General features: G+C 35.9%; 1 protein-coding gene across 1 annotated transcript; it reads left to right on the top strand.

Annotated features, from left to right (window-relative positions):
* The first annotated feature begins 61,705 nt into the window (after nt 1-61,705).
* On the top strand, nt 61,706-66,281 carry LOC143387240 (zinc finger protein 280D-like). The gene is made up of 4 exons (XM_076841799.1): nt 61,706-61,733; nt 64,482-64,628; nt 65,957-66,022; nt 66,118-66,281. The coding sequence occupies exons 1-4, from the start codon at nt 61,706-61,708 to the stop codon at nt 66,279-66,281; spliced, it is 405 nt and encodes a 134-aa protein (XP_076697914.1).
* Nucleotides 66,282-72,089: the final 5,808 nt, after the last annotated feature.

The raw sequence follows: 72,089 nt of genomic DNA, 5'->3' as shown, positions 1-72,089 counted from the left end.
GCAGTTGCTGGTCTTCATCATTCATGCTGCTGTAATAAATACCATAAATTAGTGTGTTGGGAGCTCATAAATAACAGAAATTCATTTCTCATAATTATGGAGTCTGGGAAGTCCAAAATCAATTTGCCAGAAGATTTGGTGTCTGATGTGGGCCTGATTTTGGGTCATGGATAGTACTACTCATTGTGTTCTCACCTGATTCATGGAACTACCTAGCTCTTCTTTAAGTGCACTAACTCCCATTCATGAGGATTACATCCTTGTAAACTAGTAACCTCTCAACATCACCACATCTGAATGCCATTGTGTTGGGAATTAGGTTTCATCATATGCATTTGGGTGGACACAAATATTCAGAGAGTAGCAAGACCTTATTGAATTTATATTAAAGCATTACTAGACACAGGATATATTTATAAAATCTTGGAACTTCCACAAGCTGCGTTGTGGAGAGAGAAGACTCATTTAAAACAACATAAGAGATATTGTATACTTAGGGCTGCTTTGAGAAATTCCTTTATTCTTCTTATAGCAGCCTGCTTTTGAGATTTTAGGTTTTAGTCACATAATTAGAAACTATTTCTCTACTAGGTTGTACTCACATAACTAGAAACTGTTGTATATAAATAGAATCCTTGGTGCTTTGAAGTACATTATAGTGTCTTAAGAAAAATCTTTTTAAATCAAACAACTTGTATGATGATCCAGGTCATTTTATTTTCAAAATGTCTCCATTATAATAGAAAATTCTTTAATCTGCATAAAACAGTCTCTCTTATTGCTAGATTTGGAGTGTTAGTAGTACAGAGAAATGTAGAAATGGTACAAAGTCAACTCAGGGCATATTTTCTGGGGTTAACTGGAGGAGCTTCAAATTCATAAAAATGTTATTTAGGTGCCCACCACATATTAGAAATTTAGCTTACTTCAGAAAAGCATCGAATGTTGCATGGTGTGCAGTACAAGTACTTGAGGATTTAACTAATCACCAAATGTTAACTAAAATATATTAGCATTTATTTCAAAGATACTATTAATCACAGTAACAAATTATAATTGAGACATTGTTTGAATTCAACTATAGAAGGCCTGTATTTATTGGAATAATGATCAGAAAACATACAAATACACTCCCAATCTATGTATGCTATTAAAACATTTATATAAAGCTATGTTAATATTTTTATGGGAACTTTGGTATTTCAGTATTTCTAAAGGGACATATGTAGAATGGGTATATTTCTAAGCGAGCATATGCAGAATAAGATAATTTATTTTCATATGTAAAAATAGCTGCATTTGGCTTCAAAAATACAGAATAAGAATGCATATAGTGAGCTTTTGTAAAACATTTATGATTATATAAATTTAGAAACTACTATCCTATATTCTATTTCATCTCCAGGATTTTCATCTTTCACTCAGTTTTACCAAAGAGAAAATAATGCAAAAGTTGATTTTCTTCAAGGAACAAGTATATCTTAAAGCTATTACAAGTTATTGTTAAAGATTTAAAAAAATGTTTGGAATTGAAGTGAGATTCAAACAAGACCCGAAATTTTGAAGGAAATTACTTGATAAATTTGTGCTATTGTTTGGATGTGAGGCTCCCCCAAAAGCTCATGTGTGAGACAATGGGAGAAGGTTTAGAGGTGAAAGACAATGGGAGAAAGTTTAGAGGTGAAAGTATTATGAGAGCCTTCACCTATCAGTGAGTCAATTCCCTAATACAGATTAAAGGCAGGTCGAGTTAGGTCATTTGAGGTGTGCCTTTTGGGTGTATATTTTGTATCTGAAGAGTAAACTCTGTTTTCTGATCAACATGTGCTGAGCTGTTTTCAGAGGTCTCAATCCAAGAAGGAGCCAGCCTTCTATGGATTGAGACCTCTGAAACCCTGAGCACCAAAACAAACTTCTCCTCCTCTAATTGTTCTTGTTAAGTCTTTTGGTCACAGCAGTGAAAATGATGACTAAAACAATATGTCAGAATTATGACAAATGCAGGAAAAGACTGCTCTTTTTAAATTAACATAACCCTCCGAACAATGATTTGATCAAAAGTCAAAAGAAATGAGATGCATTTGGACAGATAGATGGATACAAGCATATGTATATAATGATCTTTCTCTATCAGTAATATACATAATTAACAATAGCACAATACATTCTTAAAACACTTTCAACATAACCAGAAATGCACTATTGATCTACAGTAATATGATGGATTTAATTACACTCTCCAGATTTAAAAACAAGAAATTGTCTTAACAAATTTCATTAAATCAATAGGATTCTAAGTCTCTTTGTAGGATTTCAACTACCTTTGACTTAAAAGATTGTAGTACAAAGAACAGAAAATTAAATTTTCAAAAAGGATAAAGTACACAAACATAAGACAGGCAGAAATATTACCAAAAAAGATGCTCAATATGGCAATAGAAATGTGCCATATGCTAGGAGTAAATATTTGGAAAACTAATTAATTCAGGTTTTAAGTGAATTCTAGGTATAGGGGGAAATTGTATGAACAATTACTTTATAAATATCATCATGGATTGGTAGTGATTACCATCCCGGTGCATGTGTAGACCCTCCTATCCAAATAGCTGTATCATTAGTCTAGAAATTTTAGTTGATCCGATGTGATTCAAATACAGAAATTTTTCCCTTTGTTAGTGTCAGTCATATTAGTAAAAGGCAAAATCCACAGAAAAAAATCACATTTCTTGGAATTTACCCCTACCTTGTTGTTCCTATACCAATCTCCCAGATCTAAAGTTCTGTATCACCTTCCTAAGCTAATATACTCTGTCTTCAGTCTTTCTCTTCCCTGGTCTCTCCCATAACTGAGATGACCAGCACCTATACCTAAGCCATGGCTAAGGCAGTCTCCTCCAGGAAACTTCATTGGTCTTCCCAGCTCAGGGTGACCTCTTTAATAACTGGTTCAACTTGCCCTTCTGGACATCATTGTCTCCCCCACTCTCAAACCAAAATCTTTACTACTATCAAAGGGACTATTTATAATACACGTGAATATATTTTACATACATTTTGTTGGAGGCTTTGTATTTTTGTCCAAATTGTTTGCTCTTACACTGAAAATTCCTTAGTTTGCCAAATTCAAATCTGCTCTCAAAATCTCAGTTTTCTTCATGAAGTTTCTTTCTGAAAATTTTATTAGCATATGAGTTTTTTCCCTTATGTATTTCTCTTATTGTACTTAGTTTTCAAAACTTTGGAGAAAAATTACATATTGTTTACATTCTGAACATTTACCTTGGTAACACCAGATATGACAGGAACAGGATTTTGTGATTTTTAAGTTTTGTTATTTGTGTATTGCTTTTGTGTTTGCTGTTTGTTTTTTGCATTAAAAGACTTTATAAACATGTTAACAGCCCCATCTAGACTCATCAATCCAAACAGTATTCTGCCCAAAAGAAAACACTATCTTAAACTTGCTAAAAGATAATGCAGTATACACAAAACCATGAATACAGAAAATTCCAGAGAACACTTTTGTAATGTTAAAAGATAATTTTTATGATGCATCATTTTCACATTAATCACTGACTTTGGAACTCACTTTTAGGTAAGAGTCTATTCATCTACATTTATGTGTATTTTTGTCTCATTACTGTAGTGAGTGGTATAATCAAAACGGTGGGCTAAGAATGTTATTCATCTTTGTGTCTTTTTAGGAGTACCTTTACACATCTTGGCCCTTAACACATATCTTTGTCACTCTGCATAAAAAGCAGTGAGACTTTTTAAACCACTATAAAATCAAACCTCAAAAAGAAAAACAACTGTGGAGATCAAATAATTTATTGACTATATTTTTTTTAATTAAAGTATATATAGCTTGACTATTTTTGGACTTGATTAGGGAACTTACATGTCTTTGAAAAACCTTTGTAATCTAAAGAGGACTTTACATCTTCCCCTATTTTATTTTCTAAATAGAAAAGTCTTTAAGGAAAAAAATAATAGTTTAATTGTGGTACTTGATCAATTATAATTGTCTTCCATATAATGTTTCAAAGAAAAACTTAGTGCTAGAAAATATTTCCAGACAAAAATCTTAACAATAGAAACAAGATGAATACAAAATTTATAGGTAGATAGGGCAATAAATACTAGATTTTTAAATTTACATTCCTGGGGAAATTAAGCCTTATACAGTAGTCTGGAACATATGCAAAGAATGAGTTCAATTTAAATTTGGTTGATTGAATTAAAAAAATGATGCAATGGGATACTGTGCCAAAAAGGGATATACAGAAGGCAGAGAAAGCTCCACAACACAATTTCTTTTTAAGTAGCAGTGGTACCCTGCAACCCTGAAGGTGAAGAGCAGTGGCAAATCTAGATGCAGCATTCAACTAAAAAATAGCTAATCAGACAACATAAAACACAATAGCCATACTAGAAATAGCCCTTCCAGCTGTGGCACTCTCAAGTACAAAGGGAAATCTAGTCCATAAAAAAATTGACTTGCTTTTATTTTGCTCAATTTTTCCCCCTTTCTCTCTCACTCTCCCTCAAGTGCTCTAATTTTGGAAAGTCACTATTTCCAAAGATCAGCTCCGCAGAGGGCTACGTTTCATCACTTTGAAATCAGCAAACTCAAGCAGTCATATCACTTTTGTTCATAGCTACTGTGTTTCTGCCAAATTGGTCTGGGATATTGAAAAACAGCATTGGAGATAGTACTCAGGGAAAAAAAAAATCCTGTTTCTCCATTTGGCTCTCTCTTTTTTTAAATCTCCTTCAACATTTTGATTATTTATTTTTCATTTCAGATCCAAAGCCTGTTTTTTTCTTCAGAAAGGGATTTTCCTATTGGTCTATCGTTATAAGGCACATTTCAGGAGATCCATATCCAAAAGCTTCCTTCAGAGAAATAAAATCTAGCCCTTTGTCACAGAAGGACGTTTTGAACTTGAACATTAAAATTTATTTAATTCTTACTTAAACCTTAAGTTTAGGGTAAGCATAGCCAGAGCTTGCAACTATTATAATCAGAATGTTTGGACAGACTGATATTTACAAACACTCAATTTGAGCCTTCTGTTTTATGCTATGCACAATCTGATCCAGAAATAAATGTTACAAAGATACAAGCTACACAAATGTAAACTACATTATAGCTCCCTGTCAGGTCTGTGTCACATTTAAAGAAATGCCAGCCTGTCTGAAATACTCAAATCGAACTTTAATTGTTTTCTAGGTTTCTCAAAGAACATCAGAGGAAACATTTCTTTCATAAAGCAAAGTAAATCCAGTAGAAATCTGACTCCCTGATCTCCCTCTAACTCATACACCTGGAGATATTCCCAAATTCTCTCTCCTCTTTCCATCTAAATTTCCTCTAGATTTCTAGCCTGAGATGCTGAAATGATTCATCCTCCTCTCCAACTACTTTTTGTAGTAGTACTGGGGATGGAACCTAAGAGTAGTCTATCTCTGAGCTACATCTCCAAACCCTTTCTATTTTATTTTGAGATAGGGTCTTACTAAGTTTCCTAGAACAACCTTGGCCTTGCTATTCTCCTGCCTCAGCCTCCTAAGTAGCTATCATTATAGCCAAGGGCTGCTGTCTTATGTGGTGATGACATTTTCTACTTCCCTTGCCCCCTTTTACCTTTTAATCTATTCATTATTGCTTCTCTATAAGTTTGCTCATGTCAGTATAAATCAACCTCCCTTTTCAAACACCCCTAGTTTTTTGTACCATTCAGAACTCAGATCAATGTCACAAAAGCAAAAAACATAGGTAGAATGTGGGGATGATAGAAAAGTAGAAATTCTCAAGGATCAGTTTCTCCCAATCCCAACAATGGGCTCACCATCTACCCAGCTTCAATTTAAGCAGTCTTGTATTAGCTGCAGAACTTTGGGTTAGCTGCAGAAGTCTTTTGATTAAAGATAAAGTGTCCATCTATGCAAAATGATCAGTACGATGGTTTGTCAATAATCAAATATAAAAAGATGAAAAACAGTCTGGTCTATATACAGGTGCTTTGAGGCTTCTGACTTAAATATGAGCTCATTGCTTTAATCTTAGCTTTATTTTTAAAGTACCTCAATGTTTTTTTTTCTTTTTTTTCCATTTTATGACTCAACATTGATTACCTGTATGATAGTAAGGATTCAGGATGGTTCAAAGTAGTTACAAAAATTACTTTATCTATTAATTATTTATCAATCTACCTTTTCCAATGACTACACATGAATGGTTCCAGCTATGCCAGTGTTTATACAAACTGCTTACAGCTTCCCAGGGCAGATTGCCACTGTTGAAAGTACTCCATTTTACTTATAAAAACCTTTGAGGTATATATTTTGTTGCAGGCAAATGCAGCTCTCTGATTCCTGAATACTATATCCTGAACTCCTTTTCTCTGCATGATATTCTGGCTCACCTTGGGCCCAGAGCAATGGAGTCAACCATCTATGCACTGAAATCTTTGAAACTATGGCACCAAATATACTTTCCTCCTATAAAATTGTTCTTTCCAGGTCTTTTGGTGACAGCAACAAAAAAAAAGCTTACCAAAACACATTGTAACCAACATGAAAATATGCTTTGGTGGGTCAATTTTTGTCTGACATACTGTTGAATACTGCAACTCAAAGGGCATCTCCTATAATATAATCCACATATTGATCAAATGCTCTCATTGCTCTGTGTTGGCTCAAGATGTATAAGTAAAGATGTTTAAAAAACAACTTAAACATTTCATGATCTTCTCAAAATATTATAAAGGAGGACTATATTCATTAACATCTTGATAAATTTTGTAAGCCTCTCTCATATCGTAAGCATTCCTAAAATATTTTTAATCACTCTAAATTCCTTAAAGCTCTCTCTTTACACAGTCCATTTGGACTCTCTATTTGTCCAATTCTCCTTCACTCCCTGACTTCACTGTTTACTCCTATAACACCCAAGTTCAATGGAATAAAAGGGCCAAAACCTTTAAATACTCTCCTGTTAATAGCTTTCACTTTTAAAATATTATCTTTCCATCCAGTCTAGAGGTATCATACAAATAAGTACAGATTAAAGTTTGACAGTCCTCCTGAATAATTGGTTAATATTAATATCATATTTTAGTATATATATCAATATATGATTGCTGAGAAATTCCTATATGTACTGAATATAAATTTTCTCATTGATTTTAAGATATTTTGAAAAGCTTATTGAGATTCACCTAATTATGCGCTATAAATTCCAGAAATATAATGTTCCTTTTCCTAATACAGGATATAAAACAATCTAGACTAACTACCATGGCTTGTGATTGGTCTATGTTAAACGTAAGTAATAAATATGTACTCTTTAATACCTGGAAAGAAATCCAGTATCTGACTCAATTGAATGAGGTTAAGTGAAAGCACAGAAGAATATTATGTAAGTATTTCATATTAGAAGGCTAAAGGAGATGTGACCTACTATAGGTAATGACCATTTCATAGAAAACCAATGTCACTGAAAATTTCAAAGAACAATGGTCATCTCAATAGCCCAAATGAGTGTGTGTGTGCACACATGAAGATTGGACTAGTCACTAATCCTTGTCAATCCTAGGTTGCACACCTTAAGTCTTCCTTCTTCTTGAAGATTTAAACTTCATGGAACAGTTCATAATGCTATCATTTCTTAACCTCCCTCTGTTCTGAATCAGGGGATTTACATAACAGTGAATTTTCCTGCCTCAAAAAATTATAATGGAATCTTTCACAATTTAAGCATACTTTACTGGATTGGAACATTTAATAGGTAATGTAGCTGTGTTATAAATTATCAGCAAGCAGTGCATGCTACATTAAAAGTTCATGATACTTGAGCTTTTTAAAGTAAATTATTATGTTAACAGTTTACTAGACATGATATGTTATTTTATATCTATAATTGTGTAAACTATATTCATTTAAAAAAATCTTTCTACAATTTCATTTTAAGTAGGTTCTTCCTAAAAAACAAACTCATCTAAAAGACTAATCATAAAGCATATGTTGATTATAACTCTCCAATTAAAACATTTTCTTTAGGATAAGGCCTAAAATTGAATTTCTGACTGACAATTGTCACTGTGGATTCTACAATCCAATTTTATAAGAAGACTGTCTTTAGAATCAGGCAGTATTCCCAATAGGCTGCATTATAACTTCACCATTTTTTATGTTTCAAATAAATAACGTTTATTGCTTTTATTCTAAGTAGAAAATACACCACCACCACCACCAATAACAACAACAAAGAAACATCAAAAGGCTTTGCTTCCCTCTGGGCCCAGGATCCCGGGTTACTCTGCTGTGCCTGTGCTGAAGTTTACAAGGGAGCAGGTCTGGCTGCTGAGCACCAAGAAATGAGTGCTGAGAAATGGACACAGTGCTCCACCCAAGAACTATAAGAATTCCACTACAGGGGGATCCAACATGGCGGCGGGCAGAGAGGCTGCGCTTTTAATGCACTCCCAGTGATGGGGTCATAAAGTCGCAAGGATAACTCTTGGATTCTACCAACGGAGATTCTCCTAGCAAAATTCCACTGAAGAGAGACTGCCCTGGAGCTACTAGGATTTTTTTGAAGCGTCTGTGTGACCCAGACGAGCAGGACCCTGCCACTAGACACGGAGTTCCAGATTCACCAGCCACAGTCCGCGCACCATGGGCACAGCTGCAAATCCGTCCACCTGCCCGCAGCCAAAGTGACTGGGTCCTGCTAGATGCCGAGACACAGTTTGGCAGGAAGAAATCTTTAGCCAAGCCTCCACGAGCCAGGAGCTGAGGTGAACCGGGCCGGACCAGTCCCACCCCTCCCCTCGGTCACTCCGGCAAGAAGCCTTGGGCCTGCCATAGCAGAGAGGTGACGTCATCGGAGTTCAGCCGGTGGAATTCCTTCCCAGCAGAATCCACTTTAGCAGGTGCGTGACTCCCCATACTGATACAAGCAGCCAGGAAACTTCATTGACTTCTCAGGGGTCATGTCCGTCGGGAAGCAGAGGGGATCCCAGACCCCAAGGCCCCCATATCACCAGCGGTGACCCTCAAGGTCTTAGCCGCCAGTTTACCACAGCACTGGGACTTAAAAGGGACACGCGGTGGGGCTGCAAGTGTAACTAGATCTCTGGAGAATCACTTCTGGGGAACAGGACCTGGCTGGCAGGCTGACAGGAGGAAGGGGGTTAAGAGCTGGGGAAGTGAAATGGCTCTGGACTGACAAGTCTGAGAGACCCCCAGGAAACGCCCTACAGAGATAGCTCTCAGCAGGTAGAGAGCAGATGCTCTGCTTGGAGGGCACAGCTCCGCCTACTGGAAGAGAAGAAGGTGGATCTCTAAGACTTTAATTTTTTTGTTGTTGCTGTTGTCGATATATTTTTTTTCTCTCCTTCTTCTCTCCCTGTTCCTTTCCCCCCTTTTCCTTCTCTCTTTCTATCCCATTTCAAGTTTTATTGTTCTTTTCATTCCCCTCTAATCTATCTCTCCCTCTATCCTTTTTTCTTTTTAACAGCACCTTCATTCCCCTACCCCCCAACTCTCATCCCAAGCATTACATCTTCCATTGCATGTAATTGTCTAAATGCAAATAGGTGAATGTCTCGAGGCTGTCTATAAGACTCCTAAATACCTAGCTACTACCAACACCCTGATCCAATTGCCTGGTAGTATCCACCTTCAGTGGAGCAATCTTCTAAAGTAGCCAAGACATACTAACCATCGTACCACCAGAGCACCCAACCTAAACATATAGTCCTAAGAACAAACAGCAAATCATTATATGCATACAGAACCTAGAATCCTTATATGAATTGAATGAATCAGCTTTAAAGTACAACAAAGCCCAACATTTCTAGGCATAATCTCCCACCACAAAAGAAAGACAACAGAGATATACAAAGCCAAAACAAATGTATAGGAGAAAGCAGTTACAAAGCAGTCAAACAGAGCTGGAAAGCAATGTGAACAATATGGAAAAACAAGGGAAAAAAGGGTTACAAATAATGCAGGACAATGTAAATATACAGGAGGACCTAGAAGAATCAGAAACATGGACAGGGAAAGAAATCAAGGCATACCTAATTCAGATGGAACGGAATATTAGAGAAGACATGATACAGCAAATCCAAGCATTGAAAGTATATTTTGAAGAGGAACTAACCACACAAATTCAATCCACAAAGAATAAGCTTTATCAGGAGATAGAGGTGTTAAAAAAATCAAGTTGTAATCATAGAAATGCAAGAAATCGTAAATCAGATTAAAAGCGCTAATGAGAATATTACAAACAGACTAGATCAAGTAGAAGTCAGAACATCAGATAATGAAGACAAAGTTTATCAACTTGAAAAGAATATAGTCAACACAGAAAAGATGCTGAAATCTCACGAGCAATCTATCCAAGAGATATGGGATCTCATCAAAAGACCAAATTTGAGAGTCATTGGGATAGAAGAAGGCACAGAGAATCAGTCCAAAGGAATGAATAGCTTACTAAATGAGATAATACTAGAAAACTTCCCAGAGATGAAAGATGGAATGGATTGCCAAATCCTGGAAGCTTACAGGACCCCAAACATCCAAAACCATAATAGACCAACTCCAAGACACATAATTATGAAGATAGCTAACATACAGGACAAGGAGAGAATACTAAAAGCTATGAGAGAAAGGAGGCAGATTACATTTAGGGGTAAACCAATTAGGTTAACGACTGATTTTTCATCACAGACTTTGAAAGTGAGAAGATCCTGGAACAACGTGTTTCAAACACTGAAAAATAATGGATTCCAACCAAGAATACTGTATCCAGCAAAACTAAGCTTCAGATTTGACAATGAAATTAAAATATTTCACGATAAACAAAAGCTAAAAGAATTCGCAGCCAGAAAACCAGCACTGCAAAGCATTTTGAGCAAAATATTACAAGAAGAGGAATTGAAAAATAGCGCCCAAAACTAACAGTGGGTGGTATCTCAGTAAAGGGGAAGAAAAATAACCAAAGAGGGAAAACTAGCCAATCTAAAATAAATAAATAAATAAACATGACTGGAAGTACAAACCATATTTCAATTGTAACCTTAAATGTTAATGGCTTAAATTCACCAATCAAGAGACATAGGCTAGTAACCTGGATTAAAAAAAACAAATCCAACAATATGGTGCCTTCAGGAGACTCATATGATAGGAAAAGACATACACAGACTGAAGGTGAAAGGTTGGGAAAAATCATACCACTCACATGGCCATCGGAAGCAAGAAGGAGTGGCCATTCTCATATCGAATAAAGTCAACTTCAAACCTAAGGTAATCAAAAGGGATAAAGAAGGACACTATATACTGTTAAAAGGAACCATCCACCATCAAGACATAACAATTATCAATTTGTATGCACCAAACAATGGTGCTGCAACGTTCATAAAACAAACTCTCCTCAAGTTCAAGAGTCAAATAGACCACAACACAATAATTATGGGGGACTTCAACACACCACTCTCGCCATTGGACAGATCCTCTAGACAAAAGCTAAACAATGAAACTATAAAACTCAATAACGCAATCAATAACCTAGACTTCACCGACATATATAGAATATATCAACCATCATCAAGTGGATAGACATTCTTCTCAGCAGCACATGGATCCTACTCAAAGATAGACCATATATTATGCCATAGGGAGACTCTCAGTAAATATAAAGGTGTGGAGATAATACCATGCACCATATCTGACCATAATGGAATGAAACTGGAAATCAATGATAAAAGAAGGAAGGAAAAATCCTGCATCACCTGGAAAATGAACAATATGTTACTGAATGAGCAATGGGTTACAGAAGATATAAAGGAGGAAATCAAAAAATTCCTAGAGATAAATGACAATACAGACACAACATACCGGAATCTATGGGACACAATGAAAGCAGTTTTAAGAGGGAAATTCATTTCCTGGAGTTCATTCCTCAAAAAAAGAAAAAACCAACAAATAAATGAACTCACACTGCATCTTAAAGCCTTAGAAAAGGAATAGCAAAACAACAGCAAATATAGCAGAAGACAAAAAATAATTAAAATCAGAGCAGAAATCAATGAAATTGAAACAAAAAAAAACCATTGAAAAAAATGATAAAACTAAAAGTTGGTTCTTTGAAAAAATAAATAAGATCGACAGACCCTTAGCCATGCTAACGAAGAGAAGAAGAGAGAGAATGCAAATTACTAACATACGGGATGAAAAAGGCAATATCACAACAGACACTACAGAAATACAGAAGGTAATTAAAAAGTATTTTGAAACCCTATATTCCAATAAAATAGAAGATAGTGAAGATATTGATAAATTTCTTAAGTCATATGATCTGCCCAGATTGAATCAGGAAGACACACACAATTTAAACAGACCAATAACAAAAGAAGAAATTGAAGAGGCCATCAAAAGACTACCAATTAAGAAAAGCCCAGGACCACATGGGTATAGAGCAGCGTTTTACAAAACCTTCAAAGAAGAATTAATACCAATACTTTTCAAGCTATTTCAAGAAATAGAAAAAGAAGGAGCTTTTCCAAATTCATTCTATGAGGCCAACATAACCCTGATCCCAAAACCAGACAAAGACACTTCAAAGAAAGAAAACTATAGACCAATATCTCTAATGAACTTAGATGCAAAAATTCTCAATAAAATCCTGGCGAATCGAATGCAAAAGCATATCAAAAAAAATTGTGCACCATGATCAAGTAGGATTCATCCCTGGGATGCAAGGCTGGTTCAATATACGGAAATCAATAAATGTTATTCACCACATCAATAGACTTAAAGATAAGAACCATATGATCATCTCGATAGATGCAGAAAAAGCATTTGACAAAGTACAGCATCCCTTTATGTTCAAAACACTAGAAAAACTAGGGATAACAGGAACTTACCTCAACATTGTAAAAGCTACATATGCTAAGCCTCAGGCTAACATCATTCTAAATGGAGAAAAACTGAAGGCATTCCCTCTAAAATCTGGAACTAGACAGAGATGCCCTCTCTCACCACTTCTATTCAACTTAGTTCTTTTTTTTAATTTTTTTTATTTTTTATTTTATTTTTTCATCTTTCATACATTTGATTCATGTGAGTTATGCTTTTCCATTTTTACCCCAAATACAAATTGCAGAATCACATCAGTTATACATTCACAATGTTTACATAATGCCATATTAGTTACTGTTGTATTCTGCTGTCTTTCCTATCCCCTACTATTCTTGAAGTACTAGCCAGAGCAATTAGACAGAAAAAAGAAATTAAAGGCATAAAAATAGGAAAAGAAGAACTTAAATTATCGCTATTTGCAGATGACATGATGATATACTTAACAGACCCAAAAGGGTCTACAAAGAAACTGCTGGAGTTAATAAATGAATTCAGCAAAGTGGCAGGATATAAAATCAACACGCATAAATCAAAGGCATTCCTGTATATCAGCAACAAAACTTCTGAAATGGAAATGAGGAAAACCATTCCATTCACAATATCCTCAAAAAAAATAAAATACTTGGGAATCAACCTAACAAAAGAGGTGAAAGATTTATACAATGAAAACTACAGAACCCTAAAGAGAGAGATAGAAGAAGATCTTAGAAGATGGAAAAATGTACCCTGTTCATGGATAGGCAGAACTAACATTATCAAAATGGCGATATTACTCAAAGTTCTCTACAGGTTTAATGTGATGCCAATCAAAATCCCAACGGCATTTCTTATAGAAATAGATAAAGCAATCATGAAATTCATATGGAATAACAAAAGACCCAGAATAGCAAAAACAATTCTAAGCAGGAAGTGTGAATCTGGAGGTATAGCGATACCAGAGTTCAAACTGTACTACAAAGCAATAGTAACAAAAACAGCGTGGTACTGGTACCAAAACAGGCAGGTGGATCAATGGTACAGAATAGAGGACACAGAAACCAATCCACAAAATTACAAATTTCTCATATTTGATAAAGGGGCTAAAAACATGCAATGGAGGAAGGATAGCATCTTCAACAAACGATGCTGGGAAAATTGGAAATCCATATGCAACAAAATGAAACTTAATCCCTTTCTCTCGCCATGCACAAAAGTTAACTCAAAATGGATCAAGGAGCTTGATATCAAAGCAGAGACCCTGCACCTGATAGAAGAAAAAGCTGGCTCCGATCTACATATTGTGGGGTCAGGCTCCAAATTCCTTAATAGGACGCCCATAGCCCAAGAATTAATAACAAGAATAAACAAATGGGACTTACTTAAACTAAAAAGTTTTTTCTCAGCAAGAGAAACAATAAGAAAGGTAAATAGGGAGCCTACATCCTGGGAACAAATCTTTACTCCTCACACTTCAGATAGAGCCCTAATATCCAGAATATACAAATAACTCAAAAAATTAAACCATAAGATAACAAATAACCCAATCAACAAATGGGCCAAGGACCTGAACAGACACTTCTCAGAAGAGGACATACAATCAACCAACAAGTACATGAAAAAGTGCTCACCATCTCTAGCAGTCAGAGAAATGCAAATAAAAACCACCCTAAGATACCATCTCACTCCAGTAAGATTGGCAGCCATTAAGAAGTCAAACAACAATAAGTGCTGGCGAGGATGTGGGGAAAAGGGTACACTTGTGCATTGCTGGTGGGACGGCAAATTGGTGCGGCCAATATGGAAAGCAGTATGGAGATTCCTGGGAAAGCTGGGAATGGAACCACCATTTGACCCAGCTATCGCCCTCCTCGGACTATTCCCTGAGGACCATAAAATAGCATACTATAGGGATACTGCCACATCAATGATCATAGCAGCACAATTCACAATAGCTAGACTGTGGAACCAACCTAGATGCCCTTCAATAGATGAATGGATAGTAGTAGGACACACCCATGTGTCTTAAGTGAAGGTGCTATGTAAATGCAAAGACAATTACCTAAAGTGCTTTATTTTTTCATCCACAAGAGAATATGTTTAAACCATGTAGAAACAGATACCGCATATGAAGAATGTCTTCTAGTGATAAATGGTTTCATTTTATGCAAACTTCTTGAATTACATTTGGTGTGTTTACAAATATATAGCAAGCTTCTTAGATACTGGCAAAAGAAAAGTACAGCCTATTCAAAATTTTTTCATTTATATAAAATGTACAAATGACTGCTCAGAAATGCAATAACTTTATTTTAGTAATTCCATAGTCTCCAAGTTTCAAAGTACAGCGAGAAGGGATCTCAAAGGAACAATTTGATCCAGTATTAAAGAAAAAAAAATTGTTTAAACTATTCCAACAGTAGAATGCCTATTTCTTCTAGTGTATTTGTGCTTATTCAGAACTAGAGATCCACCACTAACCATATTTCACCTACTAACCATCAAAGTATCTGTATGCAATACATGGATTATTCCCAGATGCTATTTCTCAAAGTTAAACATATATTCTTTGGCTCTTTTTTCATTGAATCAAGTTATGGAGACCTGGATTAGTTTTGCTACTTTTCTTCAGAGACAAGAGATTTCTTCTATGAATTTTTACATGAAAACCCAGAGTATTCCAAACTGATAGACAGTAACTCAAGTTGCATGATCAGGAGCTGTCAATGCCACAGTGTTTAATTAAAGAAAAGTTTTTCTCCAGGCTTCTTTCTTCCCTATTGTTCTGTTCCCCTGAATGTCAGGAAGGTGTTTGCCTTAGGGCACTCCTTTGGGACTCCTCAAGAAAACAGGTACAAATTAAAATGAAGAGGCCTAATCTGTGCCTTTGAAGTAAAGTGCTTTGTAAAAGCTGTGTCTGATTCAGACTCTTGGCCCTGTGTGTGGCTGTGAATTACATTCTCAGCACCCCAGGGAACTCAAGAAAAATCCCATGTGTTCATCCCAAACTAAAAGGATGAAAAGAAAGTGTACTATTGGATGAAGTCTCTTGCCTTCCTCTGGTCAGGCTCCTGACCCCTATGAAGTCAGAACAGTGGTCCTCTGGGTCAAATGAGTTGTTGCAAGCCCTCCAGTAACTAGCACACAGGTGTTTGGGTTTTTTCATGAGTTCAGTATACATAAAGAATCTATCCCTGGCAGGCAGGAGGCCTCTAATTTGAGAAGCAGAGCAGTATGAACTACAGGCCCATTTTATCTATCCTGTTTCTCAGGAAGGGTGTCCAGGCCACCATGACATTTGGCATATGATGGGCATGAGAGCTTACTTTGCAAACCATCTAAGACTGCTCACCCTATAGAAACCCCCAGCCAGAATGTTATGATGAGTGTCTGTATGGAAGAAAATGAGGGTCATGTGGGAGTGTTTTTTTTAGAATAGTGGTCTTTTCTGCGGTGGTTGGAAAAGATGACTGGGTCCACCTCAATTTGAACTCTGGTGTGATTCCATTAGAGACTGAATACTGGAACTGATCTCAGAGAACTATTGCCATGAATTGTGTTGGGATTATAGAAGGCCAGGCATTAGAGGAGCCTTTGGAAACTGAGATCTAGGCCGAGGGTGGCTTTCTCCACAGCACTGGGAATCTCAGCCAGGATTTCACATGATTTTGCTGTGAAAGCCTTCTCAACTATAGTTGAGAGCCAAAACTCACAGAAACCTCATATTTTAGACCCCAATGGGCCTGGATTTCTGGGACCTTTCACCACTCCTTGGGAACCTTGCGTGCCTGCGATCTCCAGAGCTTTTACTGACAGGAGATTCCTCAACACTCAATGGCTCCTGAATGAATTAAAACACAGTGTCAACTTCTTCATTCTTGAAATATGGCTAGGCCAATACCATGAAGTTTTTGAGAATCCCATGACAAGAAATCCCTGGAGAACCTTTAGATCTCCTGTTTCTCATCATGACTGAACCAGCAAGTGCCATTTTTGACTGAGTGGAATTCATGACCACGGTTAAGAACAGAGAGGCCAGTGAGTAGGAGCCAGCAGGGAACTGGGCCTGCAGCAATGAAGTGCAGGTGTGTGATCCAACATCTGTGGTGGGCCCCTGGGGTTCTATCATTGGCTTCCAAATGACATGTGACTGACAAGGTGCAGCCAGGAGATCCGAAAATATAAAGGCATGTTGTTGTGGGGAGAGGATTTGGTGCGATGCTCAGAAACAAGTTGCTACGCTCAAGTGGGTAAGATATATGTGGTAGCAGCCCAGTTTGTGTTTTTGCCTTCAGACCCTGACTCACCCCATGTGGCAGATCTCCCTCCAGCACTGTGTCCTGGTTGACCTTTTTGTATTTAAAAAACAAACACCAATTTTCCAGGGAAGCTGTACGATATGCCATTAAAACTGGGCAGTGAGCCAAAGGCTTCACAATGCACCCAGGGAGACATTCATACCCCAACGGCCACAGTCACCTGCATACAGAGGATTCATCTCTGCTGCCTCCTGTTTCTATTGGAAAATATGAACCCATGTCCTCCTGTTTACATAGACTCAGACCAAGCTTTCATGATCTCACTACAAAGGAATCTAAAATACAAAGCTATATTTCTAGTGAAAGAATGTCAGAGGTAGATAGTCAAGAAGTCATTAGGCCAGCAAAGTTCCATGTTTGTGGAATGTTTACCCTGTCCTCAACTTTTGAGATCTCTTTTGCCACACCCAGATTTGTGAGCTCCTCAGATTTTCCAATTCCATATATGTATTCACAGATTTTTTTCCTCTTCTCCTCTCATTGTGTCTTCTTTAGGGTGATAGTAATATCCAGGCATTGTGGTGGATGACAGTGGAAGCTTTTTATGTGCCACGTGTTCCCATAGGTATTAGACTCATTTTCCGTTGTGCCATTTGAAATATTGAATCTCTGACACTAACCCATAACTTTCTAGGCTCTGACTACTTACCCTAACATCAATAAAAATAATCATAAAAGAATCGAAGTAGAGGCATTTGATAGGAGGCATGGTGTATACTTGGACTTGCCTTTTGCTTCATCAGAGATACATATTATAAAACCTGTGACACATTTTTCTCATTTTACTTCTTCAAGAATTTTCAAAATAAACAAATATGTAACTTCCTGACTCCCTGTATCTGTCGCCTGGGTCACAATGTATATTTTTATATACATATATATAATCCTACTGCCATCACAGTTATATTTTTGAGAGTAATCTCACTTTGGTAAATACGAATTTCATGAAGAGATCACTGCCCCCCAATACACTGAGGTAACTGAAAATTCAAGCAGTGGTGAGCTTTATACTTCAACAAGTTTAGACATGAAACAATGTAGAGGAAAATAAATATTTGGAGTACATATGTGAAGGATATATATCCCCTTATGAATTTTGATTGGCATACATACTATAACATTTTAATGTTTTATATATATATATATATATATATATATATATATATATATATATATATATATAGTATGAATTTGCAAACATGAACTATGTGTGTCATATACTTATACTACCTTGATTCTTTCATGTCCATCTGTGTGGATTTATAATCAACTTTTCAGGAGATATTTTTCAGAAATATTCTATTTCTTGACATACATATTCATTTTGGAATACTGAAAAAGAACTTCCTTGAATATTGAGTACTAACCCTAATATTTCTACAGTAAGTGACCCAGTTTAAGATCAAAGAAAGTATATTCATATGGGACATGATGTGTATTTTAAATTAAATTTTTATTCAAAATTGTTATATTCCTATTTCTTCAGTATATATACATCATAAGATGTATCATTTCATCCACAATTCACAAATTGATATGCATATGATTCACTTTCATTCACCCCCTCTATCAGATCTCATGTATTTCTCCATGTTGCTTTACTTGCTTTTTCATGAGATTTCTTCCATCATCATTTTCGAAGCAAAACTCAAACACAGTTTGTTATAGTTAGTAACACTAATATTACCACTACATGTATAACTACTTGGATTGAATGATTGTATGTGAATACCAGATTTCATGTATTTTTAAAAATATCAATTCTATCCATTATTTAAAATAGTAACCTGTTATATTTTTTATTCACCATATCATTTATTCATGCATAATCTCTATATACAAAAACCCAGGGTACACCTATATTTATCCCAAACTCTAAATTATAGGGTTTCAAAACATGCTCCCAGAAATGGTGGAAGAAATACGCATGTCACCTGCTCCATATATTCCTTTCATCACATCATGTTCTGGACACAAAATGCAAAACTCACACTTTTCTTATTCTTCTACCAAAGCCTCATTTTAAAGAGAGCATGGATTACTAAAATCATCTACGTCTGCATTGCCTATTGTTTTCAAATTTCAATCCTATAGTGAGTATACACTTGATTCTTTCAAGGATAGTGTGTTCAACTACCCCCCTGTTGAAATTATCTCTGATCTTATCACTCATTTTGTACTTTGCCTGATCTCCTAACATCCTTCATGATATCTATTTCCCCAAGTGCCTTGTTGTGACTGACTCTTTATGTGTGCTGACATTCCCATTTACACTTCTTCTCTGCATGGTCAGACAGATATGAAGGGAATTGTTGGGCTGTGTGCTAGGTAGGACTTTTGGGTGCAGGTGGACATGGGGCAGCTGTTTTCCTGTGAACAGTGGCTGCTTCATCCACAAAAGCAGCCTGTTGTCCCTTATCAGAGCTGTCCATAGTGATGACCTTTTAATTTTATTATCAGGACCATGAGGCTTCTAGCTGGGATCACACCTCCCTAAGAGGTTGTAAGGAAACTCTGTGAATAAAATTCCACATAGTGGTGGAAAGATCTCAGACCAGCCATCCCTTGGGAGGTGGAAGTTAAAGGTTAGTTTCACTCAGTTGGCAGAAAAGTTTGAGAGAAAAGTTCATTTTCCTAAGGTTTCTTTTTGCTGGAAATAGGATAAATGGGGCAAAGATGAATGTGCTTTTATACATTGGGCTAATTGGGTTAGATTGATGAACGTAGTTACATATCCAGGGCACAATATGAGCTACTTTTGTATGTACAGATTCTTTTACTTCCCACTATAATCTCAGAGGGCAGACATCATCACTCCCCAGTTCTTGCAGATGGGGAACTGAGATGTGGATAGATTGAGGAGCCGCCCAGATCACCCAGATGGTAAATGGCAGAGCTAAGATTTGAACTGCAGTCTTGTGACACAGTCTCTGGTTGTGGCCAGTATACTGCATTACCTGGACATGCAGGGAGGGTCTAGATAGTATGGCTGGATATGTTCCTGAGCTCTATGGCATTCTGTGAAGCAGTGTCCCATTGGGTGTAAGTCATCAATTGCATTTCGTCACTTCCAGTAGCCTCCAGGAGGAAAGGGTTCTATTCTGTGTCCTGGCACCCTGCTTGATGCCTGCCATTTAGGACCTGTATCCATTTGCAGATCTCCATGTCAGCAACCTGGGTCAGAGTGGAACAGAAAGGCAGAGGGCTTCAAGTGATCTCCATGACTCTTGTCAGCTCTTATCAGGATGAACAGAGGTAATGTCTTGGATCATTGTTTAGGGTTCACTGAAATCAAAGCTAAAAGATGATCTTTTTAAAAAAGCACTCATTTCTGATGTGTTTGGTTGCTCTCCCTCTTTATCATTAATGTTTTCCTTTTTCTGGAACCATGTACAGGCAGCCAACCTCCCCTGCTCCTCTGTAAACGTTAAGCCAGCAAGGTGATTGGTTATCATTGCCAAATAAATTAATTGAGAACTACTATTATCATCTTAAAGCTTAATTCTTTCCCTTTGTACTTTCTGGATGCTTATAGGATGTTGATTCCTCTCCAATCTGCTGGGCTTCTGCAGGAGTTCCAGATTTTTCTCCCCACTGTGAGAGTTTTGTCGTTGAGTGCAAAGCTTCAGTTACCAAGTGCTTAGTTTAGCTGTGGTTTGTCCACCCAGGGTTCCTGTGTTGGAAGCTTGCTCCTGAGTGTGGTGATATGGGGGATGGTGGAACCTTGAAGAGGTGGAGCTAGTGGTAGGTCACTGAGGACACTGCCCTCAGAAAGGGAGACCTGAAGATGCTGCCCGTAGAAAAGACTCTGGTTAGTTCTTGCATCTTGAGAGTCATTATGAAAGAGTAAGACTTCTCCACAGTCTCTAGCTTCCTAGCTCATCATGTGACCTCTCCTTTTTGCTTGTATACCTGCAACAATGTGATCTGCCATGATGTTATATAGCCAAAGAAGGAACCCTCATGAGAGGCTGAATTAATAAGCACATCTAATTTTGATTTTTTCAGCTTCCCAAACTGTAATATATAAACCTATTTTCTTTATAAAGTACATAGCCCACAACCTCAAATATACGGGTCACTGGAGGAACCCAGCAACACCATGGAGGAACCCAGCAACACCATCAGGGTAGTGCCCAGGACACATTATCCATCAGATCTCTCATGAGACGAACCAGAGGGAGCACAGGTTTGGACATCTGCACCTCCACCAGCACAGTACTGACACCAGAGATGGGAGTTCAAATCATTCCCACAGGAGTAAAAGGACCTCTTCCCCCCCAAAACAGTAGGCTTATTATTGGGACACAGTTCTTCTACTACAAAAGGACTTATGATAAGTCCTGGGGTAATTGATCCTGATTATGAAAGTGAAATAAAAATTATAGCTAGTTCTCCAAAGGGTATATCAGTAATTTCACCAGGAGACAGAATAGCACAGTTATTAATAATACCCAGCCTACATGATAAATTTTCCAGTAGTACAATAGAAAGAGGTTCCAGGGGATTAGGCTCCACAGTTGTAGATTGGTCTCTGCTGTCTTTAAATTTAGATTCTCGCCCAAAGCTAAAACTAAATATTCAAGGATATGAATTTAATGGGCTACTGGTCACATGCAGACCTTAGCATCATATCTCATCAAGAATGGTCAAAACATTAACTATTACAACAAGCCAGTCAAACACTTTGAGGCCTAGGAGTGGCAACTAATCCTTATAGAAATGCAATGGTGTTAGATTGGAAAGATCCTGAAGGATGTGAAGGAACTATACAGCCATATTTATTGGATCATCTTCCTATAAATTTATGGGGACGAGGTGTCCTAGATCAATTAGGTTTGCAATTAACAAATAATAGCAATCCAAATGCACCCACTATTAGGGCTAGAGAAGAATTTAGGAAAGAAAAAAGATTTAGGAGAACAAGAACAAGGTATAGCAGCACCAATTCAAATAGATCAAGGAATAAATACACATGGATTGGGTTTTCAGAAGGGGTCACTGAGACAATAAACATTACTTGGAAATCAGAAAGACCAGTATGGGTTTCTCAGTGGCCCCTGAGTAAAGAAAAGATACAAGCAGCCCATGACCTGGTCAAACAACAATTAACGGAGGGACATATACAACCTTCCATATCTCCCTATAATACTCCCATTTTTGTCATTAAAAAGAAATCTGGTAAATGGAGATTATTGCAAGATTTAAGAGCCATTAATAATGAGATGCTTATTATGAAACCTGCTCAATCAGAGATTCCCCAATAGTCTGCTTTGCCAAAAACCTGGTATGTTTTAGCTATAGATATTAAAGATTGTTTTTTTTCAATTCCAATTCATCCTGAGGATAGTCCACGTTTTGCATTTACTATCCCTGCACTAAATCATGAAGTTCCTGATCAGAGATATGAATGGAAAGTACTCCCTCAAGGGATGGCTAACAGCCCAACTATGTGTCAAATTTTTGTTAACAAAGCAATCCAGCCACTTAGAAATCAAAATCCTGAACTACAAATATTTCACTATATGGATGATTTATTATTAGCACATAAACTTAAAAACACGTTGCTAGAATATTATGCCACACTTACAAATTTAGTAAAAAATTATAATCTAGAGATAGCAATAGATAAAGTACAATTAAATTTTCCAATTAATTATTTAGGAGTTCTATTATCTTCAACCATGGTGCATTCACCAAAAATTCAAATACAAGTAGATCAACTCAAATCATTGAACGACTTTCAAAAATTATTAGAAGACATAAATTGAATAAGACCTTATCTGGGCATACCAACGGGAGAGTTGGGACCTTTATTTGCTATCCAAAAGGTCCATCAGATCCAAATTCACCCTGCATGTTAACGCCTGAAGCAAGAAAGGCATTAAAAATCATTGAAACATATATGGAAAATATGCATTTGGATAGAATGATATTAGTTTGCCTTTATTATTTATTGTAACACCAACAAAAAAATATTCCTACAGGAGTATTTTGGCAAGAAGGTCCATTATTGTGGATACATTTACCTTATTCTCCTAACACTATTCTTATTAGGTATCCTGAGGCTGTAGGACAATTAATACTCATAGGAATAAAAAGCAGCAAAGGGAGTGTTTCTCCCAATAAAATTATTACTCCATATACTATGGATCAAATTGTTGAGTTAGCTAATGAGTGAAATACTTGGGCAATAATCATTTGTAAATCTAATATTTCATTTGATAACCACTTACCATCTAATCCTTTATTGTCTTTTTGGTCTTCGCATCCTATAGTTTTTCCAAAAATGACAAGAAAAACATCTATCATGAATGCTCCATATATATTCACTGATGGGTCAAAAAATGGTACAGCAGTAGTAGTTACCCCTGATCAAACTTTTAAATTTTCAGTACCCAAACAATCAGCTCAAAAGGTAGAGCTTAATGCAGTATTACAAGATTTTGTGATGTTTAAAGATTCTGTATTTAATTTATTTTCTGATAGTCAGTATATAGTTAATGCTATAGTATCCCTTGAAGATGTTGGTAGGATTTCCCCTTCCTCTACTGTTTTCTCTTTGTTTTTCACTATACAAAGTCTAATCTGGGACAGAAAAGATCCATTCTTTATAGGACATATCAGGGCACATACAGGATTGCACATACATAGTCTTCGTTTTCTCCCAAATTTAATTTGCCCAGTTATACCTCAGTGTTGTAGCAGTGCTGTGTACCTGACATAGTGCTTTGATCTTATCATACCATTGTAGTGACCTGGAAGAGATTTAAGAGTCCTTTCTCTTTTTGAGTTTGAATCATAGCTTTGATGTGGTCTTTCTTGTTTTATGTTCTTGTTCCTAATGTAAAAGTGTTTAACGCTTTTTGGTTGTTTGGGTTGTAGGGGGATAAGGTTTTAACTGGTTACTCTTGAATTGCTTTTACAATAAACTAATTTTATAATCTTTAAATCCATCAACTTTATATATATATATATTTTTTTTTTTTAAAGTTAGGGCTTCTTAACTCTACTTATGATTGATGGAACACATTGATTTGGAATTTCAGATCTTCCAAAGCACTATTTGTTGTAATATTATTTTTTAAATATAGTGCCTTTTAAAAATAACATAAGGAAGTGACTGTAATACAAATAATATTGATGTTTTAAGTTCTACTTATTTTAGGTAGAACCTAATAGACCCAGAATAGCTAAAGCAAGAAGGTTAGTAATAATAGCTGCTTCAGAAAGATGGAGAGGATTACATGGAGGTCTTTGTAGTTGGCACTTGGCACAGTACAAACACATAGCCAGGGGCCCAAAAAAGGGATAGCTGGTATTTCTGCTCCTGCCACTACCAACACTATCTACATCTACAGCCATATTTCTTAATCCTAACACTGAAAAGAACAAACCTACAAGGGAAATCCACTTGTTTCTCTTCTCTGCTCTTCTGTTAATACCAAATCAATCTAAGGGACTCTTACTTTTGGATAATTCCCTAATATCAAAACAAACATAATTCAGACCTCTGGTGGAAAATTTTACAAAATTAACAGAATATCCTCAATTTATGGAGGGGGTCACGTGTTGACAAACCCAATGTAAATTTGAAAATATCCTAAGTAAAAAATTATTTCGTTCACCAAACGTACAGAACATCCTTGCTTGAAACAAGGTCCTTTGTACAGTATGAGTTGTTGTCCCTCATGATCAATCACAGAGGTTCATTTGGCTGCCTGGGAGCTGGGCTCAAGGTCACTGCCTAGCATGGTGAGAGGACCAGAGGTCACAGCACTACCAGGGAAATGATTCAAATTTGAAATTCAAAGTATAATTTCTATTGAATACACAATTGTTAAATCAAAAACTCCCAAATCAAACCATTCTAAATTAGAGGCTGTGTGTGGTCTAAAATATTGGATCTTTCACAATATATTGGATTCCAACTTGTCCCCCCCCCCAAATTGTGTATGCATATCAATCTTTCTATTCATACATTTAATTTTTCAACATTCCATAAATTTGGAATTTCACCAAGAGTGGAAGTGAGGGGGGAAAAATCAGGATCAAACTAAAAGATCTCACAGAGATTGTTGTCTGCCTCCTCAATCCTTGACAGGTCTTAGGGTACAAAGTACTAATAAAAATTGGGTAACATACATGAAGCACAGCTAGAGCACAGCTTTTATTTTAGTGAGATGCTACAAGGTCTAACTTTAGATAAGAATCACATAGGCTGATTGAAGGAATATGACAGGCCAATCTCAGATGGCCTATTCAGAAACAATGCATGACCACTAGTCTGGAAATTGCCTTTGTTCTTCTCTAGTTAGCATCCAAAGAACAATGACACAGTGATAATTGCTCAGACTGGTTTACAAAAATTAAAGCAAAATGTATTCCTTTATGTCTGACAAATCATTACTTTTGTAAAGACACTTAACATTGGAAGAAAACAATAAACTTTTAAGGAGGTTAAAAAAGAAAGAGAAAAAAACACACACAAAGAAATAAAGAGATTTCAAGTACCCCATAATTATTCTGGTGGTATTTCACATAAAAGTGTGTTGCACAGTGTCAGATGGTAATCATCATGGAAGAAAATGGATATCTAAAAGTAGTTCACAAGCTTACATGGACATATTTGTGAATTGTTTTTCCTTAATAAGACATTGGCAACACAGCCTTATTTTTATTTTTACAGAAATATTTATACTGAGATGTCAGTGGACTATTGTGGCTCTGATATAATACTTCATATTGTGCTGGTCAGGAATTTACATGGATAGCAGATAAATAACACAGCACAATGAAAGAAAAGGCAAAGCGGGAAGTACGAAGTACACTATAGAGATAATATTCTCAGACACAGACTTTTCTCTAGCACAGAAAATGGTTCATTTTCTAAATTTAAAGTGCAGAACACTATTCCTGTTCAAGCCCTTATTCAAGAATTTGGTTCCCATGAAAAGGAAATGTTAGCAGAGGGAGAAGGAAAAGTATTTGATGCTGGAAAACAACCCAAAGAAATGAATCAGTAGGGCAATGTGAAGCCCTCTTTCCTCTCCCTCTACTCCAACTCACTTCCCAATCCTGTGAGGGACAGAGAGAGGATTTTCAAATGGCTTCATGATAGATGTTTGCTCCAATTAATAAAAGGACCTTTTTTATTCTTGAAATTTACTATCCACTTTGCCTCTAAGTTTTATACCTGGGAAATTTAGGTACCTACGTTACTGGTTCTTTAAAACTGACTTCTAAAATTGCCTACCCTTTTCCTGAAAACCCACAAATATAACAAAGTTCAATACCCTCTGGCTCCTTCTAACTTCATATATCCCTTCCTCACCTGTTCTCATGATCAAAGATTGTCTTTATTTTCTTTATTCAATATGCTGCCTGTTTCTTAGTCTATATTTTTGTTTCCCTTCCTTCTTAATTCTAATCATTCTCTATTCCTAAAAAGAATTAATGTATGATAATTGAAATGGCTATCTTTGGGATAATTTATATACAAAACATCAAAGGCATTAAGATGCTCTGGAAACATCCCAGGTGGTAGGGATTCAGTATTTGAAACAGAAAGCATTTCAAACCAGTAGAGAAAGAATGCCAGGTGTTGGAAAAATAAGCAATCCAATTTGTAGATCTGACTAAAATAGAACAAAAGATAAAACTGATTTTTAAAAGCTCAAACTCTGGCCAGTGTGGTGGTGCATGCCTATAAGTTCAGCAACATGAAAGGCTGTGGCAGGAGGATCCCAAGTTTGAGGCCAGCCTAAGCAACTTAGTGAGATCATAAGCAACTTAACAAGACCCTGTCTCAAAACAAAAAAATTTAAAAGAGCTGGGGATGTGCTCATTATTAAAGTTCCCCTGGATTAAATCCCCAGTACCAAAAAAAAAAAAAAACCACTTTAGCTCTCTGGGTTCAATTCCAACTCTGCCAAATACTAGTTAACTTTACTCCTCTGAGACAGTTGCAAATTAATATGGCTTCTATCCCTATCAACTTGCTGTAAGAATTAAATAAATTAATACATGTAAAGTAACTGGCATATCCAGGATCAATATATAAGTGTTTTCTGTTACTAATTCATTTGTATTTTCTTTTTATCATTAAAAACACTTGTCGGATGCTGTTTTCATTATTTTTCTTTTTTCTTTTTTTTAAACACTTAAAAATTTATTAGGAGCCTATGAAGTATTTATTTAAAAATTTATTTACTCACATATACAAGGGTACCATCTCATCTACCACCTTATAAAACTAACTACTTAGTTTGGCATAGATTAGTGATATTTTATTTTATTTATTTATTGGTGCATTATAATTAAACATAATAGTGGAATATATTATGCCATATTTATACATGCACATAACACAATTTAGCCATTATTTTCATTAATGACACAATCTCTGAAGTAATACTTTCAAGGAGAATCATGATTTTGTACAATATCCACACAGCAAGTCATCATCAATAGCATTAATCTCCAACTAAGAGGAACAGGTATTGAGCATGCATCAATATGTAAATTATGTTTTATCTGTTTTAAAGACATTCATAATTTATTATTCATAATTTGCTTTCTAAAAACTGTACTAACAACCTAAAGAAGGTCATTGCTTATGCATTCGGGAAATACATAGCTCATGTCTGAACATAGCCACAAAGATACAACGGATTTGCTTAACTGCTGCAAAAAGGCAAATATCTCCTAGCAGCAATAGTTTCTTGTCTAAATAGGACCTGCAAAATTTTAAGTTCACAAGCAGCAGCCATTTGGGGATGCAAATGAAATGGTCCCTAGGCTGAGTATGATCATTAATCTGGTTTAGGGCAATTATCTTCAGAGTCTGAAACCTGTAAATGCACATAATATGCAATAGAATATGGTAAACTGAAGCCTAATCTGAACAAGACTCAATCTTTGGGAGTATGGACTGGAGGCCCTAAGCACCTCTGAAAATAGACTCCAGGCAACAGTAATAGTACTCTATTCAGGGAGAAAGAAGAAGATTGCATCTGGTCACTGGGCTGATGTTGACAGGAATTACATGCTTGCTTGAAGAAGAATGAAGGTAAGATGGGTGTGAACAAGGGGTTAATAGCTAATAGGATATTATTAGTAGTATTATCTTTTCCCAATGCAAACTGATTAAGGTTTGAAGCCCTGATCTGCTCTTAAGAGCTAGAACAAAACATTGGATGAGAGTAGAATCTAATTTTAGAGACCAGATGGACACTATGGAGACAGATTGGTGGCCTACAGCTCAGTGGTGAATTTGGGACCTCTTCCCATCCCAGGATACCTGATGTTCCAGGATGGCAAAACTAATTTCAGATCCTTGCCTGCTAGATGAGGCTCCTCTTACCCTCTGCATGGGAGTAAGCTGTTCACACAAGAGCTTACAGGTCCAGAAAACTGCTCATGAGCTGTTCCCTCCATGTCCGCTGAAAAATCATATATTCTGATTAAAGGATTATGGAATAAATTGATTACAAAATATATATGCAATAATATATCCTCAGATATATTAGAAGTGAGTGTCTACAGATATATCAGGACTAATGCATATGTCCTGAAGTATCTGAACCATTTTTTTTAAATCATAGACCAAAAGGAGCAATACTCTCATTGTTTAAGGCAGTCATTGTGTATTCATTCTTTCTATGCCAAGCTCTGTCTGGGAACTGGTAAGTGATGATGGAAAGTCCAGCTACCTGCCCTCAAGGAGCATGCAAAAGATGTATAAATTGTGGAGCACAGTGGTACACATTTGTAAGCCTAGCGGCTCGGGAGGCTGAGGCAGGAGGATCATGATTTCAAAGCCAGCTTCAGGAACTCAGCAAGGTCCTCAGCAACTCAGCAAGATCCTGTCATAAAATAATAAATAAAAGGGGCTGGGGATGTACTCAGGTGTTAAACACCCCTGGGTTCAATCACTGGTATTAAAAAAAATCACTAAATGGAGGATGTAAGATTAGGTGGTGGTAAACATTTGGAAAAAATAAATAAAGCAAGTTAATGGGGAAGGATGAGGATCTGACAGCTGGAGAAGCCTTCTCTAAAGAATTATCACTTGAGAAGAGACATTGAAGGGAATTACAGGAATAGTGGACAAAGGTACCAGCAACTGGAGTGAAGGAAGGAAGGGCATGTGCAGACACCAAGTGTGGAAGGCATGACTCAAGGGAGAAGGAGAGAATTGGTAAAAGCAACTAACAGACGAGGACAACTGACAGAGGGCTGAAGGGGTCATGGTAAGGACTTGGCATTTTATTCTCAGTGTGATGAGAAGCCATTGAAGGGCTGTAAGCAGAGGAGTTGGTAAAAAGATTATTCCCACTACTGAATAGAAAATGACCATGGAGGAGACCAACTGGGTTTCAATTGAAATAAGACAAGTAGAGATGATGCTGTGTGTGGCTAAAATGATAAGTGGTCTGCATGTGTTTTGAAGTTATTGTTGGAAGGATTTGCAGGTAGACTCATGTAGACTTGTAAGGGAAAGAGAAAAAGCAAGGTTGCCTCCTAAATTTTTGGTCTGAGCAACTTAGTGAAAACTGGAGCCATTTACTGGGAAGGACAGGGGATGGCAGAGTTGGAGGGAAAAACATCAACAGATCTAATCTTGCCAAAGCAGTACCTGAATCAGCAGGGAAAACTCAATCCACTCAAAAATAATATCAATTAATAAGCACTTATCCAAGGAATGTCTTTTATATTTCTAAAAATTATTTTTTAAAACACCAACTAATGAACATGCATAGCTATTTCATTTGTTTTGTTTCTTATCTCATTAAAATACCCTTCTGTTCTACATACCAAATTAAGGGAAGTCATCAAAATATATTACTAGTAAATAGCATTAATAGTAATAGTAAATAGCAATTCATTTCTTATTTTCTACATGTAAATTGAGAATGAGATGTGATCATGCTTGGTTTAGAATTCTTATTCCGAAGTGACATAAATAAATGAAAACCTCCTGATACCAAAAGTCCATGCTTGAGGGTATATGAATTCAGAAATAAAAAACATTGTGTATATTTTTATAAAATTACTAATATTAAAGAGAATATTAAAACTTATTTTCATCAAGAAATTGTTTCACTACTATGAAGTTGCAAATCTAAACTAAATAGAATAGTTCAAATAAGTTGACATGGTCCTTTTATTAGTGGCCAAAAACAAAGAATTTTGAATTTTCAACAGAGACACAGTCAGTAAGGAAGGGTAGAGTGGATTCACATACAATCGCTAAACAGGCAAATGAAAACACATAAATGGGGGCTGAGATCATGGCTCAGTGGTACAGCACTCGCCTAGTATGAGTGGGACCTGGGTTCCATCCTCAGCACCACATTAAAATAAAGGCATTGTGTTGTGTCCATCTACACCTAAAAAAAATAAATAAAATTTTTTTAAAAAGAAAACACATAAATAAATGGCCAAGAAATAACTACCCATATTGAATATCAGATGATACCCCATTAATATAAAAATTTATATGATTTTTATCTATCAATTTTTTTTGTAAAAATTAGACTGAGGATTTATCTCAGTAGTACAGTGCTTACAGTGCTGGGATCTATCCCCAGCACCCCCAAAATAATTAAATAAATAAATAAATAAGCAAGCCCCAGCCTTATTAGATGAATAGAAAAAGCAAGAAAAGCAGCTACAGAAAAATTAAGTAATTAATAATGTAAAATTAATAGTAAATTGACTATTCCAACTTACTCTAACATAATTAGTCATAGTAAAGATTACAATGTGCTCATTTCTTTACCAGCTATACAAACTATCTCAGTTAATCCTCAATAATCCTGTGAAGGTGGAAGTCATTTTAGCTCCTTTTTAGCAATGAAGAAACTGAGTCTCACAGAGGTTAAGTAACTCCTCCAATGTGAAATAACCAGGAAATGAGTCAAACAGCTGGATTCGATGCCTGCCTGAGGCAGCAGAGAAATTTTAAAAATTTCTTCTGTAAGACTAACAAGACTGGTTGAACTGACTTTCTTATTAAAAAAATTTACAGAATTTGAGTAACCTTGTGTTTCTGAAACAGAATGTTGCTTATAAAAGAAAATTCTCCAGAAATCCTTTCCTCTCATCTTAATTATAGCATGTAAGTTAAGAAGATTACTTTAAAAAACACAATGCCATTGAGCACCTACTTCTACTTAACAAGTTCCAGCCATTACCACAGGCTGGCTTAAGTTTTCCTGGTTAACATACTACTCTCTAGTTTCACCAGGAAAGGTATCCCCTCCCCACCTCAATGATCGTATGTCTTTTGAGGAATTTAGATCTTAAAAAGTCACAATTTTAATCAGAAATTACCATATTAAGAAATTCTGGGGGGAGGGGATTCTCCATGTTACTTTATTATTATTATTATTTATTCTAATTTGTTATATATAACAGCAGAATGCATTGCGATTCATATTATACATATAGAGCACAAATTTTCATAGCTCTGGTTGTACACAATGTCACACCATTCATGTTTTCATACATGTACTTAGGGTAATAATGTCCATCTTATTTCACGTCTTTCCTACCCCCATACCTCCTCCCCTCCTCCCCCCATTTACTCTATCGAAAGTTCATCTAATCCTTTCATGCTCCCCCCCAATCCCATTATGAATCAACATCCTTATGTCAGAGAAAACATTCCGCATTGGTTTTGGGGGATTGGCTAACTTCACTTAGCATTATATTCTCCAACTCCATCTATTTACTTGCAAATGCCATGATTTAATTCTCTTTTAATGCAGAATAGTATTCCATTGTGTGAATTAAGAAATTTTTACAGAGAAATATAGGAGCATAAAAAGAGTTTACTATATAGGTAGGATAAACCTTAAACCATGAAAAGAGTCTTTAAAAGTCTTAAAAACAATGTATGAGTTAATTAAAAATAATTTTTGTAGGTTATTTTTTTAATTGACAAGCATTTCTAAATTTTATTGGAAAAACAGAAGCTCTAGAATGGTCAAAACAATATTTACAAAATTAAAAACTTAGAAAACATGATTTCAAGAATTATTGCAGAGGTACTATAATCAAAACAACATAGCAAGCGCATAGAATAGACAAATTTATAGAACAGAATATCTGTCAAGTGCAAACTAGATGATTCCTGGGCTTGAAAATGTCACTTTAATACACGTTGTCAGAGCTGTGTATATTCATATGTGGAAAATAAAATACTCCTCAACTTCTACTTCATTCCTTACTAAAAATCATAGTGTTGTCACAGACCTAAATAAATAAGGTGGAAATATAGAACTTAGAGAATAAAAAAAAGTAGAAAAATATAACATGATCTTGGGATAGGCAAATATTTTTAGGACAAACATGTGCAACAGCTTTTATCATAATTGAAAACTTTTGTCATGAAAAACAACCCTTTGGGCCACAGATTGTATTACAGTATCATCAGTATCATTCATATATACATATATATGCGCATGCACACACACATGCACACACACACATATATACATACATATACACACACACATTTCCTTATATATTTAAAATACTAAAAGTCAATACTAGAAAAAGAAAGCTACCCAATTTATAAATGTAAGAACAAGAGAGAACTTAGTATATGAAAGGATGCTTCAGATGATTGGTTATCAAAAGTGCAAATGAAAATTAGAATAAGACACCACTAAATACATACCATGAACTAAAATTATAAACACTGACATAACAAGCATTGGCAAGAATATGGAACAAATAGAACTCACACACATTGTTGCTGAGAAGGTAAAATAGTAAGCATGACCTCTTTAAAGTAACTGCTTCTTAAAAAGTTTAATATATAGTTACTGTATGACCCATCCATTTCACTCTTTGGAATTCACCTAAGAAAACTAGAAATATACATCAAAGCAAAGATTCATGTTGGAACATTCATAGAAGCTTTAATTCATAATAGATAAGAATTGGAAACAACATAAACATCTGTCAAATAGCGAATGAATAAGTAAATTATGTTTCATTATGTGCTATAAACATGACTGAGCATGTCAATTTTTATCAAAAATCGTATCCACTAAGATATATTTAAGTTATTAATGATTAAGTAAATATTTACATATCTAATGAAACAACTCAATAGTTTTTTCACTCATGTTGACTCTGAAAGTTTTCCATGTAAATAAAGTTTTTTCTAAATAGGTTCAGCATGGATAATGAAACACAGTGAAAGAACAAACTAATTTGATCTGTTGTGCAAAGATAACTATCTTCAAATTGCAGTATTACATAATCAAGTGCATATGGCTTTTTTTAGAATACAAAAATAAGTTAAAGGGACAATCATCAATTATCTTCAAATCAGGGTCTTATATTCTGTTTGTGATTCATATTAATGAAAATAAAAACTTAAAACTAGTAATAAAAGGGCTTATAAAAAGAAATTATTAGTCATTGTATTCAACATAAAGAACATAATAATAAAATGCCATGTAAATTCTATTTGGCTTTACATAATTCTAAATGTATACTTTCATTATTCATAAAACAGTTCTTAGGCATCCCTATGTTTGGAGAGCAGTAGACATAAAGACTTCATCAAGTAATCAGTTTTAAAATGGGAAATAAGAGAAGACTGTAGAAGGAAGAAAAAGAGAAATAAAAAGAAAAGAAATAAATAAAAGGAAAAGAGTGGCTGGGGACATAGCTCACTTGGTAGAGTGCTTGCTTCACATGTATAGAGCCCTGGGTTCAATCCTGAGCACCACACACACACACACACACACACACACACACACACACACACAAGGAAATAAAGCCCCTCCCCTCATCATGCTTAAAATTCAGTTTTAGGTAGAGCTATACACATGTGGAATTATCTAAAATCTCATAGAACTGTTAGTATAAAATGTCTTCTGGGAACTAACCCCTAGGAAATCTACAGAAAAACTTCCTATTTCTGTTGTTATGTTTTCTCTTTTTTTCTTTGTTTTCATTTTCATAGTTTATTTCTTTATTTTTTTTAATTACCCCTAAATTTGACTGTGACTGGAACATAGCATTTACCTGTGCTAACTCACTGCCTCCACCTTATGGTGAAGTTGTCTCCCTGAAAATGTAGTCAGAAATGCTAGGTTATTGATAAAATTCAAGACCAACATTAAATCTATTTCTCTGATTTGTCTACAGAATCTAGCAAAACACTAGATAATAAAATCAAATGCTTAACACAGGCACGCTAAATTTACAGTATGCAAATATTTTCTTTCTCTAAGGTTTCTTTCTGAATTGATCTTTCCAACAATTTTTAATGCAATATTAATGTGACAATAGTTCATAACCAGCCTTATCTTCTTTAAGTATAGAAAGATACTTCATTCTATATATACGGAAACCAACTAGTTGAAATATAAAGTCTGCAATCAATGAATCTCCTCTGTTCTCTACCCTCCTCTTACAACTCTACCCTCCCAAATTTAAAATAACACATCCAGTAATAATTTAAGGTGATTACAACAACTGAACTTTTGTTTTTCTATCCACGCCAGGGTGTAATGTCTGCCAAATGCAAACAAGATGACCTGGACTAACACAGGCTTTCTTTAACGGAATAGTGGTGATCACACCACTTCACCTGCAGAGGCATGTTTCTGAGGCAGTTAAGTGTTGTCTATCATCTTGGACCAGAGCAAACACGTCCATTAGAAATATGCTTTATCAATGGAATCACCCAGAACCAGTTGACAATTACTGAGTAATACTCATTTTAAAGATAAATACAATTGCTATGCACAATTTCTACAGTACTTAATTTGCCTTTTCAAACATTATCTATTACCTAATTTAATATTATCTTTAAATTACTTTACTACAGTCACTCTAATCACTTCTCCCTTCAATCATCATTATCAGTGTTACAGAATATTCTGAAATTTTCTTTGAAAAATAATCCAACAATATTTTCAAGTGGCTCAAGTTATGAAATAAGCCATTCATATTCTTCAAATATCTATTTTATTCAAGTTAAACACTGATTAACAAATGCCTCCACTTGTCTATATACCATTCAACCCATCCCTGAATCCCTAAGTCAAAGACCAGTTTCTCCATGAATATTTCTCCTAATTCCTTAACCCAGACATTTTTCTCCTAATTAGTTCACTGATAGAACATATTAGATAAAATGCTTATTTATCATTTAATATTCAAATGCTCCCATGGTGATTTGGCACTGTATAAAATATTCAATAAACAGCTACTGAAGTGAAGTAACAGTCTAAAATGTCAAAAAAAAATAATTGCAAGAGGTAGTATTCAAAGAAACTGCAAATTGAAACATTTAATTACAAATTAAATATATCATTCTCAGTCATAAATTCTAAAGGCATCCTGGCATAGGTGGATGATCCAATAAAACAGGTTGTGAATATTAGAAAATACAGCCAAAGCAAGGTTTTAATTTGAGAAACTATTTGTATTTAAAGATGGAGATTTGTACAGAATTATTAGTTATAACATTAATCTATAAATACTTAAAAATCCAGAACCACTTTAAATCATTGTTTTTTCATTACTAAAAAAAATCCAGAACATTCTGAATTTTTTTTCGAAGCATAATCCACACTATTTTCAAATGGCTCAAGTTCTGAAATAAGCCATTCATATTCTTCAAATATGTATTTTCCTTCAAGTTAAAAACTGCAATTTTTAATGACCTTAGAATTTTCAACTGAAATGTGTTTATCTGAAGTTCCTCCTTAAGAATAACTAATTACATTGCATCTGTTTTTGTAGGGTACCAGTTATGACGCCCTATATCCCCTGAAAGAATAAAGTTTGGTTCTGCTAACAAGAAGACAGCTACTATTATGTTCAGATGAATAACCCAAACTAAAGGAATCTGGACCATTGCTATAGCGGTTATGGAAATAAGCTTTGTCCTCTTCAACATCAAAGTGCCAACATTCAGATCCTGTAGTTATATAGCCACTTATGATGAATTTGTTGCAACATACTGCACTGTTTTTTTAAAAATACCTAATGCATTATAATTAAAAAGAAATGAATGTCTTAAAATTTGCTTTTGACACTCTTTAGTCTGAAATTCTTTTTATAAAAAGGCTCAAAATCTACTTCAGGAGACACTGTCTCAAAAAAAAGGGCTAGGAATGTAGTTCAGTGGTAGAACACTTTCCTTGCATATAGTACCACTAGCTAGGTTCAATTCCCAGTACCCAGGGGAAAAAAGAAAAGGTCCACATCTGATCAAGTCAGATTTTAAGCAATGCCCCATGAAATTACAAATGCTATATTTCTCCAAGTTCTAAAATGCTTCTCAGCCTACATGCTTACTGAATGAATACATGCTAGAGAAACATTAATCATGCTTCTCAGCCATGCCTAATTAATATACACAAATTAGAAAATGATACAAGAAAATAGAGCAAAATCTATGCTCTGCAGTAAATTGATTAGAGAATTTTATCTTTTTTCTTTTTTGTTTGCTTTGTGTGGGTAAGTGTGTGTGTGTGTGTGTGTGTGTGTGTGTGTGTGTGTGAATGTGCATGTGTGTGTGTCTGTTTCTATATCTATAACATTCTTGGTACTTGAGTTAAAACCCAGGACATCACACGTGTGAGGCAAATGCTCTACCACCAAGTATACCCCGAAACTTATTTTATTTGGGACAGTGCCTCTCACTAAGTTTCCCAGGTGACCTTGAATTTGTGATCCTCCTGTCTCAGCCACCCAAGTAGCTGGGATTACAGTTCTGCATCACTAGCCTGGCTAAAGGTTTATATTTTAACACCTGTCTATGACATTATAATATTCTCATCCTTGCTGACCATAGAGATGGCAAGGAAACTAGGCCTTGTCCTTGACATCATAACCTTCAGAATATAATGGTTTTTCAGTATTCATAGCTCGGCTTTGACTTCCCAGAACACTTGTCTATAGCAATTCCAGAGAAAGAAAGATAAAGAGCAACTATAGGTCAGTATAGACCCTGTCTATGGGAAATATCAATCCCTCACCAAGAAAGTACAAAGCTTAATGTATTATTTGTGCTATCATTCAGCACCTCTGTCTTGGCTAGAGCTTTCTTTAGCAAGAATAAAAAATAATGAAGAGAATGTAGTCTGTAATAAAGGTTGAATGGCTTGTTTGAAAGTTGTAAAATATTCATGCTTAAAATTTCAAATTTTTTATACTGTTTCCTAGGAAATGAGATGTCTGTATACTGGGGATCTATAATGGGGATCACGTCCAGGCCTGGTAACAACTGGCCAGAGATGAGTGGCAATGAGTCTCTGCATTCCCCAGACCCCACTACTCCCTAAAGTCCAACCTTCATTTCTGCTCCCTGTGTTATATCAAGAATATCCTTATTGGTTTTCCTTGGTGTGAAGGTGAATCATGTAAATGCTGCAGTCAGACTTGCTTTGGTTTAAATTCTACCATCTACTAGTTGTGTAAGCTTGGACATATTTCTTTCCATGTTCATTCTACCCTTTTGTATTCTCCTTATAAAATTATAATTTTAACTACTTTGTAGGGTTTTGGGGAGAATTAAACATGATTCTGACAGCAAGTATATAGCTCAGTACCTCCATAAATTACCTGCTATTAAAGAAAACACAAATAAGTTTAGATGAAATTTCCTGTACTGCCATCTCTTGGAAATAACCTTGGGCCAAGGTGTAGGACTCAGAGACTGGAAGCGTCGCCTATGTCTGCCACTGGGGTCTGGGGAGAAGTGAGCTGAGTGTTAAAACTCAAAAGACATTGAGTCTGTTTGCTAACATTCTCCTCCAAGGCTGATGATTGTTTTTACCCATGGATGGACATTAAAACCACCTGGGTAACAGTTTAAAAACTAACAATTCTCAGTCCTTACCCCATACCCTGTAAATCAGGATCTATTGAAATGTACCTAGATTTTTTTTAAGGTCCCACTCTGATTCTAATGCACAGATAGGCTTCAGAACCACTGAACCATGGCACAAAAAGCAGGAGGCCTATCTAGCAAGACTCATGAAGAGGTCTACATTCTTTCTTTTTTTTTAATTATAGATGGACACAATACATTTATTTCATTTGTGTATTATTATATGGTGCTGGGGATTGAACTCAGTGCCTCATGCATGCTAGGCAAGCGCTCTGCTCACTGAGCCACAATCCTGGACCCGAGTTCTACATTCTTAAAACAAGCAGCTTAGGAAGCTTCACAACTCAGAAATTCCTTGTTCATCTAGCAGAAAATACTGTTCTAAACATGCCTGCCCTGCGGTTACAACAGTTGCATATTTAGAAAAATATGAAGACAAATGTTTATGGAATGTGTTTGTGTTTTTTACAATACTGGGGATTGAATCCATGGTTGTTCCACCACTGAGCTACCCCTGTAGACCCTTTCTTAACTGTTTATTTTAAAACCAAGTCTCATTAAGTTGCCAAGGCTGGATTCAAATTCAAAACCCTGCTTCAGCAGGGTTTAAATTCTACCCTTTTGACCTTGACATGACCTGTGAGTCAGGCTCACAGTAGCTGGGATTACATGTGTGCACCACCACACTCCATGGAATACGGTATTTCTTAAAGTTTGTTCCCATGGGGGTTATTTTAAATACCGGTTCAAGTGCATTTACATAGATTCAGAATAATAATTTTTAAACTTCAAAACATCACTGAATTTAGCAATACCATACTGAGTAAACAAGAAATAAAAGATAAGGCTATTTGTATTTTATACTGAGGTAACTTTAAATTGCTGTAGTAAAGTCCTAAGCTTTCTACTTAAAAATGGCAAAATCATCAATAGTTTTGCATGAAATGTAAAGCAACATTCTTAAAACAACACTCATATGTAAGTTAACTTCCACTCCAATTTGGCTAATATTTATTAAACTACAGTAACATATCAAGGATGGCAAAAAAAAAAAAAAAACCCCACTAGTCGTTCAAGCAATTTTATGTTAATAAATAAAATGTTATTGTAATTCTTAAGTAATCTAATATGCAAATTAACTCAGAAAATTTAAGTTTTAAAAACATTGTTAAGCACAATTTAGGCAGAGAGATAGCTAATTTTGGAAAGGGGGCTTTTTTAAGGACAGGTCCATATTTTTTCAGGTCACTAAATTAGAATTCCGTTTGTATTTAAATGTAAATTTAGATGTGTTCTACTTATTTTAGCATGATTTTTTTAAGGAAAGACTATATTTGAATCACATAAACAAACCAAAAAAATTACATAAGAAAATATAATGCAACAATTTTTGTAAGTACCTAACATGAGCATGTGCTTAACATCTAAAAACAAAAGGTACAATATTGGTACATTGGAGATATATATCTATATATATATATATAGATATATATCTGACAAGTGTGCATTAGAGAAGTCTCTAATATAAAACATTTAAAACGTGGAGAATACTTGATTTTAAAATACAGAAAATAAATGTTAAGATAGGCACACCCACAATTCTTACAAAAACATGCTTGAAAAGATAAAATTCATCTGAGCACTCATTTCTCAGATATACAAAAGCTATGAAATCAATCAATGGATATTGCCTTCTGCTTTTGCACTGTTTCACCACTGATTGGTATGAATTCTGAATACACAATTACTGTTGCTTTTCATCTTTGTGCCATGTTCTATATAGAATGCATCTACCTAAAATGAGTAGAACTTAAAACATCAACATTATTTGTATTACAGTCACTTCCTTATGTTATTTTTAAAAGGCACTATATTTAAAAAATAATATTACAACAAATAGTGCTTTGGAAGATCTGAAATTCCAAATCAATGTGTTCCATCAATCATAAGTAGAGTTAAGAAGCCCTAACTTAAAAAATATATATATATATAAAGTTGATGGATTTAAAGATTATAAAATTGGTTTATTGTAAAAGCAATTCAAGAATAACCAGTTAAAACCTTATCCCCCTACAACCCAAACAACCAAAAAGCGTTAAACACTTTTACATTAAGAACAAGAACATAAAACAAGAAAGACCACATCAAAGCTATGATTCAAACTCAAAAAGAGAAAGGACTCTTAAATCTCTTCCAGGTCACTACAATGGTATGATAAGATCAAAGCACTATGTCAGGTACACAGCACTGCTACAACACTGAGGTATAACTGGGCAAATTAAATTTGGGAGAAAACGAAGACTATGTATGTGCAATCCTGTATGTGCCCTGATATGTCCTATAAAGAATGGATCTTTTCTGTCCCAGATTAGACTTTGTATAGTGAAAAACAAAGAGAAAACAGTAGAGGAAGGGGAAATCCTACCAACATCTTCAAGGGATACTATAGCATTAACTATATACTGACTATCAGAAAATAAATTAAATACAGAATCTTTAAACATCACAAAATCTTGTAATACTGCATTAAGCTCTACCTTTTGAGCTGATTGTTTGGGTACTGAAAATTTAAAAGTTTGATCAGGGGTAACTACTACTGCTGTACCATTTTTTTGACCCATCAGTGAATATATATGGAGCATTCATGATAGATGTTTTTCTTGTCATTTTTGGAAAAACTATAGGATGCGAAGACCAAAAAGACAATAAAGGATTAGATGGTAAGTGGTTATCAAATGAAATATTAGATTTACAAATGATTATTGCCCAAGTATTTCATTCATTAGCTAACTCAACAATTTGATCCATAGTATATGGAGTAATAATTTTATTGGGAGAAACACTCCCTTTGCTGCTTTTTATTCCTATGAGTATTAATTGTAATACAGCCTCAGGATACCTAATAAGAATAGTGTTAGGAGAATAAGGTAAATGTATCCACAATAATGGACCTTCTTGCCAAAATACTCCTGTAGGAATATTTTTTTGTTGGTGTTACAATAAATAATAAAGGCAAACTAATATCATTCTATCCAAATGCATATTTTCCATATATGTTTCAATGATTTTTAATGCCTTTCTTGCTTCAGGCGTTAACATGCAGGGTGAATTTGGATCTGATGGACCTTTTGGATAGCAAATAAAGGTCCCAACTCTCCCGTTGGTATGCCCAGATAAGGTCTTATTCAATTTATGTCTTCTAATAATTTTTGAAAGTCGTTCAGTGATTTGAGTTGATCTACTTGTATTTGAATTTTTGGTGAATACACCATGGTTGAAGATAATAGAACTCCTAAATAATTAATTGGAAAATTTAATTGTACTTTATCTATTGCTATCTCTAGATTATAATTTTTTACTAAATTTGTAAGTGTGGCATAATATTCTAGCAACGTGTTTTTAAGTTTATGTGCTAATAATAAATCATCCATATAGTGAAATATTTGTAGTTCAGGATTTTGATTTCTAAGTGGCTGGATTGCTTTGTTAACAAAAATTTGACACATAGTTGGGCTGTTAGCCATCCCTTGAGGGAGTACTTTCCATTCATATCTCTGATCAGGAACTTCATGATTTAGTGCAGGGATAGTAAATGCAAAACGTGGACTATCCTCAGGATGAATTGGAATTGAAAAAAAACAATCTTTAATATCTATAGCTAAAACATACCAGGTTTTTGGCAAAGCAGACTATTGGGGAATCTCTGATTGAGCAGGTTTCATAATAAGCATCTCATTATTAATGGCTCTTAAATCTTGCAATAATCTCCATTTACCAGATTTCTTTTTAATGACAAAAATGGGAGTATTATAGGGAGATATGGAAGGTTGTATATGTCCCTCCGTTAATTGTTGTTTGACCAGGTCATGGACTGCTTGTATCTTTTCTTTACTCAGGGGCCACTGAGAAACCCATACTGGTCTTTCTGATTTCCAAGTAATGTTTATTGTCTCAGTGACCCCTTCTGAAAACCCAATCCATGTGTATTTATTCCTTGATCTATTTGAATTGGTGCTGCTATACCTTGTTCTTGTTCTCCTAAATCTTTTTTCTTTCCTAAATTCTTCTCTAGCCCTAATAGTGGGTGCATTTGGATTGCTATTATTTGTTAATTGCAAACCTAATTGATCTAGGACACCTCATCCCCATAAATTTATAGGAAGATGATCCAATAAATATGGCTGTATAGTTCCTTCACATCCTTCAGGATCTTTCCAATCTAACACCATTGCATTTCTATAAGGATTAGTTGCCACTCCTAGGCCTCAAAGTGTTTGACTGGCTTGTTGTAATAGTTAATGTTTTGACCATTCTTGATGAGATATGATGCTAAGGTCTGCATGTGACCAGTAGCCCATTAAATTCATATCCTTGAATATTTAGTTTTAGCTTTGGGCGAGAATCTAAATTTAAAGACAGCAGAGACCAATCTACAACTGTGGAGCCTAATCCCCTGGAACCTCTTTCTATTGTACTACTGGAAAATTTATCATGTAGGCTGGGTATTATTAATAACTGTGCTATTCTGTCTCCTGGTGAAATTACTGATATACCCTTTGGAGAACTAGCTATAATTTTTATTTCACTTTCATAATCAGGATCAATTACCCCAGGACTTATCATAAGTCCTTTTGTAGTAGAAGAACTGTGTCCCAATAATAAGCCTACTGTTTTTTGGGGGAAGAGGTCCTTTTACTCCTGTGGGAATGATTTGAACTCCCATCTCTGGTGTCAGTACTGTGCTGGTGGAGGTGCAGATGTCCAAACCTGTGCTCCCTCTGGTTCGTCTCATGAGAGATCTGATGGATAATGTGTCCTGGGCACTACCCTGATGGTGTTGCTGGGTTCCTCCATGGTGTTGCTGGGTTCCTCCAGTGACCCGTATATTTGAGGTTGTGGGCTATGTACTTTATAAAGAAAATAGGTTTATATATTACAGTTTGGGAAGCTGAAAAAATCAAAATTAGATGTGCTTATTAATTCAGCCTCTCATGAGGGTTCCTTCTTTGGCTATATAACATCATGGCAGATCACATTGTTGCAGGTATACAAGCAAAAAGGAGAGGTCACATGATGAGCTAGGAAGCTAGAGACTGTGGAGAAGTCTTACTCTTTCATAATGACTCTCAAGATGCAAGAACTAACCAGAGTCTCTTCTATGGGCAGCATCTTCAGGTCTCCCTTTCTGAGGGCAGTCCTCAGTGACCTACCACTAGCTCCACCTCTTCAAGGTTCCACCATCCCCCATATCACCACACTCAGGAGCAAGCTTCCAACACAGGAACCCTGGGTGGACAAACCACAGCTAAACTAAGCACTTGGTAACTGAAGCGTTGCACTCAATGACAAAACTCTCACAGTGGGGAGAAAAATCTGGAACTCCTGCAGAAGCCCAGCAGATTGGAGAGGAATCAACATCCTATAAGCATCCAGAAAGTACAAAGGGAAAGAATTAAGCTTTAAGATGATAATAGTAGTTCTGAATTAATTTATTTGGCAATGATAACCAAACACCTTGCTGGCTTAACGTTTACAGAGGAGCAGGGGAGGTTGGCTGCCTGTACATGGTTCCAGAAAAAGGAAAACATTAATGATAAAGAGGGAGAGCAACCAAACACATCAGAAATGAGTGCTTTTCTTTTTTAAGATCATCTTTTAGCTTTGATTTCAGTGAACCCTAAACAATGATCCAAGACATTACCTCTGTTCATCCCGATAAGAGCTGACAAGAGTCATGGAGACCACTTGAAGCCCTCTGCCTTCCTGTTCCACTCTGACGCAGGTTGCTGACATGGAGATCTGCAAATGGATACAGGTCCTAAATGGCAGGCATCAAGCAGGGGGCCAGGACACAGAATAGAACCCTTTCCTCCAGGAGGCTACTGGAAGTGACGAAATGCAATTGATGACTTACACTCAATGGGACACTGCTTCACAGAATGCCATAGAGCTCAGGAACATATCCAGCCATACTATTTAGACCCCCCCTGCATGTCCAGTATACTGGCCACAACCAGAGACTGTGTCACAAGACTGCAGTTCAAATCTTAGCTCTGCCATTTACCATCTGGGTGATCTGGGCGGCTCCTCAATCTATCCACATCTCAGTTCCCCATCTGCAAGAACTGGGGAGTGATGATGTCTGCCCTCTGAGATTATAGTGGGAAGTAAAAGAATCTGTACATACAAAAGTAGCTCATATTGTGCCCTGGATATGTAACTATGTTCATCAATCTAACCCAATTAGCCCAATGTATAAAAGCACATTCATCTTTGCCCCATTTATCCTATTTCCAGCAAAAAGAAACCTTAGGAAAATGAACTTTTCCCTCAAACTTTTCTGCCAACTGAGTGAAACTAACCTTTAACTTCCACCTCCCAAAGGATGGCTGGTCTGAGATCTTTCCACCACTATGTGGATTTCTATTCACAGAGTTTCCTTACAACCTCTTAGGGAGGTGTGATCCCAGCTAGAAGCCTCATGGTCCTGATAATAAAATTAAAAGGTCATCACTATGGACAGCTCTGATAAGGGACAACAGGCTGCTTTTGTGGATGAAGCAGCCACTGTCCACAGGAAAACAGCTGCCCCACGTCCACCTGCACCCAAAAGTCCTACCTAGCACACCGCCCAACAATTCCCTGCAAATCTGTCTGACCATGCAGAGAAGAAGTGTAAATGGGAATGTCAGCACACATAAAGAGTCAGTCACAACAAGGCACTTGGGGAAATAGATATCATGAAGGATGTTAGGAGATCAGGCAAAGTACAAAATGAGTGATAAGATCAGGGATAATTTCAACAGGGGGATAGTTGAACACACTATCCTTGAAAGAATCAAGTGTATACTCACCATTGGATTGAAATTTGAAAACAATAGGCAATGGAGATGTAGATGATTTTAGTAATCCATGCTCTCTTTAAAATGAGGCTTTGGTAGAAGAATAAGAAAAGTGTGAGTTTTGCATTTTGTGTCCAGAACATGATGTGATGAAAGGACTATATGGAGCAGGTGACATGCATATTTCTTCCACCATTTCTGGGAGCATGTTTTGAAACCCTGTAATTTAGAGTTTGGGGATAAAAATAGGTGTACCCTGGGTTTATGTATATAGAGATGATGCATGAATAGACCATATGGTGAATAAAAAATATAACAGGTTACTATTTTAAATAATGGATTGAATTGATATTTTAAAAAATACATGAAATCTGGTATTCACATACAAACATTCAATCCAAGTAGTTATACATGTAGTGGTAATATTAGGGTTACTAATTATAACCAACTGTGTTTGAGTTTTGCTTCGAAAATGATGATGGAATTCAAAAGTTATGTGATATAAAAGAAATCTCATAAAAAAACAAGTAAAGCAACATGGAGAAATACATGGGATCTGGTACAGGGAGTGAATGAACGTGAATCATAAGCATATCAATTTGTGAATTGTGGATGAAATGATACATCCTATGATGTATATATACTGAAGAAATAGGAATATAACAATTTTGAATAAAAATTTAATTCAAAATACACATCATGTCCATATGAATATACTATCACTGATGTTAAACTGGGTCACGTACTGTAGAAATATTAGGGTTAGTACTCAATATTCACTGAAGTTCATTTTGAGTATTCCAAAATGAATATGTATGTCAAGAAAATGAATATTTCTGAAAAATGTCTCCTGAAAAGTTGATTATAAATCCACACAGATGGACATAAAAGAATCAAGGTAGTATAAGTATTTGACACATATAGTTCATGTTTGCAAAATCATACTATATATGTATGTATGTATATATATATATATATATATATATATATATATATATATATATATATTACATTAAAATGCAATAGTATGTATGCCAATCAAAATTCATAAGGGGATATATATCTCTCACATATGTACCCAAAATATTATTTTCCTCTACATTGTTTTATGTCTAAACTTGTTGAAGTATAAAACTCACCACAGCTTGAAATTTTAGTTACCTCAGTGTATTGGGGGGCAGTGATCTCTTCATGAAAATTGTATTTACCAAAGTGAGAGTACTCTCAAGAATATACCTGTGATGGCAGTAGGATTAAATATGTATATATATATATATATATATAAACATACATTGTCACCCAGGCGACTGAGACAGGGAGTCAGGAAGTTACATATTTGTCAATTTTGAGAATTCATGGAGAAGTAAAATGAGAAAAATATGTCACAGGTTTTATAATATATATCTCTGATGAAGCAAAGGCAAGTCCAATTATACACCATGCCTCCTATCAAATGCCTCTACTTCTATTCCTTTAGGATTTTTTTTTCGATGTTAGAATAAGTAGTCAGAGCCTAGAAGGTTATGGGTTAGTGTCAGAGATGCAATATTTCAAATGGCACAACGGAAAATGAGTCTAATACATATGGAAACATGTGGCACATAAAAAGCTTCTACTGTCACCCACCACAATGGCTGGACATTACTATCACAACAAAGAAGACACAATGAGAGGAGAAGAGGAAAAAAATCTGTGAATACATATCTGGAATTGGAAATTCTGAGGATCTCACAAACTTGGGTGTGGCAGAAGAGATCCCAAAAGTAGAGGACAGGGTAAACCTTCCACAAACATGAAACTTTGCTGGCCTAATGACTTCTTGACTATCTGCCTCTGACATTCATCCACTAGAAATATAGCTTTGTGTTTTAGCTTCCTTTGTAGTGAGATCATGAAAGCTTGGTCTGAGTCTATGTGAACAGGAAGACATGGGTTCATATTTTCCAATAGGAACAGGAGGCAGCAGAGCTGAATCCTCTCTATGCAGGTAACTGTGGCCGTTGGGGTATGAATGTCTCCCTGGGTGCATTGTGAAGCCTTTGGCTCACCGCCCAGTTTTAATGGCATTTCTTACAGCTTCCCTGTAAAAATGGTGTTTGTTTTTGAAATACAAAAAGGTCAACCAGAAAACAGTGCTGGAGGGAGCTCTGTCACATGGGGTGAGTCAGGGTCTGAAGGCAAAAACACAAAGTGGACTGCTATCCCATATATCTTTCCTTCTTGAGCATAGCAATTTGTTTCTGAGCATCACACAAAATCCTCTACCCAAAATAACATGCTTTTATATTTTCGGGTCTCCTGGCTGCACCTTGTCAGTCACATGCCATTTGGAAGCCAATGACAGAACCACAGGGGCCCACCACAGATGTTGGATCACACACCTGCACTCCATTGCTGCAGGCCCTGTTCACTGCTGGCTCCTACTCACTGGCATCTCTGTTCTTCACCATGGTCATGAATTCCACTCAGACAAAAATTGCACTCGCTGGTTCAGTCATGATAAGCAACAGGAGATCTAAAGGTTCTCCATGGATTTCTGGTCATGGGATTCTCAAAAGCTTCATGGTATTGGCCAAGCCATATTTCAAGAATGAAGAAGTTGACACTGTGGCTTTTGACTCATTCAGGAGCCATTAAGTGTTGAAGAATCTCCTGTCAGTAAAAGCACTGGAGATCGCATGCAGGCAAGGTTCCCAAGGAGTGACGAACGGTCACTGGAATCCAGGCCCATTAGGGTCTAAAATATGAGGTTCCTGAAAGTTTTGGCTCTCAACAATAGCTGAGAAGGCTTTAACAGCAAAATCATGTAAAATCCTGGCTGAGATTCCCAGTGCTGTGGAGAAAGCCACCCTCGGCCTAGATCTCAGTTTCCAAAGGCTTCTCTAATGCCTGGCCTTCTAAAATCCCAACACAATTCAAGGCAATAGTTCTCTGAGATCAGTTCCAGAACTCAGTCTCTAATGTCATCACACCAGAGTTCAAGCTGAGGTGGACCCGGTCATCTTTTCCAACCACCACACAAAAGACCACTATTCTAACAAAAACACTTTCACATGGCCCTCATCTTCTTCCATACAGACACTCATCATAACATTCTGGCTGGGGGTTTCTATAGGGTGAGCAGTCTTAGAAGGTGTGCAAAGAAAGCTCTCATGCCCTTCATATGCCAAATGTCATGGTGGCCTGGACACCCTTCCTGAGAAACAAGATAGATAAAATCAGCCTGTAGTTAATACTGCTCTGCTTCTCAAATTAGGGGCCTGCTGCTTGCCAGGGGTAGATTCTTTATGTGTACTGGACTCATGAAAAAACCCAAACACCTGTGTGCTAGTTACTGGAGGGCTTGCAACAACTCATTTGACCCAGAGGATCCCTGTTCTGACTTCATAAGGGTCAGGAGCCTGACCAGAGGAAGGCAAGAGACTTCATCCAATAGTACACTTCTTTTTCATCCTTTTAGATTGTGATGAACACATGGGATTTTTCTTGAGTTTCCTGGGGTGCTGAGAATGTAATTCACAGCCACACACAGGGCCAAGAGTCTGAATCAGACACAGCTTTTACAAAGCACTTTACTTAAAAGGCACAGATTAGGCCTCTTCATATCCATTTGAAACTGTTTTCTTGAGGAGTCCCAAAGGCGTGCCCTAAGGCAAACACCTCCCTGACATTCAGGGGAACAGAACAATAGGGAAGAAAGAAGCCTGGAGAAAAACTTTTCTTTAATTGAACACTGTGGCACTGACAGCTTCTAATTTGCAACTTGGGTTACTATCTATCCAAGCAAGGATTCTCCAGAGAGATCCTTACCAGTCATGCTAATTTTTGAGTTTTCTGAGATGCTTGGCATGCCCTTCAGCAATCCAGTCTTTGGCCATGTCACAGAGCTTGAATGTGGTACATATCTTGGACACAAAACCATGAACCCCATCAGAGAGTGGCCAAAATTCAGGAAGAATACAGGAACTTAGGATCTTGGTAGGTGTTGCCCATCTGCAAGGCAAGCAGCAGTCCATTCATAAATTGGCCTGCAAAGATTTCCACTAGACACGATATATTCAAGGCTGCATTCTTCTGTCTTCTCTCTTTAACCACAAACCCAGTGGGATCCACTTGCATAAAAATACTCACTAGTTAACAGTCCATTTCAAACCACCATCACCAACAACAACAAAAAAAAAACCACGTTTTTCCTTCATGTTCTCAGAACATGAGACAAAACGACAAATCGAAACACACACCCACTGAGACACACAAACCACCCCTGTATTTGGTCTGCATCTATCCACTCTGTCCTCTGACTGGTGAGTGAATATATGTTCCTCAGCAGTGGCCTGTCCTGTCTCAGCTCTGGTCTCCTTGGCCATCTCTGTGTAGTAGTCAGGAGCCAGAAATGAGCCAACACTTCTTTCTCAGGAAAGGCCCCTGTTGAGACCATTCAAGGCATTTGGCTATCCACACATCACTAGGTACCAACAAAGAATGACTCTGGCCATACTACAGACTATCAAGTGAGCCCACTGGGAGTGGAACTGCCTCTGGATGCCTCACCTCCTGGATCCCAAGTTCAGAGAGTTTCTTCACCAAAAAAGTGAGGTGAGGTCACTTCCTTCAGGGAAGTGAATGAGGTCACTGCCTTGGCAAACAGTTGTTTCCAAGGGTCCCATGAGATGGAGGCTGCCCCACCTTCCTGTGACATTTTCACAAGACATAAAGGTCTATATAGCCTAGGAGCCCAGGATCAGCACTCCACACAGACCTGATTGTGTTCATCTTCCCTGCATTGTCAAGAGAGATTCTGATTCAGCCCCATCCCTTCATCCTGACTGGGTTCTTGGCCATGGAAGATGACTTTAGACCTCACAGGTTCTACCTAGCTGCCTACATTTGCTCCAGGGATCATTTCTGCATCTACCTTTGAGCTTCTCAGCAGCTTTAGGATTCCCTACATACCTGTATTGTAAGATCAACTCAGGACCTGCTGTTATGTGAAAATAGATTGAGGGAACAGAATTTGGTTAAGGGTCATATCATGTGCAATTTGGGTTAGGAGTCATTCTGCTGGATGAATATGGGTATTGGGCAACTGGGATATTTATAGGAATGTAAGGTGAAATGTAAGTATGAAAATAGAAAACTAGGTAAGATCTGAAGCACACAAGTTTGTAGGGCCCTTGATTTGGATACATAGTTTTGAATTATGTTCTGCAGAGATGAATCCTCTAAATCCATAGACAATGGCCTAAGATCTTGTACCTGGGACTACTGAATGTAAAAGAGAACTTGCAATGAAATAGAGAGAGTAGGCAGGATTCCAGTGTAGGGTAAGGAAGAATAGTGAGTTTAGGATTTGGACCAAACGCCCTTTTTGCAATCCAATGAATTTCTATTAAAGTGTAAATGGGAATGTCAGCACACATGAAGAGTCAGTCACAACAAGGCATTTGGGGAAATAGATATCAATCAAAATGTTAGGAGATCAGGCAAAGTACAAAATGAGTGATAAGATCAGGGATAATTTCAACAGGGGGGGTAGTTGAACACACTATCCTTGAAAGAATCAAGTGTATACTCACCATAGGACTGAAATTTGAAAACAATAGGCAATGCAGACATAGATGATTTTAGTAATCCATGCTCTCTTTAAAATGAGGCTTTGGGAGAAGAATAAGAAAAGTGTGAGTTTTGCATTTTGTGTCCAGAACATGATGTGATGAAAAGAACATATGGAGCAGGTGACATGCATATTTCTTCCACCATTTCTGGGAGCCTGTTTTGAAACCCTATCATTTAGAGTTTGGGGATAAAAATAGGTGTACCCTGGGTTTATGTATATAGAGATGATGCATGAATAGACCATATGGTGAATAAAAAAAATAACAGGTTACTATTTTAAATAATGGATTGAATTGATATTTTAAAAAATACATAAAATTTGGTATTCACATACAAACATTCAATCCAAGTAGTTATACATGTAGTGGTAATATTAGGGTTACTAACTATAACAAACTGTGTTTGAGTTTTACTTTGAAAATGATGATGGAATTCAAAAGTTATGTGATATAAAAGAAATCTCATGAAAAAGTAAGTAAACAACATGGAGAAATACATGGGATCTGATATAGGGAGTGAATGAAAGTGAATCATATGCATATCAATTTGTGAATTGTGGATGTAATGATACATCCTATGATGTATATGTATACTGAAGAAATAGAAATATAACAATTTTGAATGAAAATTTAATTCAAAATACACATCATGTCCCATATGAATATACTTTCATTGATGTTTAACTGGGTCACTTACTGTAGAAATATTAGGGTAAGTACTCAATATTCACTGAAGTTCATTTTGAGTATTCCAAAATGAATATGTATGTCAAGAAAATGAATATTTCTGAAAAATATATCCTGAAAGGTTGATTATAAACCCACAGATATGGACATGAAAGAATTAAGGTAGTATAAGCATATGACACATATAGTTCATGTTTGCAAATTCATACTATATATATATTTAATACATTAAAATGTAATAGTATGTATGCCAATCGAAATTCATAAGGGGATATATATCCGTCACATATGTACTTAAAATATTCATTTTCCTCTACATTGTTTCATGTCTAAACTTGTTGAAGTATAAATCTCACCACAGGTTGAATTTTCAGTTACCTCAGTGTATTGGGGGGGCAGTCATCTCTTCATGAAATTCATATTTACCAAAGTGAGAGTACTCTCAAAAATATACCTGTGATGGCAGTAGGATTATATATATGTATATAAATATATACATTGTGACCCAGGAGACAGAGACAGGGAGTCAGGAACTTACATATTTGTTAATTTTGAAAATTCTTGGAGAAGTAAAATGAGAAAAATATTTCACAGGTTCTATAATATGTATCTCCGATGAAGCAAAAGGCAAGTCCAAGTATACACCATGCCTCCTATCAAATGCCTCTACTTCAATTTCTTTAGGATTATTTATATCGATGTTAGGATAAGTAGTCAGAGCCTAGAAGGTTATGGGTTAGTTTCAGAGTTTCAATATTTCAAATGGCACAACGGAAAATGAGTCTAATACCTATGGGAACACGTGGCACATAAAAAGCTTCCACTGTCATCCACCACAATGCCTGGACATTACTATCACAACAAAGAAGACACAATGAGAGGAGAAGAGGAAAAAAATCTGTGAATACATATCTGGAATTGGAAATTCTGAGGATCTCACAAACTTGGGTTTGGCAGAAGAGATCCCAAAAGTAGAGGACAGGGTAAACCTTCCACAAACATGAAACTTTGCTGGCCTAATGACTTCTTGACTATCTGCCTCTGACATTCATCCACTAGAAATATAGCTTTGTGTTTTAGCTTCCTTTGTAGTGAGATCATGAAAGCTTGGTCTGAGTCTATGTGAATAGGAGGACATGGGTTCATATTTTCCAATAGGAACAGGAGGCAGCAGAGCTGAATCCTCTCTATGCAGGTATCTGTGGCCGTTGGGGTATGAATGTCTCCCTGGGTGCATTGTGAAGCCTTTGGCTCACCGCCCAGTTTTAATGGCATTTCTTACAGCTTCCCTGGAAAATTGGTGTTTTTTTGAAATACAAAAAGGTCAACCAGAAAACTGTGCTGCAGGTCGCTCTGCCACGTGGGGTAGTCAGGGTTTGAAGGCAAAAACACAAACTGGACTGCTATCCCATATATCTTTCCCACTTGAGCATAGCAACTTGTTTCTGAGAATCGCACCAAGTCCTCTCCCCACAACAACATGCCTTTATATTTTCGGGTCTCCTGGCTGCACCTTGTCAGGCACATGTCATTTGGAAGCCAATGACAGAACCACAGGGGCCCTCCACAGATGTTGGATCACACACCTGCACTTCCTTGCTGCAGGCCCAGTTCCCTGCTGGCTCCTACTCATTGGCATCTCTGTTCTTCACCATAGTCTTGAATTCCACTCAGTCAAAAGTGGCACTCGCTGGTTCAGTCATGATGAGCAATAGGAGATCTAAAGGTTCTCCAGGCATTTTTGGTCATGGGATTCTCAAAAACTTCATGGTATTGGCCTAGCCATATTTCAAGAATAAAAAAGTTGACACTGTGGGTTTTGATTCATTCAGGAGCCATTAAATGTTGAGGAATCTCCTGTCAGTAAAAGCTCTGGAGATCGCAGGCAGGCAAGGTTCCCAAGGAGTGGGGAAAGGTCACAGGAATCCAGGCCCACTGTGGTCTAAATTATGAGTTTCCTGTGAGTTTTGGCTCTCAACTATAGCTGAAAAGTCTTTCACAGCAAAATCATGTGAAATACCGGCTGAGATTCCCAGTGCTGTGGAGAAAGCCACCCTCAGTCTAGATCTCAGTTTCCAAAGGCTTCTCTAATGCCTGGCCTTCTAAAATCCCAACACAATTCATGCAATAGTTCTCTGAGATCAGTTCCAGAACTCAGTCTCTAATGGCATCACACCAGACTTCAAGCTGAGGTGGACCCAGTCATCTTTTCCAACCACCACACAAAAGACCACTATTCTAACAAAAACACTCCCACATGGCCCTCATCTTCTTCCATACAGACACTCATCATAACATTCTGGCTGGGGGTTTCTATAGGGTGAGCAGTCTTAGATGGTGTGCAAAGTAGGCTCTCATGCCCATCATATGCCAAATGTCATGGTGGCCTGGACACTCTTCCTGAGAAACAGGATAGATAAAATGGGCCTGTAGTTAATACTGCTCTGCTTGTCAAATTAGAGGCCTCCTACCTGCCAGGGGTAGATTCTTTATGTGTGCTGGACTCATGAAAACACCCAAACACCTGTGTGCTAGTTACTGGTGGGCTTGCAACAACTCATTTGACCCAGAGGATCCCTGTTCTGACTTCATAAGGGTCAGGAGCCTGACCAGAGAAAGGCAAGAGACTTCATCCAATAGTACACTTCTTTTTCATCCTTTTAGATTGGAATGGACACATGGGATTTTTCTTGAGTTTCCTGGGGTGCTGAGAATGTAATTCACAGCCACACACAGGGCCAAGTGTCTGATTCAGACACAGCTTTTACAAAGCACTTTATTGAAAGGCAGAGTTTAGGCCTCTTCATTTCCATTTGAAACTGTTTTCTTGAGGAGTCCCAAAGGAGTGCCCTAAGGCAAACACCTCCCTGACATTCAGGGGAACAGAACAATAGAGATGAAAGAAGTCTGGAGAAAAACTTTTCTTTAATTGAACACTGTGGCACTGACAGCTCCTAATCATGCAACTTGGGTTACTATCTATCCAAGCAGGGATTCTCCAGAGAGATCCTTACCAGTCATGCTAATTTTTGAGTTTTCTGAGATGCTTGGCATGCCCTTCAGCAATCCAGTCCATGGCCATGTCACAGAGCTTGAATGTGGTACACATCTTGGACACAAAACCAGAAACCCTTTCAGAGAGTGGCCAAAATTCAGGAAGAATACAGGAACTTAGGATCTTGGTAGGTGTTGCCCATCTGCAAGGCAAGCAGCAGTCCATTCATAAATTGGCCATGAGGAGTCCTGCACAGATTTTCACTAGACAGGACAAATTCATGGCTGCATTCTTCTGTCTTCTCTCTTTAACCACAAACCCAGTGGGCTCCACTGAGATAAAAAGGCTCCCTAGTTAACAATCCATTTCCAACCAACCACCACAAAAAAAAAAAAAAAGACAACAACAACAACAAAAAAAAACGTTTTTCCTTCATGTTCTCAGAACATGAGACAATACGACAAATTGAAACACACACCCACTGAGACACACAAACCACCCCTGTATTTGGTCTGCATCTATCCACTCTGTCCTCTGACTGGTGCGTGAAAATATGTTCCTCAGCAGTGGCCTGTCCTGTCTCAGCTCTGATCTCCTTGGCCATCTTTATGTAGTTGTCAGGAGCCAGCAATGAGCCAACACTTCTTTCTCAGGAAAGGCCCCTGTTGAGACCATTCAAGGCATTTGGCTATCCACACATCACTAGGTACCAAAAAAGAATGACTCTGGCCTTGGTACAGACAATCAAGTGAGCCCACTGGGAGTGGAACTGCCTCTGGATGCCTCGCCTTTTGGATCCCAAGTTCAGAGAATTCCATCACCAAGGAAGTGAGGTGAGGTCACTTCCTTCAGGGAAGTGAATGAGGTCACTGCCTTGGCAACCACTTTGTCCTAACAGTTGTTTCCAAGGGTCCCATGAGATGGAGGCTGCCCCACCTTCCTGTGACATTTTCACAAGACATAAAGGTCTATATAGCCTAGGAGCCCGGGATCAGCAATCCACACAGACCTGATTGTGTCCATCTTCCCTGCATCGAGAAGAGAGAGGCTGATTCAGCCCCATCCCTTCATCCTGACTGGGTTCTTGGCCATGGAAGATGACGTTAGACCTCACAGGTCCTACCTAGCTGCCTACATTTGCTCCAGGGATCATTTCTGCATCTACCTTTGAGCTTCTCAGCAGCTGTAGGATTCCCTACATACCTGTATGGCAAGATCAACTCAGGACCTGCTCTTATGTGAAAATAGATTGAGGGAACAGAGTATGGTTAAGGGTCATATCATGTTCGATTTGGGTTAAAAGTCATCCTGCTGGATGAATACTGGTATTGGGCAACTGGTATATTTATAGGAATGTAAAGGGAAATGAATTTCTATAAATTTTATGTTGTTCTGTATACATGAAAATACAGATAACAAATTCTTTATTGTGTGTGTTAGGATATTTAACCCAGAACATTTTACTTGTTTGGCAAACACTGCCATTGAACTGTATCTCCAGCCCCCTACAGATAACAAATTCTTGGTTCAAATAAAGCAGTTTAATTGTGGTTTTTATGATAATGTTTTTTTTTGTAACAGAATTTTTTAAGTCCAATGAATGACAGACATTCAGTCATAAATTTCTGAAGAATGTGGCTTAAACTTATTCATCTGTTTCTCTTTAGAATTTAGCATAACACCTTGTTTACAGAAGGCCATGAGTGTGTGTGTGTGTGTGTGTGTGTGTGTGTGTGTGTGCATGCGTGTGTGTGTTATTTAATTTATATATGACAGCAGAATGCATTACAATTCTTATTACATATATAGAACACATTTTTTCATATCTCTGGTTGTATATATAGTAATTCACACCAATTCGTGTCTTTATACCTGTACTTTGGATAATAATGTTCATCACATTCACCCATCGATAATTGCCCCATGCCCCCTCCCTTCCCCTCCAACCCTTCTGCCCTATCTAGAGTTCATCTATTCCTCCCATACTCCCTCTCCCTATCCCACTATGAATCAGCCTCCTTATATCAAAGAAAACATTAGGCATTTGGCTTTTTGGGATTGGCTAACTTCACTTGGCATTGTCTTCTCTAACTTCATGCATTTACCTACAAATGCCATGATTTTATTCTCTTTTATTGCTGAGTAATATTCCATTGTGTATATGTGCCACATTTTTTTTAATTCATTCATCTATTGAAGGGCATCTAGGTTGGTTCCACAGTTCAGCTATTGTGAATAAACATTGATGTGGCTGTGTTTCTGTAGTATGCTATTTTTAAGTTGTTTGGATATAGACCAAGAAGAGGGATAGCTGGGTCAAATGATGGTTCCATTCCAAATTTTCCAAGAAATCTCCATATTGCTTTCCATATTGGCTGCACCAATTTGCAGTCCCACCAGCAATGTATGAGTGTACCTTTTCCCCCTGCATCCTCACCAACACTTATTGTTGTTTTTATGCATAATAAGTGCCATTCTGACTGGAGTGAGATGAAATCTTAGAGTGGTTTTGATTTGCATTTCTGTAATTGCTAGTGATGATGAATATTTTTTCATGTATTTGTTGATTGATCGTACATCATCTTCTGAGAAGTGTCCCTTCAGGACCTTGGCCCATTTATTGATTGGTTTTATTTGTATTTTTGGTGTTTAGTTTTTTGAGTTCTTTATATAATAGAGATTGTGCTCTATCTTATGTGTAAGGGTTAAAGATTTGCTTCTACGATGTAGGCTCTCCATTCACCTCACAGATTGTTTCTTTTGCTGAGAAGAAACTTTTTAGTTTGATTCCATCCCATTTATTGATTCTTGATTTTAATTCTTATGTCATAGGAGTCTTATTAAGGAAGTTGAGGCCTAATCCCACATGATGGAGATTAGAGTCTACTTTTTCTTCTGTTAGATATAGGGTCTCTGGTTGTATTCCTAAATCCTTGATTCATTTTGAGTTGAGTTTTGTGCATGGTGAGAGATAGGGGTTTAATTTCATTTTGTTGCATATGGATTTCCAGTTTTCCCAGCACCATTTGTTGAAAAGACTATCTTTTCTCCAATGATGTTCTTGGCACCTTTGTCTAATATAAGGTAATTGTAGTTTTGGAGGTTAGTCTTTGTGTCTTCTATTCTGTAGCATTGGAATACCAGTCTGTTTTGTTACCAATACTCTGCTGTTTTTGTTACTATTACTCTGTAGTATAGTTTAAGGTCTGGTACAGTGATGCCACCTGCTTCTCTCTTCCTGCTAAAGATTGCTTTAGCTATTCTGGGTCTCTTATTTTTCCAGATGAATTTCATGATTGCTTTTTCTATTTCTATGAGGAATGCCATTGGGATTTTGATCAGAATTGCATTAAATCTGTTTAGTGCTTTTGGAAGTATGGTCATTTTGATAATATTAATTCTGCCTATCCAAGATCAAGGTAGATCTTTCCATCTTTTAAGATATTCTTTGATTTCTTTCTTTAGAGTTCTGTAATTTTCATTATATAGTTCTTTCATCATTTTCATTAAGTTGATTCCCAAGTATTTTATTTATGTATTTATTTATTTAGTTTTGAGGCTATCGAGAAGGGGGTAGTTGTTCTCATTTCCCTTTCTGAGGATTTCTCACTGATATACAGAAATTCCTTTGATTTATGGGTGTTGATTTTATACCTTGCTATTTTGCTGAATTCATTTACTAGTTCTAGGAGTTTCCTGGTGGAAAACTAGAAAACTAGTTAGAGTGTTCCAGGTATAGAATCATATCATCAGCAATTTCTATTTCCTGAAATAAATTGGAGACTATTTGTATTAGTTCTTCTTTAAAGGTCTTGTAGAACTCGGCTGTGAATCCATCCAGTCCTGGCCTTTTCTTGGATGGTAGACTTTTGATGGCATCTGCTATTTCGTCACTTGAAATTGATCTGTTTAATTGTGTATATCATCCTACTTAAATTTGGGCAAATTATATGACTCTAGAAATTTGTCGATGCCTTCGATATTTTCTATTTTACTGGAGTATACATTTTCAAAATAATTTCTAATTATTTTCTGTATTTCCGTAGTGTCTATTGTGATATTTCCTTTTTCATCAGGTATGTTAGTGATTTGAGTTTTCTCTCTCCTTCTCTTTATTAGCATGCCTAAGGGTCTGTCAATTTTATTTATTTTTTCAAAGAACAAACTTTTTGTTCTGTCAGTTTTTTCAATTTTTTTTTTTTGTTTCAATTTCATTGATTTCAGCTCTGATTCTAATTATTTCCTGTTGTCTGCTGCTTTTGGTGTTGATTTTTTGTTCTTTTTCTAGGGTTTTGATATATAGTGGTAAGTAATTTATTTGTTGACTTTTTCTTCTTTTAAGGAATGAACTCCATGCAGTGAACTTTCCTCTTAGAACTGCTTTCATAGTGTCCCAGAAATTTTGATATATTCTATCTGGGTACCTCTAAAAACTCTTTAATCTCCTCCTTGATGTCTTCTGTAACCCATTGATCATTCAGTAGCATATTATTTAGTATCCAGGTGTTAGAGTGTATTTTATTTCTTATTTTAGCATTGATTTCTAATTTTATTCTATTATGATCTGATAGAATGCAGGGTAGTATCTCTACTTTTTTATATTTGATAAGAGTTGCTTTGTGGCATAGTATATGATCTATTTTAGAGAAGAATCCATGTGCTGCTGAGAAGAAAGTATATTCTCTCATTGAAGGTTGGAATATTCTTAACTCAGTTAAGTCTAAGTTTTTGATTATATTATTGAGTTCTATAGTTTCTTTGTTCGGCTTTTGTTTAGAAGATCTATCTAGTGATAAAAGAGGTGTGTTAAGGTCACCCAAAATTATTGTGTTGTGGTCTATTTGACTCTTGAACTTGAGAAAAGTTTGTTTGATGAACATAGCTGCTCCATTGTTCGGGGCATATATATTTATAATTGTTAACTCTTGTTGGTGTATGGTTCTCTTGAGCAGAATGTAGTGTCCTTCTTTATCCTTTTTGATTGACTTTAGTTTGAAGTCTACTTTATTTGAAATGATGATAGAAACCCCTGCTTGCTTCTGCAGTCCATTGAGTGGTATGCTTTTTCCCAACCCATAACCTCAGTCTGTGAATGTCTTTTTCTATGAGTCTCTTGGAGGCAGCATATTGTTGGGTCTTTTTTTTTGGTCCAATCTGCTAGTCTATTTCTTTTGATTGGTGAGTTTAGGCCATTAACATTATTATTGAGACATGATTTGTATTCCCAGCCATTTTTGTTTATTTCTGATATTTAACATGACTTGGTTTCTCTTTGATGAGATTTTCCTTTAGTGTAATCCCTCCCTCTGCTGATTTTCATCAATATTTCCCCTTCTTTGACTATTTTGCTGAAGATGCTCTGTAGTGTAGGCTTTCTAGTTGTAAATTCTTTTTTTTTTATCATGGAAGGTTTTTATTTCATCATTGAATCTAAAGCTTAGTTTTGCTGATATAAGATTCTTGGTTGGCATCTATTTTCTTTCAGAGCTTGGTATTTGTTGTTCCACAATCTCCTGGCTTGGAAGGTCTGGGTTGAAAAATCTGCTGAGATAACGAATTGGTCTCTCCCTATATGTGATCTGATTCCTCTCTCTTGTGGCTTTTAATATTCTATCCTTATTTTTTTTGTATGTTAGGCATTTTCATTATGATGTGCCTTGGTGTATATCTGTTGTAATTTTGTACATTTGGTGTCCTGTAAGCCTCTTGTATTTGGTTTTCCAATTTGTTCTTCATGCTTGGGAAATTTTCTGATATTATCTCATTCAAGAGATTGTGCTTTCCTTTGGCTTGAAACTCTGTGACTTTCTCTATCTCAATAACTCTTAAATTTGTTCTTTTGATGCTGTCCCATAATTCTTGGATGTTCTGTTCATGGTTTCTAACTTTCTTTACTGTGTGGTCAACTTTATTTTCCAGATTGTATACTTTGTCTTCATTATCTGACATTCTTTCTTCCAAGTGATCTAGTCTGGTGGTTATGCTTTCTATTGAGTTTTTTATTTGACTTAAGCTATCCTTCATTTGAAGGATTTCTGACTGTTTTTTTTTCAGAGTCTCTATTTTGAAGTAATCTTTTGCTACCTGTATTTGCTCTCTTATTTCTTTGTTGGAGTTATCAATTTGTGCTTGTATTTGCTCATTTAGGTCATTCTTTAATTCACAAATCATTTTGATTATGAACCTTCTGAACTCCTTCTATGACATTTCATCAACTTCACTGTTCATACGTTCTGTTATTGTAGTGTCCTGTCTTGTTTGGGGCACTTTACTCTCTTGTTTTTTCATGTTGTCTATGTGTCTTCCTTTCTTGCAGTGTGGATCTGAGACATTACAGTTTCTTCTCTATATTCTTGTGGTACCTGTGCAGATTGTCTGTACCTCACCTTGATGTTGGGCTTTCAGACCCCCAATGGATGCTACTGCATTCTGGATCTGGGCCCTGCAGAAGCTGGTGTGGGTGGATCTGGGCCACTGGGCTTGACCTCCTGTGGTAGTCTGCTGGTAGGAAGAGGTGGTCTTGTGCCAAAGCAAGGCTCTGGAGATGTCTGCCCCGCTGGGGGAGGGATGAACCCGACCTAGTCAGAGCATGAACCCAGTGTGCTGGAGTGGCAGTCTGGGCTGGATCTGCGCTCCTCAGTAGTCGACTGGTCAGACAGGGTGGTCCTGCACCAGAGGCTAGGCTATGGTGAGTGTCTGCCCCTCTGGGAAAGGGCTGTGCACCTGGGCCCTGCATGCCTGGGCCCTGTGCGGCAGAGGCCAGTGTGGGTGGATCTCAGTAGTTATATTTTGAATGTATCAGTCTATGATGAAATGTATCCAACCAAGTTTTTGTTCCTTTTCTGTTGCTAAAAAAAATAGAATAATAAACTAGAATTTATTTTAACTTTTGTTTTCTTACAGAAATTATTACATTTCTGAAATGTGAAAAGTAGGTAATAAAGATGAATGCCAATTGGCATTTGAAAAGTCAGATTTACTAAAACAATACATCATGAGGTGATTGATTACTAGTTTTTATGAAAGAATATTGTTTAAAATTGTTTTTATTTAGTAATTCATTGTATTTATTCAATTATTAAGTGCTTACTTCAACCACCATTTTGTTTATTTAATTGGGTTTATTTAGGGATGAATCACTTATATGAATTATGTATATATCAAACATATCCAACTTAAAAATTGAGCTTTTTATAGGAAAAAAGTGTTTATTGTAGTTTAATTACCCCACCCTAATGATAATATATCTTTATTTTACAGGAGGGAAAACAGAAATAACTTGCTGCCTTGTTTGGAGTCACATGGTGAGTTTTAAGATCAAAATTCTCCCCAATAATTTCTTAATCCCAAGTCCCATGTTTTTATATTTAGTCTTCCTTAAAGTGATTCATAAAATTGACTGATCTCATGTATCAGTACTTAGGTGACAATTTACAGAAAATTAGCTCTGCAACTTGATGGGCGAAAACCCTTTTCAACCAAAAGGTAAGTGTTGTGGCCACAACAGATGACAGTGTGTATGGCTTTTGATTAACTGCTTCAAGAGAAGGTGGAGGACTTTTTCTTAAAAACTTAAAATTGTTGGAGTAGCAAATGTTCATATAAAAAAGTAAAGTAGAAGTGAACTTTATTCTTTTTGTTAACAGAGATAAATATCAATTTAGTATATTCATGTGTTTCTTCTATGCATAGACAAAAAATATTTCTAGAAAACATTAAAAAAGTGCTATGTGACCTTAACATTTCTCTCTGCAGTGTATTCTGGATATTTTAACAATGGCAGAGTCCTGTGAGAAAGAACAAGGAAGATCTTTGATTACTCTTATCAGTTCTCTAGGGCTGCCACAACAAAGTACCACAGACTAGGTGGTTTATAGGATGGAAGTTTGTTTTCTCATAATTTTTGAGGCTAAAAAGCCAAGATTAACTTGTTGGTAGGGTTGGTTTCTTCAGAGGGCCACAAGGGGAGGGCCAGGCTTCTCTCTTGGGCTTGTAGATAGCCATGTTCTCATTAGGTTTTCACATGGTCCTCTCTCTGTGATATGCCTGCATCCCAATTTTCACTTCTGTTAAAAGACACCAGTTATATGGATTTTATTGCCACCCACGTGACCTTTTTAAAAAAAAATTATTTATTTATTTATTTATTTACTTATTTATATGTTGTGCTCAGGCTCAAACCTAGTGCCTCATGCATGCAAGGCATGTGCTCTACCACTGAGCTATCACCCAGTCCCTAGTGACCTTATTTTAACATAATTATTTCTAAAGGTCTATCTATAAATATAGCCAAAGTCTGAGGTAGTGAGGGTTAGGAATTTAGCATATGGCTTTTGAGAAAACACAATTTAACCCATTACATATATCAGCTGGAAATAAATAGTACTTTTATTATCAGTTCACAGTGGATCTTTCCTAATATTTCAAAATTAGGTACTATCTTACTTTACCTTATCTATACGTTATCTCATGCTGTGGGTATGTTGATTATCTAATGTTCTGGGGGAAATGTATTCTCAGTGAATTAAGTTTGACTGTGGCTATGTAAAATTAAGACATGAAGAAAGAGAGTAGTTTGAGATCATGTGTTTTAACATTTGAATTGAATGATATTGACTGTCAATATAGTTCAAAATTCAAAGGAAAATAAAAATATAATGGTTTATTGAGGAAGTTATAATTGAACCAAGGATTAGTGCAAACAGGCAATTAATTGGTTGAGTTTCTAGTTGAAAATGGATGTTTTACATGGTGTTTTCCATTTTTTTGAATGTATATAAAATTAGGTAGATATCATAAATAGCTTCAAGTAATTTCTTCAGTCATACAATTACAAGGCAGTGAAGATTTGAACCATTCAATTTGATTCAAGTCCATGTCCTTTTTATGTTGTAGACTGGAATGATATAGACTATAAAAGTAAGGTACTCTGTGCAGAAGTGATATAGATTTTTGTATTTTTAATGATCTGAGTTGAAAAACTTAAAGAACTCTTATCTAACTAGTAAAATAGTACAATTATAAAAGAAAGGGGTCAGTTTGTGATGTCGATGACATTTGAAGAAATAGGAAGGCCTTTGATAGGTAGATTACTAAACATTTAAATATTAGACCAGCGAATGTTTTGTGACATACTTTTCTATATATTTATAAAAGAATGGCATCTAATTTGTTGAAATATTTGCTTTGTATGCTGTCTCCAGAGCATAATTTCAGTTGGTATCTTTCAGTTTTATGGTAGAATATTGCTTGAATTTTGAGTTAAAAGTAGAAATGATATTATTTTAGTATAATAAAATTACCTTTTAAAAATGATGTATTAAAGATATTGTCAGAACCCTGGAAATTTTTATTTCTTTTGTGGATAGAAGGTTTTCCTAAAATCCTGGTGCTATTGGTGTTCCACCCATATCTAAGTGCTTTTTAGGAGCTCAGTATACTTGGTCATAATTTCTGAGAAGTAGTATTTACTGTATGTATTGCTTTGATCAGTTTCTTCAGGTGAGAAAATGTAATATAACCTGGCTGGTATAAGCCTCCCTCATTTCCTGTATTTTAGTTTAGCACCTATCTCTGCTTTGCTCTGTGCCTAACGTTCCTGAATTTGGTAGTAATTCTCGTTTGTTTCCTACCTGTTATTTCTTAGTCTTAGTCTACCCATGGTTAATATCTCTTTAGAAAGATAATGATTAGATAGAATATGTTTATCTAGGTGTACTACTGAAGCTCACTTTGGATTTTATTATCTCTAAGTTTTCTATCTATGGTAAATAACTAATATCTTTCATTTTCTGTCTTCCTTTCTACCTTTTAATCTATCTTAATTGTACTACTTTTTATCCTAGTGAGATCTGAATTTCTTACTGTTATTACAGGGTACTGACTACGAATATCAATTCAGAAATTGCTATTAGAATTGTTAAAGTAGATCTTCAATATCAGGTATTACAAGAATGTTTTTACTGCCAGGCATGGTGGTGCAAGCCTCTAATCCCAGCAATCTCAGCAGCTTGGGAGGCCGAGACAGGAGGATCACAAGTTTAAAGCCAATCTCAGCAAAATCGAGGTGTTAAGCAACTCAATGAGACCCTGTCTCTAAATAAAATATAAAATAGGATTGGGATATGGCTCAGTGGTCTAGTGCCCGCTAGTTCAATCCCTGGTACTCACTCTGCAAAATGTTTTTATTTTTCTTTTTGAAAATAAGGTTACTTCTCTCCTTTTGAAAATTAGATAATTTAAAAATGGCAGAACTCTTTATGGAATGTGAAGAAGAAGAACTGGAACCATGGCAGAAGAAAGTAAAAGAAGTTGAGGATGATGATGATGATGAGCCCATCTTTGTTGGAGAGATATCGAGTTCAAAACCAGCAATTTCCAGTAAGCATTTACTTTTACTAAAGCCAAATTTTATAAGATATTATTTTTAATGGAAAACTTGTGAATGTGTTATGGGACTCAGTGTATTTATTCTACTGTAAGGAGTTAGGGATGAGAGATGAGGGGGAGGCCAGTAAGAACTTGAGAATCAAAATGGGGATGTGATTGGAGACTAGAAGGAAGCCAAAGGTTAAATATCAGATGTGTGAGAAAGAGGTAGGCTTAGATTGGCTTGTTGCATTGGAGGTCTTCTGAGATTGGAAATGACTTCTAGTGAAACTGTTTATCTGAGTGAACTGTTTATCTGTTTATTTCTGTCTTTTCTCATTTAGCAGTTACATAAGGAAGGATTTGGAATGCTTAGATTAAAATTTTGGAATATACTAAGTGTATATTAGTATCAGATGAAAGTTCTCACATCTAGGCCTCATTGCATTGTCATTCATACATGGCTAAAACTGTATATAGGCAGTGAATGATTCAGAGTCTCTGGCTTAAGTCCTCGATGGGTTGTAGATTCTGACCATATCCATTTTTCAGCAACTTATATTCATGAAAAAGAGGGACATCACCTATAGCAACTGTACTTTGATGATGTAGCAGTTAGCACACTTAAATCCTTTTAACTTTTTGGCAGAATAGCCTCTATGGATTACTAGCTTTCATATACAGTAATTGGGCTGGGCATTGTTATATTGTTAGAGTAAAGATACCAATACTTGCTAAGATATCTACTCTGAGATGTCTGAAGTATAGAGAAATAACATAGATTTCAAGTAGAAGGAGAAAATAGATCCTTTCTGATTTTATTTATACATTTGTTTTAAACCAGGAGAATTTATCAAAGAATGTAATGTGCCCTGCATATTACTGTTTTCTTAACTTACTATGGCAATGCTTAAAAGTGTGAATGAGTCTCAAGTTTCTGTACAACCTTGTCACCATTCAAAGAAAGATATAGATTGTATATAAATACATTTTAGAACACTTCAAAATGTAGACTCTTTTTGTGTGTTAGACTGCTGTTGAATGTGTGTACTATGTCTTGCAGAAAGTTTTGATTTGTGTATAATCAGATTTGTCATCCTTTTTCTTCTGGCTTTTGGATCTTGAGTTTTAATGAGAACAGTTTTGCTTACTCTTTAAAATAGTTAAGGGTAATAATCTTGTTTCTTTTGTTTCTTTGGAAGCTAAAGATGTATGTGTTTAAAATTAACTGTATTCTTAAATTAGTGATAATTTACATATTCTTTCTAGTAACCTGTTTGTTTTCAATTTGTGATTTCTATTTTCTTAGTACATATTTTAAAATTAATATAATTTTTTAGATATTTTGAACAGAGTTAACCCCAGCTCATATTCAAGGGGAATAAAGAATGGCATACTCAGTCAAGGTACAGTATTATTGTACTATTTTAATTTTAAAATAAAGTATTTTGACAAAATTAATAGAAACATTTTCAATATATTGTGTAATTTTAAAATACAGGTATTACTGCTGCATTCAAGCCTACAAGTCAACACTATACGAACCCAACATCAAATCCAGTGGCTGCCTCGCCAGTAAATTTTCATCCTGAATCTAGATCTTCAGATAGCTATGTTATTGTTCAGCTTTTTTCTAAACCTGTAAGTGTTTTTGAAATTACATAGTCAGCCCAGGGTTATGTTTGATATTAGTAATCAGTATCAGCAGTACTCAGTTAAAATTCTGGACTGTCACAGGTAGTTATCCAGTAGGAGCAAAATCATAAGAAAATCTCACCATTTTTATAATAGCTTAAAATAGTACCCAAAGTAATAATTGCAGGCACTATGTCCCCAGCCTATTAATAAGTCAGGTAATATGCTTAAGTTGAATAGATATAATGTTGAAAACTATGTATCAAAATTTGAGTTAAAATATTAATAATGAATATTGCATAATGGCAAAATATATAAGATCACAAACTGGGTCAGGTGTTCTTAATAGGGAAAATTACTGAGAGACCATCATAGCTTTTTATTCTAAAAACATACCTTCTTGGTTTAGTTTTAAAATCTTAATAAAAAGTAATACTTAATAGTAATAGTTATCATCTATTGAGCTATTAATATACATAAGGATTTATGCTAAGTGCTATGCATAAATTAATCTTATTTAATTCTTAAGCATCCCTAGGAAGTATGTGCTGTTATTATCCCCATTTTATAGTTGAGAAAACTTAGGCTTATAGAGATTAAATGATTCACTCAAGATCACACAGCTGGTGAAGATCTGAGATTTCATTGTAGGCTAAACCATCTTTTATGTGTGGGTACACACACATAACTATACATTGTATATAAATTTTTGCTTTCTAAAAATTGGAAGCATTGCCTAGTTCTAACAGTTCTCAATGGATAGTCTTTGAAGTCCTCTGGGGTTCACTAAAACTCTCTCTGGGTTTGGAAATCAATGATATTGTCATCGTAGTTGAAGATACTAATTTTGCCTTTTCTACTATGTTGACATTTGCATTGATGATGTTGAAGCAATGGTGTGAGTAAGCTACTTATGCCTTAAGTGGGAATCAAAGCACTGGCACCAAACTGTACCAGTAGTATTCATATTAGTCACCTACTGAATATTCACAATAAAAATTCCAGTTATACTCATTTCCTTGATGAAACTACTAAGATCTATTAACACCAGTTTAAGTATGAAACATTAATGTTATTAATTTTTAAACTCTACCCATTAATATTTGTCTTTTAAAATATTTTGCATGATGAAATAGTATACATAAAGTACTTCTGTGTCTGAAGTTTGTTGTTTGTGTGATTGAATTATGAGCTACACTATCTGTTTTTTAAAAAATAGAACATTTTATCTAAATAGACATTTTTAAATTTATTCTTGAACTAAATATTTAATAATAGCTTTATAATGTAAGTGATCCCTATGTAGGGCATATAGGTTTTTTTCTCATCTCATTAAACCTGAAAAAGATGACCATTATGAGCCTCCCCTGTTTTCTCCCATAAGGCGGAGACTATGTGTAAGACATCTGCTTAATCCATCATACTGGAATGTTTTTTCCCTTGATATTACTAATCCCAAATTATATATAATCCTTTTGTTAAAAGACTGTAGATTCTTACAGAAGAATTAGCTCTTTTCTAAGCCTAACAGTTCAAGCAGTGTGCCGAGTCCTTTTCAGAGCCCTTCATTGAAAGTTTCATGAAATCGATAGATGGCACCAGATGGTCTAAGGGGTAGGAATCCAGGTGAGTTTCCAGGTCATGTCCTTTTGGATTTCGAAACCAACAGTTATTTTTCTGCTTCATTTTAATTACCTTTCAATATTGGTCATGCCTTACCTAGACTATAAATGGAATTGGGGTATGGAAATTTGAAAGTTTGAGTTTGTTTTACTTATATCTTCGGAAATTCTCATTCCTTAAGCCCAGAATCAAAAGAGTTATCTTTTTCTTATTGTCTTATATTCTTTTTAGTCTAAATTTTCTTTCCTTATTTATGGCATGGTATATGGAACCCTTACCTGGTAATTTAATGGCTACAGGCATAGAGTTTTACTGGATAACACATGGATAGAAGAAGGCTGTTTTTTTTTTTTTGTTTTTGGTTGTCTTCCCTGTGTACCAGTAAATTTCTTTGACATTTCATTCTATTCCCTGGGTATACAGTTTTACACATAATAGATGGTATTGTGCTCCTACGTTTCTGTTGTTCTTGCTGGTCCCTTCCCATATCTTTACACAAGTCCTCCATTTCAAGTGATTTGGAGATAGAGCATCCTATACTTAGGAATAGTATTCCAAAAATGCAGAAAGGGAATCATTACAACAAACATAGATAATCAGTCCCATTCTGTGTATAGATACACAAACCTGGGCTCAAATTTTTCCTACAATGTGCCTAATCAAGTTTGAGTGGTTCCTACCCTATCTTCAAGCAGCTGTTGATGGTTTTACTGGTAAAGGATAACTTTTAGTAGAGGAAACTATAGGTCCTTTGCACAAGATTGCAGTCCTTTGTTCAGGGACTGTAATCTTGTACTTATACAACTAAGTATATTGTATCTTTCACACTTCAGAAATTCTCTGCATCTGAGCTTTTCTTTCCTTTTGACCAGGACTACATTTTTCAGGTAATTCCTAAGAACTAATAAATAATTCTTTATAAGAAATATAATAATGGATTTAATTTGAAAAATATATGCCCATTTGTGTACATTGTATGACTCGAGACTTCCTTATTGTGCTCTTTTTATTGTTTATCTTTATTTTTTGGCAATTGTAAAGGAATAAAATTTCAAGATTAATTACAACAAAAATTAGAACACCATTTTTACTTGAAACAATGACTGACAAACCATGGTGTATTATTTATTTATTTTTTGTATCAACATTATCACACATGTATGTACTTAAAACAACACATGCATTATCTCACAGTCTTATGGAATATTACTGTGGGTCAGATGATGGTTTAGCTGGCTCCTCTGCTTTAGGGTCTCACAAGGCCGCTTTCAGTATGTGGTTCCTGAAGTTGCAGTCTTATCTGAAGCTTTGTGGGGGAAGTATCTGCTTCAAGTTCACATGGTTGTTTGTAGCATTCATTTCCTTACAGGTTGGCAAACTGAGTCAGTATCTGACTGTTTTTTGGTTCATTCTTTGTCAGACGGGTCTTCCCAGGTTGGCTACTTGCTTTCTCAAAGGTATTAAGAGAGAATCCTTAGCAAAATGTCATTAGAGTCTGAAGTAATGTAATTACGAATAGAAAATCATGTTTATCCTATTACTTTTGCTGTATTCTACTGGTTAGAAGCAAGTCAGAGGTCCAACACAAAGGGAGGGAATCACACAGGATATGATTAACAGGAGGTGGGAATTGTGGTGGCCACTTTAGTATATATCTGCCAGGCACGGTTCTTTAATTTTGGGTAGTTGGCAATCACTTCCTCAAAATTGAACACAGTGTACTTGCCATCTCAAGGAAAATGACTGATAGTAGTATTTCTTGATTATGGTAAAATTTGAACTTTCAAGTAAAAATTAGAATTTTGGAAAACTTAACATCTGCCACTCTGATCTTGACAGCATCCTACTATTTCTTGAAGTGAGGTGGAAGGCTACCCAGAATGTAAAAATTATTTGCAGTTAGTTAGAATCAAATTAACTTAATGGTGTTCTCATGATTGTCATAGCTGTTTGGCATTTAGGGGGAAAAAGAGAAAGCGAAAACTCAATTATTTAATGAAGTTTATAAGTAAAAATATTTCAAACATAACTTGGGGGAAAAAGTAACAAAGCCAGGTGGTATCTTTCATGTTACAAAGCTAAAAACTAGAGATTTGTTTGACTTGGACTGTTGTGTTTTTGTAGGCCTAGTTTTAAAGTCAAAGTACTTCAATTGGTGGTTCCCAATTCTTGGGTTTAAAAAAAAAATAAACCAACAACAGTTTTGCCAGTTGGTCTGGGTGGGGCCTGGAAATAATAGATTTTTAAGAACCCCCAGAGATCTCCATAAAGTTAAGAATGATAGAGGTATATTCTAGAATGAATTGAGAGTCCTATTTAAGGAATTTTCTCCCTGTATTTTGGAAGCCATTGGTTTTAATAAATTGATTAATAGTTTCCCATTTTATGTCATGTTTTATATGTGTGTATGTTTACTTTTTCCATGAACTGTCTTTGTATTTCATCATCTCTTTCAGGTAGGCAGGGATGGAATATATTATTACTTATAAAGTTAGTATGATACGCTTAAGGGTCAGACCAGGATTCTAATTTTGGCTCCATCCAAAACGAATGGTGCTGTATTGGGAACCTTCCTCAACCAGGAAGGGCTTTATTAGTTCTCTTGTGATGACTACTTGATATATTTACTATGACGAGCAATTACATATAAACATAATTGTGGCCGTTATTTTTCAGAAGATAAATAACTTGAAGTTCAGAAGTGAATTGCCCAAGGTTACATAGTTAAATAAAAATGCAAATCTTCTGAATGCCAGTAAAGTGCTTGTTCTACTCTTATTATTGTATATGACATTTTTCTGGACTGTTTTTATAATACATTAAAAATTCTCAATTGGAGAATTATTTTAATTAGTTATTGTTGTTTAGTGGATTGCCTGCTCTCTGAAATTGTGATAATTAACCAGAGTTTTCTTCTAGAAAAATGTTTAACAGCATTAACTTTATTATACTTATGTTAAAAGAACTATTTTAGAAAATAAAATTTTCAATTCTTAAAGTGCATATATTTAGAAAAAATATTTAAATTGAAGTAAAATTTTGCTTAGTTATAGTTCAGTATGACATTATTAATTTTTTTAAACTACATTTTAAGGCTCAAATATCCATATCTGCCTTTTTGATACTAAATTCTAGATGTTATTTGTGTTACAGTAATAACTTATTTCTATAACTTCTTAACAGTCCTGTGTCAATTGGAAAGCTAGTAACAAAGCAAAATTCTTAAACTTGATCAGCCCTCAATTTATAAACAAAATACTTCAAATTTTGTTATAAAATAATATGTATTTTGTGAGGAAAGTTTAGAAAAGAGAGAAGAATATATCCGGATCATGTTGTATATGTCAATATGTATTTCACTTTTTACGGAACATTCTACTTGGATCATATCATTGATTATTTCTCAAAATCTTGATGTTAATAACTGCATGATTATCCATCAATTTATTTTACCACTCCTCTATTATTGGATATATAGGTTTTAATGTTTCTGCTATTATAAATAATTTTCCATTACACTTTCATTTCCTTATCATGAATCCTTGAATGTAGAATAATTTAATCATGTGAACCTTATTTTAAAGGCTTTGGTAACTACTGCTAACATTTTTATGCAGATTATACCAAAATATAATCTCTACTTTGCCAGTAGTGAATGTTTCATCATTTTTTTTTTAATTTATTTATTTTTTTAGTTTTTAGGTGGATATAATATTTTTATTTTTTATTTTTATGTGGTGTTGGGGATTGAACCTAGTGCCCCATGCATGCCAGGCGAGCGCGCTACCGCTTGAGCCACATCCCCAGTCATCATTTTTAAACTTTAACTTAATTCAAACTATAATTAGTCTTTTTAATTAAATTATTTATTTATTCTAATTTGTTATATACAATGGCAGAATGCAGTTGATTTCATATTACACATATAGACACAATTTTTCAAGTCACTGATTGTGCACAAAGTATTTTCACATCATTCATGTCTTCATACATATACTTAGGGTAATGATGTCTAACTCATTCCACATCATTCCTACTCCCTTGCTCCCTTTCTTTCCCTCCCTCCCACTGCTTAAGGGAACCACATATCAATAAGACATAACAGTTCTATCATTAGTCTTACAAGAAAAAAATAATTCCAACAGTTCCTATATTTCTCTTACCCATTTTCCCCCAATGTTAACTTTTTATCACAGGCAATTAATATGAACTAAA

The sequence above is a fragment of the Callospermophilus lateralis genome, unplaced genomic scaffold, assembly GCF_048772815.1.
Source record: "Callospermophilus lateralis isolate mCalLat2 unplaced genomic scaffold, mCalLat2.hap1 Scaffold_52, whole genome shotgun sequence".
Classification (NCBI taxonomy): domain Eukaryota; kingdom Metazoa; phylum Chordata; class Mammalia; order Rodentia; family Sciuridae; genus Callospermophilus; species Callospermophilus lateralis.
Note: the sequence above shows the minus strand (reverse complement) of the source record. Positions and strands in the feature narration are given on the sequence as shown.

What these genes read in the sequence shown, in the direction of transcription:
- LOC143387240 (XM_076841799.1), top strand. Translation starts at nt 61,706, where the DNA reads ATGGGCGAAAACCCTTTTCAACCAAAAG. An exon ending in TTCAAAACCAGCAATTTCCA is followed by an intron (nt 64,629 to 65,956) that starts GTAAGCATTTAC and finishes ATAATTTTTTAG; the next exon opens with ATATTTTGAACAGAGTTAAC. An exon ending in GAATGGCATACTCAGTCAAG is followed by an intron (nt 66,023 to 66,117) that starts GTACAGTATTAT and finishes TTTAAAATACAG; the next exon opens with GTATTACTGCTGCATTCAAG.